Raw genomic sequence first — 61,656 nt, 5'->3', positions numbered from 1 at the left:
CAGCCCAGTTACAGCCTAGCGTGCTCGCACCCAAAAGCCGCTCAAAGGCTTTCCATCCTTCGCCAGCCTGGGCTCACCATTTGCCATTTCACATCGCCATTTCGCATTTGCCTTTGCCTTTCCAGACCGAGCCTGCCGTTGACTCAGCCATTAACACCCACTAGCCTACGACGGCAACCTAGCGGGTCCAGCCCGGCTTTCCCGCAACCACTGCTCAACTACGACCTATCTGAGGCTCTCCGTTTCTTTGATGGCCTTGCCTCTCTGTGCCTGAGAGCAATTCCAGTGATCCGAACCCCAGAAGAGCACTTGATTTGCGGCAGTACTAAATAGAGCGCACCCGAAACTCAAGGACCTCTGACACCGCCGGAAAGCGGCTGCTCTTTCAGATCCCATTCTGCTGCCGTTCGACCCTGTTGCGTCACACTTGGGTACTGTTACTGTACTTACTGCCTGCTGCTGCGCGCCCCAGCTTGCATTATCAAGCTGTCTGCCTGCCATTTTTTCAAGATTCGACCAGCCAAGCCAGCCAAGCAACGTAAGCCGTTTTCCGTTTCCTTTTATTCCGACTCCGTCCTTTTATTTGTTTCTTCTCTTTCCGGGCATTCTTCTACCTTTCTGTCCTCTGCCTCCTTCCTCCCTGTTCTTGATTCCCTCCCTTGGCTCCTCTCCTTCCTCCATATTGCTGCACTCGTCCCCTGCTCCTTCCTCCGCTTGTCGCCTTAGGGTGACAGCCATATAGTGCGTGCAGCGCAAATGCCCCAAATGGCCCGTTACCTAATGCAGACTAGTCTCCTAACTCGCTTTCCATTTGAAACCCCAAACCTGGCGGTCAACGAGGCCACCGCCCACCTTCCCACGCACAGCGCTCCAAGCAAACTCCCCTCTCTTTCTCCCTTCGTCTCCCCTCCTCCCCCCTGCACTTTCCCCCAATAAGACGAGCAAGAGCGGCCAACCTGGCTTCCTGTGCCGTTTCCCTTTGATTCTTGTTTCTCCGACAAGTCATTTATCTTCGTTCTTACTTTTCACCTCTTCCTTTTCCTCTACCTTTGGCGCACCCTCGACCGATCGCATTCCGTCACCCCTCATCCTCCCTCGTCGCCTCGCTTCCATACAACCCTTGGCTGCTCTCACACGCTTCACTCTTGTCATCTATCAGGCCTAAGTGCGACTATACAGTCTGCCTCGATAGACCGCATTTTCGTCTCTACCTGTAGGAGACTTGGCCCTGTTTTGCGATCCTTGTAAGAGGCACTGGTTGTTCTTGAACTGTGTGACTAACCATCCTCGTAGGAGCGTCTCTTTCCCATACCGCACAGATTTCTCCCAACCCTCCTGCTCCAGCAGTTTCTTCGCGCGCTCAACCGATCTTGGCACTTTGGACGCTCTCCGTCATCATTCACGCCATCGAGAATCGAGAAAGACGACAGTGACAAGTGTACGAAACATTGCAAGTATTAGCACCTTATCATGGCGCAGCACGGCTTCGGCCAGATGGGCGGTGGCAATGGTGCCATTGACCCCAACGACCTCACTGGCGGCTTCGGCCAGTCGTTCCAGAACAACTATGGCTCCAGCCAGAATAACCACTCTACCGGCTTCTCCAGCGGCGCCGCACTCATCTCCGACGACGACCTCTTCGATACGCTTGGCAGTCCTGCCGATGCACAATCCGGCCTGGGAGGCCACGATTTCTCCGGTATGACCGGCGTCGGCCTTGGCGGCGGCTATTCACAAAATATGTTTGCTCAACACGGCCTATCACTCGACCAGGCAAATATCAACGGCTTTTCCAACACACCAGAAGGCGACCCGATACAAAGTCCGTTCGTGAACAGCATGGGCCAGTACCGGTCTATGCAGCACCCCCATGCCTTTGGCTCTCTTCAGTCGCCTGGTGGCTACACCGGCTCTCCGCTGGCCACCTCAAACTTCGCCGGCGACGAGGCCAGCGAGGCTGCCCTTTTGAAGTCCCGCGCCCGCCTCTCTCAATCCATGCCTCGCAAGGCGCCCACCGCACGAAACCCGCTCAACTCCAAGTCTATCGGCACCTCCATTCCTACTACGTCAGTCGACTCCTTCGTAGGGTCCCCACAGCCGATCCGCACAAATGGTTCAAACCACGAGAAGTCCGCGTCAGGCCAGTGGGCACAGACACCCAACAGCCTCTCTTCGTTCCCCGGCTCCGGCTTTTCGTCTCCAATGCAGCCCGGCGGCCTCCACAGCGCCCAAATCAATGAACTTCTCCTCAAAGGTGGCACATCTATGCCCGCAAAACTCGGCGCCCCAATCAACACAACGCAGGAAGCCAAGCGGAAGAGACGTCGGGAGTCGCACAACCTCGTCGAACGACGCCGCCGTGACAACATCAATGAGCGTATCCAAGACCTCAGCAAGCTTGTGCCCAGCCACCGGTTAGAGGATGAAAAAATCAAGAAGCTCATCTCCACAGGTACACCACTGTCACCGACTTTGACGGGGTTGGCGAGCCCCTCACAGGCCACATCGGGCCTGGCCGGCCCCGGAGCACGGCGGGCGGCTGGCACGAGTGCTGGCAACATTACCACCGGCCTGCCGCTTGAGGAGAAGGACAAAGGTCCCAACAAGGGCGATATTCTCAACGGTGCTGTTAGCTGGTGCCGCGACTTGATGTGGATGTTGGACACATACGTCTCGCGTCAGGAGGAGCTCATTGAGTACTTCAATGACCGTGGCGAACCGATGCCCTTCACCATTACTGACGACGAACGCCGGCTGACCTCGGAGCTGATGATTGCCATGCGCAACCCCGACGGTGCCGAAGGCGAGAAGAAGCACTTCACTTACTCGCGGACGGACGGGTCCGGTCTGCGCGTACCCGACTACACGGACTACAAGGGCGACCCGCTAAACGGCTCCGGTCAAATCGATACACTCTCGCTGCTGACGGGCAATGGCGGCACCGGTGTTATCGCCACGCAAGATCTAGAGCAAGGCGATTTCTGGGGCGACGATGACGACGGGGGCGATATGGAACTGAAGGAAGAAGACGAGTTCATGGATCTCTCATAAACTCGGCTGTCCTGAGGGACCTTCTCTTCCCTCTTTTCATCCGTCTCCGCCAACGTCGTCTAATTCAAGCCACCGATACGTTTACCCTTTGGTTCACTGTCACCTTCAATTCCACCCCTGAACTTTCCTACTGCCTGGATTTTGTTTTGGGTGCACATGTTAGGCATCAACTTCTCTTACAACCTTATCCTCGCACACTACTTACTTTCTTCTCTTCGCTTTTATGCACCGGTATTGGGACCGTTCACTTCTTATTTTACTTTATTTTCATTTTTTTTTTTCGGTCCGCCCATTCTTACTGCTTTCTGCTTTTGTTCAGGTCTGCTCATTTGACGTCGCTATATAATTGTTGGCTCTTATTTTGCTTTTTTCATCTGTGCTCTCGTTGAGTCGACTTATTTTTCGGGCCTTTCCAGTTGTTCGCGTTGTCTCGGTGTTCATTTTCTGTACTTCGATGTGGGTCCTTGTTATCAGCTTTGCTTTGATTTTATCTTTGACTGCTTTACTACGGATGGATGGTTGGCCGTACGGAGTTTATCATGTTCTTTAGATACACCCCATACTCTATGTCTGTTGTTGCGTCCCATGGTACGCTGTTGTTCGAAGGGGGCTTGCACTTAGACACCGGTTTATATTGACTGAATACTTATACATTGACTTTGTCCCACACACTGGTTCGCATAAATGTATGAAGTGTTGCAAAATATGGATATTTGCACCTTAAACAAAATCGGGACGTGATGATTTATTCAGACGAATTGGTCTTCGCAAGCATAACAATCAACAGATTACATAACTGTACATAACCAAGGAACAGAAAGCCTTTCACCAGTGCCGTACACAAAGTAGGTACTCGCTCATAGACGACAACAGATTCCAGACATCCTTCCTCTTCATATCTTCGAGTAGCGCAATACGCTCCAGCGCCGAATGGCCGTTGAGGTGTTTCCAAAAGACGGGCCACATCTCGGCGACACGCTCGTTCCACGCCGTTGTCTCGTCCACCGGGCCGTTGCCGCTCGTGGGATAGCGAATCCGCGGGCCTTCGTGTTGTGCCGCCACGTCTTTCTTGCTTGCAGGTGGGGGTGTGGCACGGCACGCACGCAGGTTGCGCTCAATGGCGCTCAGGAACAGACTCTCTTTGCCCGTCGGCTTGCTCGCATCCATAATTACGTATGGCTGGATGCCTGCGAGATGCGGTGCATTGTTGATTGACGGGTGGCTTGTCCGCTTGGGCACTGGCTTGCGCGCGTGGACCGTGGCCCGCTCAGCCAGGCTATGCGCCGCCTTTTCGGCCATGCGCTGGCGCCGCGCTCGCTCGGCGGCATGCTCGGCAGCTGACTTCCCACCATGCTTAGCACGGTCGCGGTCGTGGCGCGCCGAGGACGGCATCGACGACATCGTGCCAGACATTTCCGACAAGCCGCCAATCTCGCCAACGTCGCCCTCTTCGCCGTCGTCCGAATCGTCTCCTGCGTAGTGTTGTTGCCTCCGGTGTTCCTTCTCCTGGTAAAGATTGCTACTGCTCAGACCACGGGACAAGGATGTGCGGGAGGATTGAATATTGCCCCTGCCACCGTCTCTCATCTTTTGCTGCTGCTTTTGCTTGATGCGTGCGAGGTCCTCGGCCTCGAGGTTGTACTCGACCTCATATTGGATTTCGGGCCAGACAACGACGTAGGCGAATGTGCACAACTGGCAGACCCAGCCGCCGCGAATCAGCCATGCCAAGATCCGCAAATACGCCGGACGCAGGCTCTTTGTAGGGCAAAATGATTTATACGGTCGAGGGGCCGACGATAGGCTGGCAAGAAGATCCGGTAAAGGCGGTGCAAAGGGAAATGTCTCTGCAAAAAGCGCAGAGGCTCGGGCTAAATGGTCAATGTCGCAGTTTGGTGACAGGATATACACGTCCCTAGCATGTATTGGCGGCACGGCCATCGCCCTTCGCCAGTATATGAAGTGCTGTGCATAGGCGCGTATTTGGTGGATCGTGAGTATTGTGTCCGGGAGCTGAGAAACTTGATAGAACCTACAAGGTATTAGTGGTTGAGACGCAAATGCGGGATCCGCGAAGAGAGTCAGAGCACTTACGATAGAGTCGGCTTCGAAGCCTTGACAAGTTCGATCATAGTCGCAGCAGCCTTATCTCCGCGGGCTTCGAGCTCCGCGATAATCTTTGTCTCGTCGTCATCCGTGAGAAGCAGGGCGAAGCACTTGTCAAAGGCTGGCACGCCGTCCAGCGTTTCGTGCCGCGAGACATTGTTGGCTGTGGTGAGCCAGAGATTTTTTAAGGAATCGCCTGCCTGGGGCTGTATATCGCTAGCGAAGAATGGCATCGGAATCTGGATAGAATGCCCGACGGATCCCTTGCTCAGGTTGAGTTCCAGAACGGCAATCCGGTTGCGGGAGATCGCCTCGTAGGTGTCCCTCATGGACGCCGCCAGCGATGATACTGCCAGAATGTCTTTCCACAAAACACTCATCTTTACTCCTACACGAGGTATTAGCATATTGAATCCGGGGTCGATAGATAGTAAGGGGTGGACGTCGCGTACTGTCTTCCCGTGCGTGGTCTTTGAGCTGTATGATTTTCTTGCACTCTTGCCAGATAAAGTCTCCGCTCTCCTGGCAATACTTGTACACTTTGTTGACCTCCCGAACGACATGCGTATACATGGTGTCCAGCAACTCGTTCGCTTCGTGACGCTTGGGGCTCATGATGAATACCAAGGTGAACATGGTCATCGAACTGACTTTCTCTTCCTTGTCTTTGCCCTGCGTCGCTGGGGCAGCACCGCCGGCGGACGTCTCGCCAGTACGCCCAGTCGAGGCTCCGCGCGTCGTTGCCGCCTTGTCCTTGGCTTTGCCGTTGTTCTTATCCGTTGCGTTTCGCCGGCGCGCCCACACGCCGTTGCTTGGGACGTGCACCGGGTACGAGATGTACGTCACCGAGTCAAGAGACATCTGGAAGCGCTTTTTGTGGAATGCACGCGGTGGCGTCAAGATGCCCTCCAGGGCCTTGGTCGGCAGCCCGACAACATACTCCCATGGCACAAACTGCGTGCCATTGTCGGCCACGAGGTGGTCGTCATGGTTCCAGCGCGCCAGCTCACTCGGGTTGGGCATAAAGTCCCGGGACCCACCGAGTGCCGCTCTCGCGTGTGCGGCAGTCGACTCAACAAAAATGTCATCATCGTCGACCTCCTCATTGCTGAGTTCCTTGCGGTGCTGTGAGTCTTGCGGTGGGGTGATGATGCTGGGGTAGTGAAAGACGAAGCGCGGCCCTTCACGATTCCGATTGATTACGAGCGCCACGCCCATAAAGCTGGACGTGTCTGGTAGAGCCATTGACTGCGCCATAGTCGGTCACTGCATCCTCGGCTGCGCGCCCGTCTTTCCCGCAATGGTGATTGTTTGTCGTTAGAGGGCGAGATGCAGTGAATGGGAGAGCTCTGATGATACGCCTGTAGTATGTCGTATTACAGGGCTGCTGTTTTAGTGACCTTGCTATCAGAGAGTGGCAGCTATTTATGTGACTAAGCATATCTATCCCCGACCCACACCTTTTAACAATCTCAAGTGGCATCGTCACTATGGCCCGTAATGTCAATGTCAAAGTAAATGTACGACAATGGACATTACGGTAGACTATCAGTAACAAAGGTCAAAATATGGATGGAGGTGTCTTTTGTTCACTTTCTCATTCTTTTTTTTTCTCCTTTAGAAACGGAGATATAAATTTTCACCAAATAATATAGGAAATTATAACACAATCGCATTAGTCTCATCAAATATGACAACATTTTATGTTAAAGTAGCTGGATAAAACACTTGTCAATCGAATGACAACGCCCCAACCGTCTAATAATCAGGCCCTTTGGAAACAAACAAAGCTAAGAAACTATGTGTTTGCGTTGGAAACAAAAATCAGCCACCATTTCGAACCAACTTTCTCCAACGTCAGGCGTCATCCGTCACGCCCGAATACCGCAGCGACAGGGCATCAAGGAAGTGTGAATGGCGGATGCCAACGGGACGACATTCGGCAAAGGTCTTGATTGCCTGCGACAGCTCGTAGTTACAGCGGTCCACCAGGTGGCAGACGATAAAGTAGCCCGTGCGGTTGAAGCCGTAATGGCAGTGCACGCCAATCAGGTATCCCGTCTCAGCATCAGATGCGGCAGTTTCTTCCGATGCCGACGTTGACCGCTCCGCAAGCGCCTGTTTCTTTTTCTTCCTCTGCTTTGCCTGTAGCTTTTCTACAAGTGCGTGGAAGACTTCGACCTCGGCGTCGGTCGGAGGGATCTTGGACACGGTGGGGAATTTGTGGTAATGGATGCCTCCCGCTTCGAGTTCGCGGGGGTCATAGACCGGGTTGTCATGGGAGATGTCAATGACATCCTTGACAACGTTGGCCCACCGCTTGACAAAGACCCTGGGGCTGTGGACCTCGTCGACCTGCCGCAGGGTCTTCATGGCACGAAATATACCAGCGATCGGTTTCGAGACAGGCTCAACCTTGCTCCACTTCTCCAGGTTCTTCACGTCCCACTTACCCTCGCGTGACAGGAAGCGCAGTTGCCAGCCGCGGTCCAGGCGCCCTGTCACATGGCGTGCGAGGAAGTTGGCGACGATACCGGATACGACACCGATGGTGGCCGGTGTGTAGATCATGGCATGACCTGCTGGTGCCGGCAGGACGTGCGACTCGACAAATTTGGGCGGGTGACGCCGGAGAACGGGGATATCAATCTTATCAGCAGCGCCGCGGGGGGTCGTCGGCGTCTCATCGTCATCAGGCGTTGATGTTGCTGGGCGGGGCAAAAAGTCCTCATCGGCAATGTCGTCGATATCGGGTGGTTTGACTGCCGAGGCGTCGCCATTTACTGCTCCTGCAGTCGCGGGAACAGCTGGTAAGGTGGCTGCAGCGGTCGAAGGGACCGTTGTTGGGGTATCGATATCGGCATCTGCAGCAGACGCTGCCGGTATGACGGATGATGCATGCAAAAATGAACACACTTTCTTTGCTTCCGCCGGAGGTGTGATGTGGTCGCCATCGCCAGCGATTAGGCAGACCGGCAGCTGAAGCGATTCCCACACAGCCTTTCCGGAGAGGCCGCTCACTTGCGCACCCGCTGCATCAAATGCTGGCAAACTGCCCCACGCCATGCGGCGCCAAACGGCCGATTTGCTTTGCCAGTTGAACTTGGCCTGCAGGGTCTTCGACTCTTCGTCGGCATCGCGGCCGACAAACCGGCGGACACTGGCGCTATTCGGGCCGCCGCGGGCGTCCCAGGCACGCCACATGTCGAAAATGGACGTAGGGATCCATAACAGCGTCTTGAAGATTGCAATCTTCGTGCGGTCGTCCAGACCAGCGGGCGGGCAGATGGCGACCAAGCCCGTGCATGGCGACTCTTTGGGGGACTGCCGGCTGGCTAGCAGGGCAGCGAGGCTGCATCCCATACTGTGGCCGATCAGGACGACACTCTGCTCGGGTCGGCGGTACTGGGCAATGACCACCTCAAGTATATCGACCAGCGCTTCGAACGAGTAGGCGGCCCAGTCCTTGGGCGCAAAGGTGGAGCGTCCGCAACCCGGCATATCGACGGCCAGGCAAGAAGCGCAGTTGGACATGCGGGTCAGGAGACCGTCGAATTGCGCCACCGAGCCGCCAAGGCCGTGGACGAAGACGAGGAGCGGCAGGGGCGCCGGGTCGACCGGCATCTGGTCTTCCTGCTCATGGCGTCGGAAAAAGACACGAACAGAGGGGTAGATGTAGCGGGCCGTCTCGACCTTGATCAACGACGAGTGCTTCTTCAGCAGCGGCGGGTCCGTGGTGTGTGCATCTAGACAGAGGGGCATTAGATATACAGAGCCCAGCCCCAGACTGTAAGGGGGCGGACGAATTGACAAACCGTAGATAGAGGCCATGGCCGAAGGAGCTGGGGCCTTCACAGGGCTGCGACCAGTGTAGACTGGCGCGGCCTTTCAGTGCGCGCACTCTGGGATGCTTAAAGTCGCTCTCGCAGACTCGGTCGCCGGTCGTAACGTCGGCCCTGATTCCTGCCAGTTTTCTCGTGTCCCTGGGGTTCCTTTGGTAGCAATCGCAGAAATGCCGCGTATGGCTCGACAGCAATGGCGAAATAAGAATGTAAAGGAGCAGAGACAATCAAAAGATAAGTCAAACCAAACGTGGGTGGATGTGCTTTGTGTGACTCCAAGTTGGAGCTTCGTTCTCTCAGCCGCCCACACTGTTTGGTAGCCACTCAGAGCAGTGACATCACACACATGTGTCGGGCGGGTTGGCTTCCCAGACTCTGTCTGGCTCCTAGCGGGTCGCGCTTTCCGTTTGATGGGTGGCAGTGGGCTATGCGATAACCAAGAATTGCGGCAGAGGCCAATTGTGTGCTTTGCGGCTTTCCTTTTTGTTGTTCCTGTTTGTGTTGCGCAAGACGGAGGTTTCCTTACTTAAAATGTCGTGCTTTAATTTTTTTTAACCTTCAGGCTTTACGTATTAGGAAATAGTGGCGTTTCTCTGACTGCGGCTACGGGCGGAATAATCGCACGCACGACAGGCGCTACTACTACAGGTATCTTAACAAGTGCCTGCACCAGGAACAGGCACCAGCGAATACACCTGACCACATCGACTCGATGTTCGAAGAACAGCTTGGTGAATGGCGACGCAATCCACTAAACCAGTCGCAGTTTACGTGTTTTGTAACAGGTATTATATATGGCAAGCCGTAAATGCCCATTGCTCTATAACTGTGGCGATTGCATATGCGACTGCCGAGGCGAAAGGCTTTCCAAGACACAGAGGGCGCACAATCATTGGCACAGGACGTGTTGGATGGCATTTACTTTCATTGTCCTTGTTCACTGTCAATTAACTGGTTATAATCACAAAAGAGATTGTCCACAAGAGTGGTCGGTCGAGCTACATGGTAGCTCACGCCATGCTTTTCTTATGCATGCCCGGATTCTTTCCTTCTTACTCGTTCTTCCATCCGGCGGGTATCAAGGCTGCGGCGACGTCGTTTACGCCGCGCTCTGTAGCCAGCATATTGAACTGCGATGCCGCATTGCGAGTGTCCAGGACCTCGACACGCATGCCGAGGGACGTGATGTGTCGTTTCGTGTCGGGACTCAACGGACGTATCTCCGGTCCCAGACCAAGAATCAGCAGATCTGCAAGGCACGCTGGTTAGATTGCTTATCTCGGAGTCGAAATTCTGCTTCGAGCCTTGTTCGGACGGAAAGCGGGTTCGTACCTGGTCGTGGCCACACCAGTCCCAGCAGGTTGAAGGCGCTGGTGTCTACCTCCCATTGCCCCTTCGGGTTGACCATGCTCTTTCTGTCCCCCCATGGCCGCCACGAAAACGCCTCGCCACCCACGAGAAGTACTCCGCTGCCGTCCATGGTCTGGAGACCGCTGTTTAGCTTGAACCCATTCGAATAGCAAATGTCGACCGACGTAGACGGCACCGGCGTGTTGCCCAGTATATCGAGGCTGCTAAAGTCGGTGGCGTCACGCGGTGCGGATGGTGGATTGGTGCTATTGTTTTCTCGCGGTGAAGATGCTTGTCTTCTTGCTGACGAAGAACTGTGGAAAGGTGTGCAGGGCCAGATTACTGTCGCCCGGGGCAGGTGAAAGAAGGCTGTTGCTCGTGGTCGTGGTGATTTTGTTGTTGTCGAGGTAGAGAGAGAGCTCTGAAACGGACGGCCAAGACGGATACTAGCGCGGAGCGCGCGCGGACAACAATTCATGGCTTCGTAGGACTGGTTCGTAGGGAGCGCGTATGAAAGGAGGGCTGTGATTGTTGTGCGTGTCGCTGATTACGATGAGGGCGATGGACAGTTGAAGCCTGGCTTGTCGGCTGACGTATTAAAGTGGGTGAAAATCCAGCCGATATTGGCACGTCCGGACTTTACCATCAGACATCCTAGCAACAACTCTCACACTAGTACTGACGCAGAAATACTTCCACCACCAACATATCAATTGAGATATCGGCATTAGGGCAATTGTTTTGCGATGGTTTGCACATTTCAAGACGTATACCGTCAGTCCAAGACAGGTAGACAGCCATAATTCCACGATACAAAAGGGCATGAAGGAGGCAAACAGAGACATGCCGCCGCAGAAGTGGTTTTGTGTAATTTTTGTCCTTTTTTTGAGTTATCAGAAATAGAATAAAGGTGTACAGCTGTCGAAGAGCCGGTAGTCTGCCGCAAAAACAGAGCAGTCCGCATCCGTCCTGCCCAACACCATCCTCGTAAATGAAACACCGTGAATAAACCATGAGTTTGCCCGCTTCTCCACTCGGTCGGCACGGCGTTTTTGGAGCCAGCCGTGAGGTCATCCCGTTCCTCCCCAAGCGCTCTTTCCCCTCCTTAAACTTTTTGTGCAAAAACAAAAGAGAGTCGGCATAACGCTTATTTCTTCTTCTCGGACGCGCTCTGCTCCTTGAGCACCTTCTTCACGATCTTCTGCTCCTCAATCAGGAACGCGCGGACGACACGGTCCTGCACGCAGTTGGCGCATCTTGAGCCACCGTACGCGCGCTGGACGGTCTTCTTGGGCTTCGAGATCTGGGCGTACTGGCGAGGACGCAGTGCGGGGATCTATATCCGTGGAGGAAAACGACGGTCAGCATACAGTCAACACGGCGGTCCAAAATAGCGAAATGGACACTGAGTCATCGGCCCGAGCGAAGAGTTGGATGCGGCGCGAGACAATGAGACAAGAACGGGGCTGGTTGTTCGCATAGAGAAAATTGTTCGTGTCCGTCGTTCGTCCAAGGGTACAAGAGATCGATTCGTTGTGTGCCTTTTCATCCATTCCCATTCTCGCTCGGGCCACAACTCGTTCCATTTCTGTCTTTTGCCGGTAAGTCGTCGTGGTTTACTTACACCAGGCAGCTTGATGCCGCAGTCACCGCACTTCGGGGCAGTGCCGCGCTTCTTGATGTGGAGGACCCGGAGCTCGCCGCCGGGGGTCTTGACGACACGCGTCAGGTTCGACGACGTGTTGTACCTATTACCATGCCACCAATGTCAGTTGATGCTTGCTCCTCCAAACTGAGTTCGTCGTGTTTATGTATTCTTTCTCCGTTGGCTGGGTGAGATCGGGGACGGATGCCAGGGGAAATGGGCGAAAATCGATTCATTCGAACAAGGCTTGGCTGCTTCGTTACATACCCGTTGTGGCGACGGTAGACAACTCTGTTGTTGGCCATTGTTGCTGTTCGATGTGCTTGGTGATGTGCGATAGAGGGATCGTGAGGAAAACGAAAACTTTCGGGGCTATGAATTTGAGGGAAGGATGAAAAAAACCTAGGAAAATATTTTTGGTGCGTTTTCCAAAGGGGGGCAGCGTCACATGACCGACCCCAATAGGAAAAAAGAAGACCAGCCGGAGACTAAACCGTGTGGCTTAATTGTGGCTCAGATATTGTGGTCACATGACATTCACTTGTCACTCGTCGTTGCATTCCGCATGCGACCCACCGCTCTCTACAACGACCACTGAACAGAGATCGAGAAATGTCATCATTTGCAACGAGAGCTTCCATGAACTGTTACGAACCCAATACTCCCTATACTCCGTGCCACTGTGTAGAATAAACTCCATGATAAAAACACCGCTAGCCAAAACCTTGTATTTGCGACCCAAGTAACCACCATTCAGAGAGTAGCCCAGTCCGGCTCCTCTCGAGCTTTCCACGGCTTGATATTCTTTCCATTGCGTCTGCGGCTCAAGGTAGCATGGTCAACAACCTTGCGGAACTCCTCGTTGGTGATGTACTCTTTAAAGCCCTTAACTTCTTGCGCTCCTCCCAACAGCGACGCGTGGCTTTTGGCATGTAGAATCTCGGCTGTTGCAGGAATCAGAAAATGTGTCAGCAGGTCGAGCGCTCGGGGCTAGGGACAGTCGTCCTTGTGGATTAATTAAGCCCCAATCCTGCATATGTAGATACAACTTACGTGATGCAGTCGACTCAGTTGTCAACGGTTGGACCATTCTAGGTATCGTACTCCGGAGGCTCCGTAACTTTGGGTGGACATGTGTTAACCTGCTGAACGCACTCTAGCCCCTCCTCTGCATCAAAAGAAAACTTGTCGCTGACGTTGACAGCTCCTCAGGGCAACATACTTTGAGATGAGCCTCTTTGAGTTTTTGGAGAGCGGCTTCAAGCTGCGCCTCGTTCCACTCCTCGAAATTCACGTCTTGTGCGGGAGGTCGCGGGCCTCCTTTACCCGTAGGCCTGTTTGCCGACATGCTCGATTGATATGTGCAGTCGAGGGTTGGGCCACAGCTGTTCGCAGAATCGATGGTCGAGATGAAGCGCGCCGAATTCCTGGCAACCGTGAACGCCCCACAATAAGCAGGCCAAAAGATCGCACTGTGGCTTATACATGTCACGTGATAAATCAATTCCGCCAGTGTCGTTTTCGACGAAGGTACAAAATAGACCGTATATCTTCATCGGGCACACTGTCCAGCCTCCCGCATTTGCACTGCACACCAAACGCCTCGACTCCATCGAACCATCATCGCGCGCGTCAAACTGCATCACTGAGATCGCTTTGTTACTTTTGTTACTTTCAAAACAGTGTCCATATTTCATTGGGTCTTGCCTCGATCAAGTCTGTCACAGCGTGTGTCGAACACAAGGCGTGCTTTTCGCCTCTCCCTTTTATTGGACATTCTTTCAACCTGTTCCTCCCTCTGTCATCGCCGCTGCTATCGTCACGCCCTGACCGTATCATACACACGGTGATCCAACTTCCGACCTTCTTTCACAAACCCCTTTAGAAGTTTCAGTTGTAGCAACGCGGTTGCTGCCCCTGAGCTTCGCTACCGCCTCAACCACGGACAAACCACGGGTATTCTTCCCGGCCGACTTCTCTCCCACAGAGACCTCTGTCATCGACTCCACCGTGGCTTCCGCATCAACACACCCGGGGACCCCCAACACAAACGGGACCAACGCGCCGCAGCCACCCGCGACTGGCCAGCCGTTTCCCGATAGCGAAGGCTTTGAGACCGATACTTCTGCGCTTCTGGCGCAGGGACAGACATTCGCGCTGGCTTCCAACGCCCCCCAGCAGCCTCCGGCGTGGAGCCTGGGGTCCACCGCGCCCGGTACGACACCGATCCCCCAGAACCAAGGCACCCCGGCGCGTACTAATGGAACGGCGAATGGTGCAATCGCCGCGTCTACACCGATTGGCGCCGTGACTCCCGCCCGCCAATTGATCACTGCCAGCACACCTGCGACCTCGCCGGCCACCACGACTCTGGTCGCGCCTCCCGAAGGCATCTACCGCTCGTTTGATGATCTTTTAACTGCCGTCCAGCGCGTCGCAAAGGACAACGGTTACGGCATCGTCAAACTTCGCGCCTCCAACTACCGCGATGCCAAACCGACGCGCTACGACCTCGTGTGCGACCGTGGCGGTGTCAAGTACAACAGCACTGCGAAAAAGCGCAACCCATCCACGCGCAAGGTCGATTGCCCCTTCCGTGCCAAGGCTGTTTGTGAGGTGTCGCTGGCCAACCAGTGGCGCTTTGTCGTCCAGGAGTCCCGTCACAACCACGAGGCTCGCGTACCGGCCGCCCCTCCAGGTCAAGAGGCGACGCCGATTGCGCAGAATCTGCGCAGTTTTACGAACAAGCTCGACCGCATTAGCCATGATGTCAGCCACGGCTTCCAGGAGATGAACAGCCGCCTTGATAATTTTATGGAGTCGATCGAGAAGCGCCTCGAAGCCGTGGAGCAGCGTCTAAATAACAATCTGGTCATGGCAAACGCCATGCCACCAAACTTGGCCAATGGCCTGGGAGGCGGCATGCCAGGCCAGCAAGCTGTCCTGGACAGTCGCTTGAACAATGTCGAAGCAAGACTCAACGCTATGGAGACGCGAGGTTTGGACATGCCGCTGGATGACGTCGACTCTCGAATGTTGTCAACAGGCGTCATGTAGCAACGTGATCAAAGCAACAATTCTACACCTTCCCCAACTGCAAGTCCTCTTGTCAGGACAATGCATCCACATTTGGCTTAATAGCCAAGGCCGTCGACAACATTCTTACCCTTCACTCTCGTATTTGGGTTGTGGTTTTCTTCGAGGTTTTGTTGTATACATCCGTCTTTGCTCTCTTTTCCGACCCTTTCTATGTCTTTCCCCAGATACTTCATTCGTCCCTTATTTGTTGCTCATTTCGTTTTACCACTATCTGTTGGTGGGTGAGCAACGGTTTGCGCACGACATTGGCTCACGTCAGTCCGGCTCTATCGTTCCTTTGTTCACGGTCTATAAAATAATTAGGGACGAGAGTTTCGATTACTCCCTGTGACAAGAAGGTATACGGTCAGTGCCGGCTTGCCTTTTGTATTTTTTTGTCTGTATTCACGTATCACCCCTTTGTACTTTATCCTGCTGGCCTTGTCATATATTTGTTTCGGTTTCCTAGTTTTGTGGCATTCACTTTCTTTGCTTTCGTTCTCATTTTGTTGCTTTGGGTGTTTTCTGTCTTCGAGTCGGACATCTTCACAATATTGGGTTGGGTGGTTATATTGTCAGGATACCCTACACAACAATGTTCGATGAAGTGTAGTTTATGCGGCGCAGGGTCAGGAATTGCGTTTTGTTTTTTACTTTCGGGACTTGAAATGTAGCGTCCTGATGTTTTATAATATCCGGTCGACTATGTTCCTGTGTGTATGTCTCAAAGGTCTACCCTTTTTTCAGTCTCTTTTCAAAATACTTCAAAACAAAATATGGAATTTGTACAACGCAATACGAACTATTACTGATATGCATGACCAGTTATATGATTTCCGGTGTATTTCGGACCATAATTTATTAGCATGCTTTCTTTACCTACGTGTTGAAAATTAATTTCACGTCTCAATCGCCCTGACTGCTGTGTTTTATAGAGTATAACAGTTCCGTCACTCATTATGCTCAAGTGGGTAGCAGCAAAGTGCCAAAGGCAATGATCAATGCTGCTAAATCAGACAACGATGTAGATCTCGGCAACGCGCGGACAAATCTATTTTTATCAGCCCAAGGAAGGTAACCGGAATTGACACTAGTAATGCAGGTCAGCACCTTGTACATCTTAACAGGGTCGCAATGCCCATGAGCACAATTATTGTTTTCGTTCTTATGTATTTAAAATATGTTGGAAATAGGCGTTGAAATACTTCGTAAGGTATGGAAACCCTACCAAATCTAAATGGCAAGAAAATACATAGTGCAGGTGAGAATATTAAACCAAAAGACTCAAGCTTATTAACAGGCAACAGAAAGTGATGGCATGGGGCGAATGTGTAGGGTAGAATAAGGTGTGACGAAGTCAACAAGCTTTATGTAATAAGCTCGTGAGATAGACAGAAATGGACGCTTGTAGAGTGGTTATTATGTACACAGCCCAGGTGCTGAAAGTGTGCAATAAGGACATCATGAAAGAAGGCACGAAAACCAAAGCCAGGTAGCGGCAAAATTGGACATGGAAAGAAATCAAAACTGCCGTAAAATAAACCAGGGAGACAGAGCAGTTCGTCCAGAAAAGCTAGCCTATCACGGGGTTTGAAGGGGTATAAAGGTCTCCTAAAGCTGCCAAAGGAGCATGTGTGTAAATGTGTACATTCTACATCTCTTGAATCCAGATCTGTGAGATGGGTAATTAGCATGCGACTGTGAGTAGGAAACGACACAAAATAAGACAAAACTCACCTCCATCTTTCCGATATCCAGTCTCTGCTTGCGTGCATTTGACTTGGCGGTCATCACAATCATTTCGAGGTCGTCCTGGTCGCCCATGGTGACCATGTCTCCGTCAGGGCCGTCATCATCGCGAACCTTGATCTTAAACCGACGGCGAATGCCAAACTTCTCGCGGATACGGTCCACGAGATCGGGAAACTCAATGGCAGCGCCGATCATGATGTACCGAACGTCATCAGCATGGACCTTAACCCGAATCTTCCGGATTTCTGGTCTTCTAGACTGGCCGCGAGAGCTTCCGGACATGGAATTTGTACCAGGGCGGCGGCTTGAGACCATCTCGAAGTCGCCCTCGTCGAACGAGCCGTCATCGTAGTCGCTGCCACCTTCGTCCTCTTCTTCGATATACCTTTGCTGGGGCCGTCTGCCTGAGTTTTGCGAGCGGCTGCCTCTGTCGTTTCCCCCACCACCTTGGTACATGTCGTAGAGCTCGTCTGGGTACGCGTCCTCCTCGTCGACTTGTTGCCGTCGCGACTGCGGTGGACCGCGCTGTGAGAAACTCCGCGACGGCGCTGTTGAGTTGGAGCGCTGGACTCTCGGGCGGCCGTCTTGTGGCGAACCCGCCTTCTCGTAGCGATCGTTAGGGCGCGTTCGATCGATGTTAAGCTTCGCTGGCATCGGCTTCGGGCCGTTGCGAACGGACGCGCCTCTGCTGATGCCACCCTGCTTGTCGTTCTCGGGTGGTGGTGTAGGTGGAAAGACGTTGCGGCCAACGGGAGGTTCTGACTGTAGCCTCCGGCTCTGGATATCGGCTTTGACGAGGTTGGTAGCGGCAAACGAGATGTTGTCTGCCGGGCGGTCATCTTTGACGTCGACCATGCCGGCCTAGAAATTTTAAAAGCGGTCAACAAGTGCCCCCACATGTATCAAGATGCGGATGCAGCGTGAAATAAGTGAACCTACATTTTTGATTTCCGAGCCAGCGAATCCGGTGAAGGCGTTGGCGCGATCAGAGGCTGCGACTAGACGAGCCTTGCCGAGATAGTCTTTCGTCTTCAAGTTACGGACCTTGGCCTCGTTTGGCCGGTAAACCACGCCGACGGGAATTGAGAAGACAGTGTAGCCCTGTCCGAAAATTAGCCTTCAGGTATGTAAGGGGATCACGGGTTTAACAGAGAGGAACAAACCTCGGCTTCTTCGCGAATAGCCTCGTCGATGACATTGTGGTCTTCGACGACCTTCTCCTTTACGGCGTACGACAGATCCTGCATACCGGCATCTTTCTGCTGCAGGTAGATGTAGCACAGGCCGCGGTTGAACAGAACTTCGCATGAGTACAGTTTGAACAAAAGGCCGAGCTGTGCGTAGTCGATCATAGTATTGCCCCGCAGATAGAGGAGTGTATCGTTGAAGTTGGCCAGGGCTTCTTCGAAGTCACCAAGCAGAAAATTCGACACGCCCTGCTGGAAATAAGAAACCGCGAGATACTGGTCTAGACGAACAGCGCGCTGGTAGCACTCGACCTGCCAACAGGAGCAAGGAGGGTTAGTATTGTGTCGGACCGGAAGATCAATGTAAACAACTCCCGGAGACGAAAGGGACTAAGGAGTCAGGACGGTCTTACAGCTTTCTCGTGCTCACCAAGCGTGGCATGGATAACGCCCATGTTGAAGAGGATTTTGGAAGTGTCAGAGACTTTCTCAAACTCCTTGAGGGCCTCGTCGAACTCATTGTTGTCGTAGTTGCTCAGCGCGGCCACCCACGTTTCGATTTCCTACACGGCGCAAAGAGCGCCAGGTCAGTACCTTGGACACATGGCGAACAGTGCCTGCTCTGTGAATGTTGGAGGACAAGTATACCTGTTTGAGAGACATGGCTGCTAAATGTCGTGTTGCTGACAACCGAACACCGTCTGAGAATTGAGAAGCGGTGAGGGCGAGTCAAGCAGTTCAGTCAACGTAAGGCTGTTGCGAGAGGCTTGGATGAGATTCCAACTCTCTTCGAAAACAGCTACGGGGCAAAGGAAGGCGAAGAGGTGACAGGGCGGATATATGGATCAAGGAACCAAAATAAAGAGAACCACACAGGGAGAAAACGGCGATGCTATTTGCGGGAAAATGGTCAAACAAGTGAGCCCAGCCCCGAGAATAGAAAATGTGCTAGCGAGCTGCTAGACGTTGTATCGTGGGCTTTTGGACTTTTCTTTGGGAGTCGTCGGGCGCTTGCGCCAAGGTCAAGAAAGGAAAGGCTTCCCCCTCCTTTGCGGTCTGTCCTGCACGAATGCTGAGAATGCACATGCAGGTCCCACACCTTCTCCGATGGGAATATTTTTGGTGATGGTGATAGTGACTGGTGACTGTGTGCTGTGTCCGGTTTGTGCTGTCTTCTTAAAGAGCTTAAACGAGACACAAGTGCGGTCTGCGGAAAGACTGCCTCGCGCTGCGAGTCGAGTCGTAAGGGTGGTGCTAAGAGCTGGGAACGAGGGACGAAAGAAAGTTTGTTGCTGTTTACTGCGGGCGGGATGTAACTATTTGAATGTTGATTGTCGGTGGTGGTGTTGTAATTGGAAAGAGACAAAGACACGATCCGAAGGGGAACAAAGAAAATAAGAAAGACACCAGAGGAACAGAAAGAAGACAGAAGAGGCAGGGGCGGTAGGAAAAAGTGAACGAGGAAAGAGAAAAGGTAAGAAGGAACGGGACAAAAGCAAGCAGAGGCACGGGAAAGGATTGGGACGTTTCGTCGGTCGAATGTTTGAGAAGCGGAAGGGGCGTGTGGGCTGGTTCGCTGGGATATGGGCAGGCAATGAACAGGGGACGGTATGCATGCTGTAACGCAGCTGGTAAATCGAAGAGGCAAAAGGCCCGGCCATGCCTGACAGAGAGCGTCCGTTCAGAGTATCACGTCGTACTTTCGTCTATCGTGTGTGGTGCACCTCCGCTTGAGCCCATTGGGATGGGCGAAAGACGGGGCAGGGGCAGGCACGACTCAGGGTGACAGAGCGAGGGGGGAGGAGGTTGGAGGGGAAGGTGCTGGTTGGCTGTACGGAAAGAGCGTGGGTCGCACCTGAGCGTGGCCTGGCCAGGGGGTGGCAGGAACGATCCTGGATATGCGGAATTTGGTTCAGAACATCCTGAACCACTGGGTGACAGAGCACAAAGTTTGCAATCTCCATATATGAAAAGGCTGTGAGCAACACGGCAATTGACCCAAATATGGATGGGTGGCGAGAACAGCATTGGCCAACAATGGATGTGCGAACCATCGAACCTGCATCGAGGCGCCCACACTTTGGGAAAGGATGTGCAGAGTGCCCTGTAGTAACGCCCATTTTGCAAGATCGCGAGACGCAGCATGAAGCCCATCACAATGCAGACTTGCACAACCAGTTCACTGGCAGTTCTGTCTCTAGATCAACTCTACTTGAACTACAGAAACAGGCACCACGGCCGTCTGGTAAGCCAATCAGCCAGCGAACCAGGCGCTGGTACTTACCGTACCATGGCTGATCGAGATGCTCTTGGAATCGAACGACGCAACGAGGCATGACCGGCTCCATCGGATTACCCCATGCTCGAGAACATACTTCTGAGGTGCAGACCGGTGCCATTCGACAGGTCTCTGCTTCTTTCATCCCATTGTGAATATGGCCACGAGATGCTCGAAAATAGGATTGGGAAGGGCCCGGTCTGCGGCCGGGTCAACTTTCATCACATTGGCAACCAGGCGGCTACATGACTGCTGCGATACGTCGTACGTTTGGCGAGAAACAAATTACTGTCTTTGATTGGTATATCTTGGAACAGAAGTACGAAAAGGGACAGGTTGGCAGAGGGCTACCGTGGATGTCGGCACGCGATTCGGCTCGAGTCGAATTTAGCGTGGCTAGTCCACTAGAAATGCTTCCATTCGACACTAAATCACCCTAAAAATACCTCTGTGAGCCATCACATCCCAATGCCGTCCAGCACATCACGCCCAGGCAGTCTCGCTGGTGCGGGTCACCATCACAGACCCCGCTGCCCGATTTGGCATGACGGCAGGCTTGGGCCCCATCAATGCAATGCGAGCATAGCCGGTCACAAGCCATTGCGAATCAGGGCCCGGCCTCCCCTTCTTCACATCATGCACCAAGTGTTCCATGTCGTGGCGGTATACGCTGATTCGCTGACACTCAGTACATGGACCCACTTTGGCCCCATCGCAAACCAGCGGGCGTTTCCAAGGGCGCGTACAGAGTCTCGAGTGGCACAGCATCCATGTCCAATGTCTGGCTGCGAGTCTCTTTCCCAAACGCCAAGAACTCTGATCAATCGTTGCGGGTCTTGGGTTTTGGTCTCCGCCAAGAACACGGCAAAACTTACGACGAACGGAGCGCAGCACACCGTAAGACAGAGCTGGCGACGCGAGACGTTGACAAGGATATGGCTGGGCTAGAATTCGATATGAAAACCCTCGGCACTCTACGTGGGACTCAGTAAGAAATAGAGGGCTACAACGAACTCTTCAGTCGTTGCTTCAGGCTCCATTTGGAAATCCAAATCCAACTGGCTGTTGACAGTCAGAATACGATGTACAATCAGCATATGGTCGACGGTGAGGCTGGACGCATCCCCGGTGAACCGACACCAAAAGAGGCCTTTAGACTTTAACTGTTGGCAAACCTCCTATTGAGTCTTCTTGCCCGTACTTGACTCGAATGTGGCTGTCCGACCTTGCCCGAATGTGAGCCTCACGCGATGTTTGCAAAGGTCTTGGTCGTCATCGTGTCGGCATATTATTCTTCGGGTTTTTTTCTTTTGGAGTTCATGTGATTTTAATTTCGCTTACGCCATCGCAGCATAAAACGCCACTCTACAGCATGCCTTTCTTGACCTCGTCAGTCCGCTCCTGCCAGAGCGTCTTCCCTGTGCACGAGCACACCGTCTTGTCGTTGTCCCATACGCCGGCACTCCTTGCAATGACACCGACAACCGTGTTCTCGTCGTTCTGCAGGGGTGCCGCGCCGGCCTGCGACTCATCACGAGGCGACACAACCAAGGCATGTCCAATCACCTCCCAGACCTGGAACGGGCGGTCCAGGAACACAGAGCCGCGACCGTCGGCGCCGATCTCGACAGTGCCGAGATCGCCCTGCCTTGACACCTGCTTCTCGCCAGTGGCGGCAGCGCTGCCCAACCAAACGGGCCCCGCCGAGAGCACGCCGTGCTTGAGATCGCCAAACTCCCGAATGCTCGCATAGTAGCGGCCAGGAGCTACACCGAGTATTGTGAGGTCAATGACGGTGATGTCGGACGACACCTGGACCATTCGGGCCAGACCCCGGACGTAGCGGTCCTTGTCGTCATTGTCCTCAGCTGCCGCAGGCCCTTGGTTATGGTGGTAATATGTTTCAAGGATACTGACAGCTGCATCTTTAAAGATCAAGTCCGTTAGCATATTTTTGTCTCATCTCTTTATTCCATCCCTTTATTTTTCAGACTCGTGTTTGGAAAAGCTTGGCCTTCTTTTTTGGTCCCTTTTTCTTATCGTCCGACCAGGGGCCACGTATCGCCTTTGTAGACCCCGGGCCCGTGACGTGGCTGTAACGGTGTTCGTACACTCTCCGTTCTGGGATGTTTTACGGGTATGCTCCGTACGGCGATATAGAGAGGCATGGGGAACAGGGTCATACTCACTGTTCGATGTTCCCGAACCCCGGAGAATTGCATCTCGTCCAGTCTCCTGGATGGCCTTGACAATGGCAGACGGGGGTGCTACGGTTTTAAACCCAAGTCAATAATCAAGCATTCGCAAAGACCCCTTTCCACCACGGAAAGTAAGGGGGAAGGAGGTAGAGGAAATGGGAAAAAGGAAAAGAAGAAAGAAATAAAGAATAAAAGAACCGAAAGAGATGAGCCATATTACCTGTCCCTTCGATCGAAACCAGCTGGTCTTTTAGATTACCCTCTACTTTGGAAATCCCAGACACCTTGTACAGGGCGTCGGAAACGTCCTTGACACAGCCATCACAAGAAAGGGGCACTGCGAACAGTGTCTGTTCAGTTGGTCAGTATTGCAGTTTCGGATGTAAACCAGTTGAATCAGAAGCACAAAAAAGGAAACATACCCGGAAAGAGTGTGTCACCGTCATCGTGGGCTTCACGTCTTGATGGGCGTTTTTCGGTATTGCGTCGGTTGTAGGAAGAGATATCCTGTTGCAACAGCCGTGAGGGCAAAGCCAGAGATCGTGCCGACAAAATATTTGTTCCCCGTTTTCATCGACTGGCTAGAGATCTATGCGAGGTGGTAGCAGGGCGTTGTGATGAAAAACGAATCCGGTCCTTGTGGACACAGTGATGGGACGTCGTGAGCAGCTGCTTTGAAATCACTCTTCGATATCGGCCGACTACTGAGCTTGACCTCTATCTGATCAATTACGACAGCACTTGTGCTACGCTAAAACGGACCTCTGTTGTCGGGAAACTGCACTAAATTGCCGTGCTTTCGGGCGAGCACATGGACCCATTTATCACGTGATGGTGCTCGAAACCTAGCGACGTAAATTTTTGGCCTCTGTCGAATGTATGTGATGATCTCAAGACGACGAAGGCTCACGACTCACTACAGTCCCAACCCGCCAAGCGCACAAATCTCGTCCTGTGCGTGCACACTCAGCCGCCGCCATGTCTCAAACACTCGGATTGGTACGTCTACAATATAGTGGGAATTTTGCTGTACACGCACGCGATCAGAGGCGTGATGGGTATCGAAAGGAGCATCCCAGGAACGACAGAAGAGAAATTGCCAGCGCAATTGACGGTCTGAGATTAAAGTCGACTGGTACGGATCCGGGGAGATGCGATATTTGACTCATTGCTAATGCGACGTTTTACCGCAGACGCGCTTAGCCTACTCGCGGACATGGCACCAGATCTCGGCATCCGCTCCCCACGCTGAGCTCTCGACCATCAAGTCGCCGGAATCAGCAATTACACCGCCCTCTCTGGGCCGCCTTGCCTCGCGTATCGCGGTACTCCTTATGGGCAAGCACAAGCCGATTTGGGACCCCTCGACCGACTGCGGCGACTACGTTGTCGTCACCAACTGCGCAGCACTCTACACGACGGGCAACAAGAAATGGCGCAAGGAATACCACCGCCACAATACACGGCCAGGCTCGCTCAAGACGGTGACCATGGACGTACTGATGGACAAGTTTGGCGGCGCAGAGGTCCTGCGGAAAGCTGTCAGCGGCATGTTGCCCAAGAACCGCCTGCGGGAGAAGAGACTCGCCCGGCTCAAGGCCTTTGAGGGCGACGCACACCCCTACAAGCAGAACGTCGTACGATTTGGCGGCCTTGCGGTCGGCTCCGAAGGCTGGGAGGAGGCCGTTAAGGCGATACGGGACGCTGACAAGGTCATATTATGATGAGCGAGGACCTTGCGGGGCAGCATCTAGGGAAAGGAAAGTTTTTTTTGAAAATTAAAATCACAGCGTGTATTTCTATGTATAAATATCAACTTCAAACCGGAGATTTTTCATTTCGTTTAGAAAGGCGTCTTTTGCGGCGTATATGTCTGAATGGTGGCGGTTGGGAGTAAAGGGGAAACACAGATTACTAGACCGAAAATAGGCATGTGGGAGTAAATAATGCGAACGAACATCGCATGGTCATACGAGTATGGAGAGAGGTAGACTACCAAACAAAATGAATCCCCAAAGTGCGCCAGGGTTATGCAACATGAAATGCACTTTAAATCCCCTAGGAAGATCAAATACCCAGCAGAAACGACAAATATCTACATCCACCCACGTACCTATGCCATGACCTCGCTCATCTAGCGAGACACCTCACAGATGATAAGGCCGTTAGGACCAGACTGCGGCGCAACCACTTCGGCATCCGCACGCGTGTTCTTCGTGCCCTTGTACCAAGACATGTCAATGTCAAAGTAGTGCTTGTTGGGCAAAGAATACGTGACGGTCGCGACGTCGGGTGTAGTCTCCAGAATCTGTTCGGCCATTTTGTACATGGTGGCTTGGACCGAAGCACTCTCGTCGTTGGCAAAAGTCTTCATCGTGATGTTGCGGGAGTCCTCCCACGCCTTGTCAAACAGGGCCACATTCTCCTTCACGCCCGCCACGTTGGGAAACGACTTCCAGGTCCACGTGCAGTCAACGTCGGTGCTCAGAATGCGGTCCCAGGTCTCGGGCAGCGTCGTATACTCGTCTTGGATGTAGCCATGGAAAGCCGAGCCGGTGCTCTTCAGAACTGTCAGGCCAGTAATGCTGCTGTTCAGCTCAATGCTGTCGCGGGTGACCACGGCCTTGACGTTGCGGGTCTCCTCGCTGTCGCGCAAGAAGCTGTGAGGGTGATCCGCACCATCAATCACCATGCGCGTCCAGCGGTGCACCTTGACGGAGACGTGTGCCTTGGATATGTGCGCATAGGTCTCGAGGAAGTGTGAGCCCAGGATGCTGGCATACAGCTCAGGCGGGTTCACGGGGTTCTCCTTCGCCTTGATGTAGATGGTATTTTTAATCGAGTCGGTTGCGACAATCACACTGTTGTCGGCTTTGGTGTACCTATAGAATGCGCGAAGTACAGGTTAGAACGCTTCTGCACTTCCTTTACATCTGCATCTACTCCCAGCATAGGCCACTTACGACGTCTCAATCTCACCCTCAAGCAGACAGCATACGGTCATCTCCGTGACCGTGTGGACACCCGTCTCTTTGTCCTTGTGCACCTTGTAGACACGGACATTGTCCTTGCCGTAGCGAGCTGCCGACAAACTAGGCATTGTAGCGGTCGTAAATGGTGATGTGGGGAGTGTTGGAGGGAGCAATTGTGAAATACCAAGGATTGAGAGTGAAAACAACTACTTTGTAAATGGAGGCGGAAGATGTGACAAAAGACGGAGAGTTGGAAGGAAGCTACAAAGACAAGGGCTAGAGGGGACGGGGCGAGGCTAGCATAATATATGTCGGTCGGACGACGGTTTCGTGGTTGCTTCTGTTGCCTTGATACTACAAGCACAACTGTGCAATCTGGAAGGAGCGATAGGCAGAGATCAACTTGTTACGGCGCGCAGAGAAGCAACACAAAATCGACAAAAGAGAAATCTCGGCCGCGTGCGACGGAAAACGCCATTTCGCATCGGCCCAGAGCAAAAAAAGATGGCGCGGTGCATTATCGAAGCCCAGGATCTGGCGGGGCGCAACTTTCCATGTGCCTGACGGGCCGAACAGTCTATGATGGTTTGCAAAGCTCCGCCTGTGGTGTAGAAGGTCTGGTGGGATGTACATAGGTGAGGCACAAAAGTGGAGAACCGGAGCCCGCCGATAGCCACTTCGACGTCGGTTTTTGCTGCGGGCTTCGGAGGAATGAGCGACCCTCAAGTATATTGGAGGCAGGTGACTGTACCAGGCAGGGGCGCAGACGTTAAATATCCAGGTCGTTAATCGGTTGCAAGGAAACGCTTATCGATACGATGAATTGAGGAGATGTACGTTGTGTCAGACTCTTTTCGACGTCATCCGTCCTAAAAGATTGCACCATTTGGTTGTACGATGTATTACGGAGTACGAGTGGTGCAGTACGAAAATGTTGGTTCAGAGGTTTTCAAGAGGAAGCAGCTTGGCTGGTGGTGATTGCGGCTGTTAAGCCACAACTACACATTAGCCCCTCCTCTGAGAATATTACATAATGCAGATTACAGTGGGGTGCAGCGCCTGTAGTGTCATTTTTTGGCTTAGTCCAACATAGCAGGAGCCACCAGCCATGAAGGCCGCTGGGCTGGTCCGAGCACCATCGTGGTCCTGAAGCAGTCTGTGTTAATCGAGATAGACGACAAAACGCACAGCATCAACAGCACCGGATGCCCATCAACAGTAAAACCATTTCTTTGCAAAAGACACTCTCACAATAGGTCCTATCCACACCACGCGACAAACGATCGACTTTGGCGAGTCCCTTCAAGATTCGAACGTACCTCCCAACGGCGACCCGGTTTGCAGTAGCCTCCTTTTCGCGGTTCTCCATCCATCTGCTTTAGAATACCATGTTCTGGCTGGCCCAGTCATCGCGGACAGGCATCCGACTATAAGCTCTTTACCTGCCACCTTCCCCGGCTTGCCCTGAAAGCGACGATCCTGGGGTCGAACCTCGTGCGACGTCCAACCCTTGCATCCATCTCCAACTGCCATCGCGAATGCGCAACATCGCCGGATGTGTACGCCGGCAAACCGTGTGCACAGCTAGAAGCTGATGGCCGGGCCTACCCCGATGCTGGGTGCTTCGGCAACGCCCACACAGAGGTCCTTTGCTGCTCAGCAAACAACAGGTGCTACCACCGCGAACCCACCACGGACCAGCTTTGATCGTGATGGCCTTCAAATACCCAACTCCACGAATGTGGCCGCGTCATTCGGTGGCCGGAGCCTTGCAGCTTCTTCGGTGATGTTTACTCCTCGAGGCTCGTCACTGAACCCTTCTCCCGCTCCAGGGAGTTTTGTATCGGACACGCGCCAGGCCCCAACGTCTCGTGGCGGCTCCCGGCTTGACATGTACAACACCGACAAACTCCCAGATATCGACGATTTCGACGAAGACGATGACACGGCAGAGATCGAGCGCTCTCTTGCGGCATTAAAAGATCTCCTCAACCGGGAGCTCAAAATTAAGGAAGGCAGCGAGAACATGCTCGAAGCCCTGAACAGCAAAAAGGCCAAACAGACCAAAGACCAGCGCTTACGCGTTGAGGCAGAACTGTCTTCTTCCAACCAGCGCATCAGAGAGATTCGGAGTAAGATCACCGAGTTTCAACGACCCCGGCCGGCACCTTCGACACCCTCCAAGGTGCGCCCAGAGCCGGCTCCCTTACCAGCTGGCTTGCGGTCTCCACAACATACGTCACGCAGCGGAGCTGGCTCGGATGTGGAAGAGCAGACGGAATCGCCGACATTTGTTCTGGCAGAGATTCTACGAGCATTGGAGGTTGAAGGCATGCCCCCAGAGTACTACGTCGCCCGCGCAAACTCTCTTGTCGACCTTTTCAAGCGCCACCCAACCTTGAAATACGATCTTGTCTGGTCTGTGTTTGGCGTGCGCATACAGAACATGCTGCTTAGTGACCACAGAGAAATCATGGCAGCTGCCTACCGCATGACGCGATACGCTATCTCGGACGTCACTTCCCTCAAGAAGATCAGAACCCTCTATACGGACTATTTCGTTGTTCTGTCTCTGATCAAAGACCGCAAGGCCGATGTAGAGAGAGAGCAGGCGCTCAAATTTGTGAGAGCGTTCTTGGAAACAAAAGACGGTGTCCGCGAGCTGTCACGGGCGGTCGTCCGCACCATTGCCGCTGTGGCCGAATCAGCTGAAGATAGACTGCGCCCGATCTGCCTGGAGACATTGGCTGAGATTCTGGTTCGCGACCCGGGCCTGCTCATTGCGTCGGGTGGCCTCTCGTCTCTGTCTGAAGCCTTGTCAGATGGCTCGTACAAAGCACCGGAGAGCTTGACTTCTGCAATTCTCTTCCTCCTGGACGCACCACAGCGGAGAAAATATCTGCGACCCGGGCACGAACTGGAGGTGCTGTTTACCGCTTTCACAGATCAGTTCTTTGCTACCGAAGCGGTCCTCAAGCAGAATGCCAAAGCAATCTCCTCCGCCCTCAAGACATGGTCTGGCATCATGACTTTGTCGATGTACGATTTCCGGGCCATACGATCCCTTGTTGCGAGCCTTGCCCTTCCTAGCCCTTCCATAAGGGAAACTGTACTAGAGCTCATCTACTCGCTTCTGCGCATCAAGTCGCCAGCCTGGGCTACATCCTTTCTTGCCGGCCGCCGCTTGACCACATATGGCCGCGTGGCGAGCCTCAAGTCTTCAACAGAGGCAAAACCGTCTGGTGTGTCATATTCTGATGACGACGGTGGCGAGCAAAATTTTGTCGAGCATTATACAGCTCTTCTCCTGGCTGTGTTCATCAAATCTGACCTTCTACCTCACTTGTTGCATCTCACCCAAGATATAGACAACCCAATGCTGAGGCGGAAGTCTACCCTTCTCATCGGCGAAGTCCTCCGTCTATCGAGTCGCCTTCTTCCGCCATCATGGAGCAAAGACCTGCAATTGCTCCCAGAGCTATTTGCGGCGGCCGCAAGTTTCCAGGACGAATCGCATTTCATTGCCAGTGCTACAGTCTATCAGATTAGCAGTGTCAGTCGAACGCTGTACCGTTCAACGCCATCGTATTGGGCCACCGGTGGAGACCTTGCTCACCACAGCGTCGACTTTTCAACCCTGTTAGACGAGCAGCCCAAGGCTGGTGCAAACCTAAGCTTCGATGAAGCCACATTCCGCCAACTACAGCTTGACTCAGGCGTCGTCAACAGCTCCAACTATCTCAAGTGGAACTGGGACATTATTTTGAAGATCATCGAAGGTCCTCTGCTCAACGGGAAGCGCCTCGAAGAGGCGGTCCGCGCCTCCAAGTTCGTCAAGCGGCTGTTGAGTTTCTACCGGCCGTTCAAGTACAAGTTCTCCGACATGAAAAGCACAAAGGGCACCCAAAAATACGTCCGCGTTGGCTGTGCGCTTTTCCACACGCTGCTCCAAACACCAGAGGGCTTCCGTTATTTGGGCGACAGCAAACTGATCAGGCAAATGGCGGAGTGTCTGGCCCAATGCGATCCAACCAGTGGCATCACAGCCCAGTATCCAATGTTTGCCAAAGACAGGCTAACGGACACGCTCTGTGGTGGCTACTTGCCGATGATTGGGGTCCTGAGCAGCGATCCCAGGGGCCTCCAGATGATGGAGCGGTGGCGCATGTTCAACATGATGTACCACATTGTCGACCTGAAACAGCGGCCGGATCTGATCAAGCTGCTTTTGTCCAATTTCGACTACTCGGTCAACGGCCACCAGCGTGTTCTGCTGTCGAAAGCGTTGACCGCAGGGACAAAGGACATCCGCATCCATGCCACGAACGTGCTTCGCAAGTATGTCGTTCGATCCAGCTCGGTTGCTATGCTCAGCAACGGCGTGGGCGATTCAAAGTGGGCGATTCAGCTACTCGTGACCCAGCTCTACGACCCGGAAGTCGAAGTCTGCGCCACGGCCGTCAAGATCCTCGAAAAGGCCTGCAACAGTAAACATTCACTCGAGTTTATCGTCGAGTGCCGGCCGGCGCTCGACCATCTTGGCGAAATCGGCGCACCTCTGCTACTACGGTTCTTGTCAACCTCGATCGGCTACCACTACCTGGACGGATTGGACTACATCAGCAACGAGATGGACGACTGGTTCCTCGGTCGCAACGACGCCTACGTGGACTTGATTGAGGCAAGTCTGGCGCGAGCCTTTGTTGAGAGTTCCGACGAGCAGCTTGGACGAATACCTGTTTTCGCCGACGAGAGCGATGTCGACACAGATGCGCACATTCCACCGCACTTCTATCGCGAGCTCACACGGACCGAAGAGGGCTGCCGGCTCTTGCGCGAAAAGGGGCATTTTGACGAATTTGCCACCACCATCCGGGATTACGGTATGCAGACGGCCGATGCCGAGTTGATCACCAAGGTCAAAGGCTGCCTGTGGGCTGTTGGCAATGTCGGTGCCATGGAGCTTGGTGCACCGTTCCTCGAGAGCTGCGACGTTGTCGAGCAGGTGGTCAACATCGCGCGGCACCAGCAGATCATGAGTCTGCGCGGCACGGCCTTTTTCGTCATGGGCCTCATCTCGCGCTCTTTGCATGGCTTGGAGATCCTGTCGGAGTTTGGCTGGGACTCCAACACAAACATGCTTGGCGCATCACTTGGATTCTGCATACCGTCCGACCTGTCCCAGCTATTCTCTCTCGACCCTTGGCAATACGCATCCCCCGCATCGATCGTATTGCCGGCCTCGCAGAAGACTGCAAAAACCGAGCTGCCCGCTGTCCCCTTCCGGCCCCGGGCGGACACCATTCCAGGCGACGACACGCCGGCATCCCTTACCGCGGCAGAATCCGCCGGGGAGGCTGCCGCTGTAATCTTGGATGCCGATCCGACAAACCAACGGATCCTGGAACTCGTTGTCGACCTAGGCAACATGGTCATTGTGAAGCGTGCAGCGTCTGAGCTAATGCACATCAAAAATAAGGAGGGCATTGCTCCATTCCGGCAGCCACGACTGTTCCGCAAGGTTCTGTCGCAGCTCGAATGCCGACACTATCCGCTGAGCATCCGGCGCATGGTACTTGACCTGTTCGACCCAAGTGTGATGCGGGGCATTGTGTTTGAGGAGGACGGGGACGAGTCGGAGGAAGAGGAAGATGACTCAGAGGAGGAGGAAGAGGAGGCGCCAACGTACACGGGCAGAGGCCATGCAAACGAGGGCGGCCGAGCTGTGCAAGGAAAGCATGAAGGTGGTGAAGACGAGGACAGCGACGGCCTCGGAGAAGATACCGACGACGAGGAAGCGTCCGGCCCCGGCGACAGCGAGGAAGGGGAAGAGGAAGAGGAAGAGGACGAAGAGGACGAAGAAGACGAAGAAGACGAAGAAGACGAAGACAGCTCAGGCGACGAACAGAAAACAGAGCGGCAACGGAGCATCAGCGACCCTGCGGAGCTCCAGCGTCGCGACACGGCAAGACGACGGCCAGCGAGATAAGGCTTGCTTCCTCGGCTGGCAAAATCATCATTGTTTCTTGTACTATTATACATCTTGAGGGCCAAAACCAACCCAATACGCGGAGCGTCTTGGGTGTCTTGTTGTATTTATGAATACTACCGGTGTCACTATTTTTACAACCTTACTCGTTTTTTTTTGCTTTTTTTTCACGACAGAAAATTGCCATAAAATGAGCAAAGAACAAATAAAGTATTTTCGAAGCCTTGCTTAATGGCAGCAACATTGAGGACCATTTCAGGTGCACTATTTTATTTCCGTAGCGGTATTTCGATTACGACGCAGGCCGCTTCCAGTCCCGCCCCCACCGATTGTAGCTCCCCTCTAGCGAGAATACAAGGCATATTACTTTGTGTTGAGTGAAATACAGAATGTCCGTTTATGACCGATGATATCCTTTCCGGCCGGCCTTGGCAAAGGACATCTACAAAAATTGTCCTGCCTCCCACCCCCCCTCCCCGCCTATTTCCCGGCAACATCAACGGGACTTGCAACAAGCACAAGAGCAACAGCGATGGACAGCAGGCGGATTTTGGTGATTGCAGGCTCGGACAGCTCCGGCGGCGCGTACGTATGACCCGACTGACTTTATTGACTTTTATTTGGCTGGGCTCTCCTAGCTTCCCCCAAGTCGCTCCTCCCGCCGGTTTTCGGCTTCACAATTCTGTGATTTACTTTGCAATGACGCAGGGCAGTTGGGCGATGTTGCAGCCGGACTTATGGAAATTACTGGGCTTCATGGAGTTACTGACTTATCTGTGACGGCACAGCGGCCTCGAGGCAGACCAAAAGGTCATTGCCGCCCATGGATGCTATGCCATGACGGCCACGACGGCCCTGACGGCGCAAAACACTCTCGGCGTCTATGGCATTCATGCGATTCCGCCCCAGTTTCTAAAGCAGCAAATCGATGCCTGCTTTGACGACATTGGTGTCGATGTCGTGAAGACAGGCGAGTCATGGCAGCGCTGCGTCCCCAAACAGCGGACATTCGCTAACTAAATGAACAGGGATGCTGGCATCGGCCGAGACGATCAAGCTCGTGGCCGACACGTTGGAACAACGAGCCGTCACCAAATCTGTCATCGACCCTGTAAGTGTTGTGTTGTAGGGCTGGAAACCGGAAGACAGCATGGAAAGGCACTGTACATCGTGCTAATTGCCAAACGTTTCCGGCTTAGGTCATGGTAGCCACGACAGGCGCAACATTGCTGCCACCGGAGGCCCTGGCCGACTTTGGTAAACTGGCCAGACTTGCCTACGTTCTGACTCCCAACATTCCTGAGCTCAAGCTTCTGTTGGGATGCAAAGACGAGCCCATTGAAACGGTCGCAGATCTGGAGCGGCTGGCGCGGCTGGCGTGCGACAACCTCGGCTCGACATGGGTGTTGGCCAAGGGTGGCCACACCCCATTCAAAGCCGACTACAGTGTCGCCAAGACGGACGTAGACCGGGCACTTATTGTCAACGTTCTCGCGGGGCGAGATGGCCAACTGATCCGCATCGAGAGCCAGTACCAAGACTCCAAGAACACCCATGGAACGGGCTGCTCTTTAGCATGTAAGTTTTGTCTCGGTGATCCTCGTGGTATAGGTATCCGATTCGCCGTCTAAGTCTTTTCTTCGACTCCTCACAGCCGCCATTGCGTCAAACCTGGCCACGGGCCTAGACGTCGAGGCCGCAGCTCGTGCTGCATGCCGGTACGTCGACGCCGCGATCCGCCACGCACCCCGCCTTGGCAAAGGCCACGGTCCTCTCAACCACTTCCACTCGCTCTTCGCTCTGCCGTTTTCCCGTGGCCATTTCCTGGACTATGTCCTTGAACGTCCTGATGTCGTCGACATCTGGCACCAGTTTGTCAACCACCCGTTTGTCAAGGCACTCGGTGCGGGCACCCTGCCCCGCGAGTCCTTCAAGGGCTACCTGACCCAGGACTACCTCTACTTGGTGTGTGCTGTCGCTGACCAGTCTCGTGCCACCCTACCACACGTCCTTGTTTCCCGAACACCAAACAAAAAGCGCATACCATGAGACTTCCTAACAGGCACCAGGTACATTTTGCACGAGCGGGCGCGCTGGCCGCGTACAAGTCCAAGAACATGCCGGACATTGTCAGCGTGAGTGGTATCGCAGTCTTCGTCGAGATCCCGGTCCAACCTTTTCTAACTGGCAATTTGTGCCCAAAAGTCGGCAGCTCTGGTCCAAGGAGTGGAGCACGAGATGCAGTTGCATCTGAAGTTCTGTGCCGACTTTGGCCTCACCAAAAAAGACATGGAGGCCACTGAGGAGAACATTGCCTGCACTGCCTACAGCAGATACATCCTCGACATCGGCCACTCGGAAGACTGGTTTGCCCTGCAGGTTGCACTCGCTCCCTGCGTGCTTGGATACGGCGTCGCGGCTCGTGCCCTCCATCAGACGCATGCCACGAACAAGGACGACACACACCCGTACTGGAAGTGGGTAGAGAACTACACCAACGACGACTATGGTGTCGTGGCCAAGGCAACAATCGGTACGCCTGCACTGCTTTGCTCCCAATACAAACGTGAAGCCGGCTGACCATCAGAACAGACAAGATCGAACGGCATGCCGTCCTGCAGTCGGCCTCCAGAATTGAAGAGTTGATCAAGATCTTCAAGCAAGCGATCAAGGTACATATTAACCCTAGCCCGGCTTCATTTGGTTGCTTGTTCACTGCTGACGACGTGGGATGATACAGATGGAGATTGGCTTTTGGAATATGTACAGCGCAGAGTAATATGCAGCGCGTTGGGCTTGGTGCGCTATTCATACGGCGGCGACCCACCTAAAACTGCACTAACTCGGTGGCTGTTGACCGCCTTTGCTGGACCTGTGGCTCTTAGGACCAAAAGACTCACACTCAAACGGCAATATCACGTGATGTGGCGACAGCAACGAGGCGGATAAGATAACAAAGGCTGGCAAAATACCAAAGAAAAAGAGAAAAGTGGGTCTGTCTATGCTGGGACAGGTCCTTCTTGCCTGAAATTTTCAGAAAGCGACTAGACTAGCCAGAGAAAAAAAAGTTTCGATAGAAAATTCTCAACTTTCCTCCTGCTCCCTTTATTCCCATCCTTTTTCATCACCGTTGCTCCCTCCCCTTCCTCTCTCCTTCTACACAGCCTCTCGCTTTTCGCTCATCCATCGTTTCCTCCTCATTTTTCGACAAGCATCGCCTTTTGCACCCCGACACTCCTTCGACTTCGCGCCCCCCTGAACTCCTGTCGCCTTCTCGCTCTTATCTCTCTTCCCCTAGCAACCAAAACAAAACAATTTCGCAAACAATGTCTTACGGCGGCGGTTACGGCGGCTCGCGCGGCGGCGGCGGTGGCTACTCCAATGGCGGCCACCGTGATGGCGGCTACTCCAACGGGTACGGGTATGTCTTTTGGTGATGCGACAGAGTCGGCCGCTCCTCGCCTTTGGCAGGCAGCTACAGTCAGGTTCCAGAGTCTGTATTTCAGATCGGGCGTCGATTGAAACTGCGGGTCAGCGACAAGTGGTCTTCTCTGTTCTTGATCTCTTTGGCATTATTTTCTTTCTTTCTCTTCGTCCTCTCCCACTTTCTTGTTTAGATATCATTGTGCTAACATGTCTCTTTCAGCTCTCATGGTGGTGGTTACGGCGGCGGCTACGGCGGTGGTGGCGGTGGCTACGGCGGCGGCTACGGTGGCGGCGGCGGTGACCGCATGTCTGCCCTCGGCGCCAACCTGCACAAGCAAGAGTGGGATATGGATGCCCTCCCCAAGTTCGAGAAGTCCTTCTACAAGGAGCACCCCAGCGTCACCGAGCGCTCGTCTGGCGAGGTCGAGAAGTTCCGTCGCGAGCACTCCATTGCTGTCACTGGCAAGGACGTCCCTAAGCCTGTCGAGACCTTTGACGAGGCTGGATTCCCCCGCTATGTTATTGACGAAGTCAAGGCCCAGGGCTTCCCTGCTCCCACTGCCATTCAGTCCCAGGGCTGGCCCATGGCTTTGTCTGGACGTGACGTTGTCGGTATTGCCGAGACCGGTTCCGGAAAGACCCTGACCTACTGTCTGCCCTCCATTGTTCACATCAACGCCCAGCCCCTGCTGGCCCCGGGTGACGGCCCTATCGTCCTCGTCCTCGCCCCTACACGTGAGCTTGCTGTCCAGATCCAGCAGGAGATTACCAAGTTCGGTAGATCCTCGCGCATCCGCAACACTTGCGTGTACGGCGGTGTGCCCAAGGGTCCCCAGATTCGCGACCTGTCGCGCGGTGTCGAGGTGTGTATCGCCACCCCGGGCCGCCTGATTGACATGCTCGAGTCTGGCAAGACCAACCTGCGTCGGGTCACCTACCTGGTTCTCGACGAAGCCGACCGCATGCTGGACATGGGTTTCGAGCCGCAGATCCGCAAGATCATTAGCCAAATCCGCCCCGATCGCCAGACCCTCATGTGGTCCGCAACCTGGCCCAAGGAGGTCCGCAACCTCGCCTCCGATTTCCTGACCAACTTCATCCAGGTGAACATCGGCTCCCTCGACCTGTCGGCCAACCACCGTATCACCCAGATTGTCGAGGTTGTTACCGAGAGCGAGAAGCGTGACCGCATGATCAAGCACCTCGAGAAGGCTCTCGATGACAAGGAGAAGTCCAACAAGGTCCTGATCTTCACCGGAACCAAGCGTGTCGCCGATGATATCACCCGCTTCCTGCGCCAGGACGGCTGGCCCGCACTGTCCATCCACGGTGACAAGCAGCAGAACGAGCGCGATTGGGTTCTTGACCAGTTCAAGACTGGCAAGTCGCCCGTCATGGTTGCCACTGATGTGGCTTCCCGTGGTATCGGTATGTATACTACAAGCACCCGCCACCCCGTCCCCTACGCTTCCCATCATACTTTCTCACTCCCAACTCTTGTCCATGATGCCCCTTACCACCTCCCCTTTATCGTGATTGATCGATCGTTCGACACCGTCGCCCATTTCCAACCAAAAGCCTTACGTCTGCATCCCTTCACCGTCCCCTCCACCCATCATCATCTTCCCAAAAATCTACAACGCCAACAGCAACGCGAGCTTTGTCGTGCTTTACTCTTATGTTTAGGGGCTTTCTTGATTGCGCAAACTTGACACAACTGGCCTTCTCTCGAGCTTCGTGCTCTTGGCTTTGCCAGTCTTTTTACAGGTGATGTCTTGGGTCGGACGCGTTGCAAAGAGCAAGAGAAAACAACGTCAAGCGGTCTACCGCTCTGCGCCTATCTCGCTCTTGATATCCTTCGCTCCTGGTCCTATACTTGTACCGGTTCTTTCTCTCCCCGTGGTTCAAGTGTAGGGTTGGCAATTGTCTTGATTCCCTGCCTCTGGTCTGATCAAGTTGTCTCCAAGGCATCAGTTCCTACCTGGAATAGGTTCCAGGGACCTTTCCCATGGAACCACCTACCGTCATTTTTTCTCAGGCAGAAAAAAACACACGCAGGCTCTCCTTGCGGTCGCGTATGTCGGACGTCGTACGACGTCTCCTGTGTTTTTTTCTTTCTCCGCAACGGACAGCCCCATATACCCGGGAGCAAAGTGCTGAAAAGGGGGCTCCAGAACACGAGTACTTCCGTACACTGCGGCATACCCGCCGTAGCGCGGTCGCCTTCGTATCTGCTGGAGCCCATCGTAGTGAAATTGTTGTCGTTGTATTTTTTACGCCTTCGTTTTCCAGTTTTCGCCCGCAGCTGCTTGCGGCCACATGCCATTTGTAGTATGCTAACCAAATGCTTTTTTTCTTCTGTCATGAAGACGTGCGCAACATCACTCACGTCATCAACTATGATTACCCCAACAACTCGGAGGACTACATCCATCGTATTGGCCGTACAGGTCGTGCTGGTGCCACTGGCACGGCCATCACCCTGTTCACTACTGATAGTACGTTGCAAACCCCAAACCCCAAACCCCTTTTCCCAATTTTCACTCTTTTTGTCACATACTAACAATCGTCTCTATAGATGCTAAGCAGGCCCGTGATCTCGTTGGTGTGCTGCAGGAGGCCAAGCAGAACATCGACCCGCGCCTTGCCGAGATGGTGAGATACGGTGGTGGTGGCGGAGGCCACGGCCGGTACGGTGGTTACCGTGGTCGTGGCGGTTACCGCGGTGGCGGACACAGAGGTATATTCTGAAAAGCCTTTTGTTTTTGTTTCCCCCGCGGCTTTCTATCTTGGCCTGTCCGGTTTAATTTGCTCGAAACAAAGGACTGACATTTTTCTAATCTTAGGTGGCGGTGGCGGTGGCGGTGCCAATGCCATGCCGGTCCATAACCGCCGGTGGTAAGCGATAGAGTTTCGTCAGTAACGTCCGTCACGGTTCGTCACGGGTGCTGTGCACGGAGTAGACTGTCTTTTATTTGCGAATCTCTCCCAAAAAGCTATCCAGTCTGGCAAGCGCGTTACTATCGATCCTTACTGATCCCAGTGTTCTCGCCTTGGCCAACGACGTCGTCTTGTTTTTATCGTTAATTTTCCTTTGTTTTTCCTGCCACTAATTGGTTTGTTTTTTACATCGTTCTTTCTTCCCTTGCTCTTATCACTTTTCTTACATCGTCCTTTTCATTACACCGTGGTCTGTCCTTTCTGTTGGCGTTTATGTAGAACGAGAGGCGGGAAAACATCACAAGGAAACTCTTAGACTTCGGACAATATGTCAATATACTTGGCAAATTACATCTACTTTTACCAAGAGTTTCTTTTTTTTCTTTCTCGCCGTGAGACTTGTGACAAGGTCAACACAACTACACACGTCTCTGTGTTCTTTCGTAAACGTTTTGTCCTTCGGTCGTTGTCTTTTTCCCTCGGGCAAACGCACGGCAACTTGTAAGGGCAGGGTTTGATACAGGCTTGGGCGCGAACGGGTCTGGGAAGCTGCTAAGCCTTGTTTCCAAAGTTTTGGCGCCCGTATTCGTTGGGGATAGCTGTGGGATAGCTGTGGGTGATATTGGAATTACTTGGTGGTTTGATTGTTTCTGTTTTACTTGTTTCTGTTTTACTTGTTTCTGTTTTACTTGTTTCTGTTTTATTTGTTTCTGTTTTACTTGTTCTGTTTACTTGCTTTGTTTTTCTACGGATTTTCCGATTCTTTATTGTTTGACATCTTTGGCCTCCATGTTTTTGGCGGCAATTTTGTTGCTTGTTTATGTTTTGATTTATAGTTTTTCCAACAGCCATTTTATTGAAATATTGGAAGCAATACTAATAACGGTGATTTATGTCTTGAACAAAATGATACATTAGCAATGAAATCCCAGCACTGTCTATTCATGAGTTTTATAATGAAGCGCCCCTAGCTCCACGGAGACATGGCAATCTCGATTCCCATCCTCTACGGTAAACTTTTCGGCTGAACTCTGACTTTAGACTGGTCCTCGTTGGATGCATCTGGTTATAACACTCGGTATTCCGTAAATATCTCATCGTGTCCAGCTTTTAAAACTAGCCTTAAGGCGCCAGGTTTGTCGCGCTGTAATGTCGTAGAGCTGCTAGGTTCGGGTCTGTATCGAGAGCCTTCATATTCCTGGTTGCTTCTCACGTGTGCAGCACTAAGGACTATCAAGAATCAAGGAAGACGAGGCTGGTCATGTTGCACAGGAACCAAAGTGAACCAGTCCAAGTTAAGACGTTTTAAAAACGCAGCTTACGGTTTCACCACAGGAATAACTCTAGGAAAGAAGTGGACTTTTCCTTGCAACAGCGGAGTACGATAGTAGACCAAGGGGAAGAAAGCCATGTGGCTTTCTTCACGCCAGCCCTTGCGCCGGCGCATTTTTGACGCCGTTTGATGGAAGCACAGCATCTAAACGAAGCAGCTTTGGACCTAGCGGCAACGGCGGCTCGGCGACACGTTCGCGCAAGGCTGCGAAACGCTGCTAGTCGTTCTGTAGCGCGATCGACGTTTTCGTGATGGAAAACAAATACGGAGATGTACGAAGTAGATATACAGAGAACGACATACAGAGTGCGATAGATATGTAGCTTGTCAATGACACACAAACTTTGTAAGTACAATGGAATTACGTCGCAATTCCGCACGGAATAGGCGACCGATGGCCGTCGGTCGATGTTCCCTCTCTTCTCCTCGCGACTGGCCCTTGTTCCCTGTCTGTTTCCCACCACCCTCATTTGTCTTCCCAGTCCTGGGCCTGGTCACATCAAAAGCGCGATGCTTTGAGTGGCGATGCGCGTATTTGGGGGCTGAACCCAGGCCGCAATTTACCGTGCCTGGTGCCAGAGGTCCCTCTCTGGTCCTTGTCATCCAAAAGGAACCAAAAACGACCGCATGGTCACGGAACCGACCTGCCGTCATTTCTCAGCTGCCCCTGGACTGTGCTCAGCGCGATGCGACACTGGGGCGTGCTTGAGAAATCGGCCTAGTGATGCTCCGTAATGATTGCTGTTCTCTTCCGATGGACACTTTCTCATCGACGGAGCATCCTACAGAAATGCTCAGAGCGGCCGTGAGTTTTATCACTTTCTAACCCTACTTCTTTCTTCGGCCAGCTCTGTTTGGTCGTTCCTGCTCTGTATTCTTCTCCCCTTCTGAGCTCATCCGATATACCCTGCTCTTTCTGTTTCGAGACACCCCTTTTCGGCCTCCTCCTTTCTCCGTCTTCTTTCCTTTCCTGTTTGGACCCCAGCTCTGTACCTTCTTGTTTGGTCATGTTTTCCCCCCTCCCATCTATCGTTTCCTCTTGGCACCCCCCCTCCCTAACCATTCCGTTCTTCTTCTTTTTTCTCAGCTCATGTTGACACCCCGGTCTCACCTGTCGCGTCTTTATTCTTCCCATTCGTTATTTCCTTTTGATCACTTTCCTTTTTCGCGGCTTACCTGGTTTAGCTTAGCCGAGATTCGGAATCGTTGAGGTAAGAATGGCAGATTGGCGTCCACCACAGCGCCGGGAATTTCAAGGGCTGCCCAACGGCACCAACTATCCTTTCTTGTTTGGGTCTTCCTGTGATTGTTGACCTGCCCCTACCATTCAGGGTGTGATGTCGCACTCTAACTCCTTTGCGCCGGCGTTGAGGGTAGCTCATGCAGTTAGTCGGTAGTGCCCCGACACCCTGCAAACAAATCGTTCGCCCTGCAAAAGGGGGCTATTCATTCTGTGAGGGCGCAAAGGTGCGGTGCGATGTCACGACGAAACAATTGACGAACGGCACTACTTCTTCTTTACTGTATGCCACTAATACCAGCAGGTCGGTAACCGGTGAAAAGTTACCGACGCGTTGTGCAGGAAATGAGTGTCACAGGACGTCCTCGTAATTATTGCTCTCCCTCTCACCGCACTTTCGTGTCTGTGGGATGGTGAAAATGGAGCCTTTCTCTAGAAATAGGGGGGGAACGATGGTCTCACGTGTACGATCCTGACATGCGGTTTGGCATGCCCTTGATTGAGATTGCCTTTTTATTTTGGCATTTGCTTCTTTATTCCCCTTGAATAATGTCGGCTGCGGCGGGAAACAGGAAAAGAGGACATGGCAGGAACATGTACGAATTAAGGACGTTGCATTCCCTTGTATTCCATCCAACAGCCGCTGCTTCTGCTCCGTATATTTTACTCCTTCTCCCTCCATCCCAATCTGCTCCTGTTCCAGCATATTACCACTTTCCGGCACGGAGACAGGGAGCATATGTAGAAGATGCAGAAGCATGCGCCATACGGAACATGTGTCGAGAACGGACATGTTTGCGACCTTGCATGGGCGGTATTGATGGCCTCGACCATTGGGCACCGGTGAATGGACAGGAGTATCAATACCCCGTCATGAGGAATGTCGTTGTATTATTGGCATGAGGCCCTGCGTTTGACCACTCCCTGTGTTTACCGTATCTCACTGCCTTGGCCTGCTGGGACTGAGTTGCGTCCGTGCTGGGAAGACAACCCCCATGTCGTGCTGTATTAGCGTTCCACTCTGCTGCATTGCCTGCCCGAGGGTGCATTTCACAAACACGAGCCAGGTGTATGTAAAATGTGCGATGGCGGCCAATGATTGAATGCTCCCCTCCACCAGTACAGACACTGGGCGGTGCGCAGGGTATTTCCACCGAGACTTCTCCGTGCGTCCAAGATCAAGACACACTCCTATGGAAAACCAAGTATTACAAAGAAAATAACAAATACGACGGCAAAATGCATGCGCATCGAACGTCGTAGGCCTGGTCCGAGGACAGCTGGCACAGCCGGGCTCACGTAAAAAGTAAATAAAAAGTAAAAACGAGTGACAAGAGCAAGTATTACATTGTAGGATCGAGACATCCCCTCTCAAACACTCGTCATGCTAGCTGCATCCCTTTCCTGGTAAGATCCAAAATATGTTAAGGCAGTCCTGCGAATGAAAGTGGACTTTTGCGCGAGAACCTGTTCGTTTTCTAGAAACAGGGCCAGGCCCCATGTCTTGTACATACAGACAGAGCAAAGAGCGTATGACACATTGGTACGTGCGGTGCCGGCAACAAATCACGGGGGCAGATAAGTTATCCACCGAGCCACCTCACACACACATGATAAAACACAATGTTGTTTGGCCACAACGAGGTAATATTTAGTCAAAAAAAAAAATCAGTATTAGATATGGAGGAGTCCGTGATTATTGATTACGACGACCGGGCCACACTGCAAGGCGGTAAGGACAACTCAGGGCGTAGTTATACTATCAGCAAGGAATGGGGTGCCTGCTCACCTGAACGATACCTCGATGTGCCGCCGTGTCTAGAGAGTTTGAAGTAGTATTCTCTTCATTTTGCCTTTTTGGACGATACGGAAGTGTGCCACATCGTGTGTGAAAAGAAGAGGGTGAAGTGGAAATAATAGGACAAAAAAAGCAAGTAAATCAACAGAAACATGAATGCATTCTGCATGTCTTTCCTATCCATTCTTTCTTATTATTTCTTTTCAATTTTGATATATTCGTGCCTCTTGCCGTCTTTGGTTTCCTGCTAGCCTGTTGTTTCTATGTTGTTCCTTTTTTTTTTTTTTTTTTTTTTTTTTTTTTTTTTTTTTTTTCATAGTCTTCTACGACGTACTTCTCGGACCTCTGGGAGAAGCAAAGCCACAATGCCTGAGAGGAATCACACAAGAAGCAAAAGAAAGAGGGTCCAAGGTGGATGCGCTCATGCGGTAAGACGAAATAGCACGACCATTGTCCTGATCGAAACTCGTTTATTCATACCGAATGTTCAGGTGGTGTGGGAATAATATCTGCCGAGCGTGTGGCTGGCAAAAAGGCTTGGGAATGTTCCAAGGGCCGACGGACAACCTCCGAACACGCAGCGAGAACGACAGCCGATATGCGGTCGGGAATTGAGACTGCGGAAATGGCCCGTTGCAAACGGGTTTTTATGTTCGCACTGAATTTGTCCGAGAGAGACGTAGTTCACCAGCCCAGCCCCCCCCCCAACAGGAACGATCGGAAGTGAATGTTGCTTTTATGCTCCTTCTTTTGTCATTGGTGGTTGGCCGTATCTTTCCCCAACTTTTGTTGAACGTCGAATATAACTTGCTACTGCGCTTCGCCGGTAGCTGTTTAGTCTATAGGCTATGAGCAGCGACCCGGGTTCTCGGGAAGCCGCTATTCCTTCCAGTTTGACGGCGGCATATGAGGCCAAACCTTACATTGCACGGCAAAAAGCAAGTCCAGCTGGGACGCTGTGAACTGTTGTGGTGGGTGGTAGGCAGGAGTTGGCCGAGAAGGCCAACCAGGCGAGAAGGCCAACCAGGCGAGAAGAAAGAATCGCCAATGCTCGAACGCACTGGCATGCACAGTTCGAGACACACTGTGCGATTTTAGTGGGCGCAGTGGGCGCATCTCATTCCTGTCATACTCCACAGGCGTCCAAAAGTCCCTAGGTCAAAGTACTCCGTACATTCCCTCCCTCTCCCACTCTGAACGTCTGTCTTCGTCAGCGACTTCGGGAGACAAGTGGAGGGGCGACCCCCGCCACTTCCAACCGTGACCATTGCCTTCAATACCATCACACCCCCACCACAATGTCTCCGTTTGTGTCCTACAGGGCCTCGCCGTACGAATCACAGACAAGATGCACGAAAGCGCCCTTTTTTCGAATGGTTCGCTTGCTTTGCTCTCTGCGGGCCACGATCGGTGCTGTGAGTTCATCGTTCGTTTGGCCTCGACGTAAAGCATTACACAAGGCGTTTTAGCGCCAACCCGAGAACCTGGATCGCTCCAAATAGTCTAAGATCCGCAGGACCAAGAAACGAACAGAAAGGTCAGGAACGTCGTAATCAATGTTTCTTTCATCTCTTTCCATCGCATGCCGAATTGGGTAGTGTGCTCGTGCTTTTGCCAATTGGGTGGGGCTGATTGTTTTTTTCTTGTCGCCATTTCTCACACTCGGAAGTACTCTCCGACGACTTTGCGAATACCCCCCCGTCGCTTTTTTTCCTTTCTCTGTTTCCTGCCACTTACCCCCGCCACTTCCCGGCATTTGGCGGGATAGAATCGAATGGGCAGCTAATTCACTCTTTGCCTCACCTGCCTTCCCAAGAGACCCCCTCCGGCTCCCGGTGCCGCGTCATACAACCAGCTGCGTTTTGCCCTCTGCTCGGTCTGTCTACGGCGAGTCTCGAGCACCGCCCCTCCTCGAGCAGGGCACCCATCTCTCCTTGCCGGCGCCTTTCTCGGCACAGACATGTGAACGATGCAGCTCTTTCCTTCAGTTGTCGCTCGTAGGAATAACCATGTCGTTGCAGAACACACCGCCAATATAGTTTAAGATGCAGTTTGCAACGGCGCCCGAAGATAGTTACGGCCTCTCTTGTATGTGGCCGGGGACACTACCGAAGCGTCCGCTGCGACGGGCTCCGATTCTTTGGCGTTGTTGACCAGGGTGTTTCCAGGTCCTTTTTGTGCTTTAGGGCCAAGCCATCTTGCCTTACGTGCATACTTTTACGCTTTGCTTTGCGGAGGCGAGAGCGCCTTAGTTTTAGGATGCCGTTTTGTTCAGATTGGTGAGACCAAGCGAGGACGGCCCCCAACTCTAGGTGGCCCTTTGGCTTGTCCAGTGGGCAGATCTGGTATCGTTACAGCAGGGTTGTCGGTTTGGCGTTAGTTGGGGTGGCCTGGCCTCCACCCCCAAGCCGCCTGTGCGCCGGCTCGTTAGGGCCTGCATCATCGTCTGCGCCGGCGCAAAGGGAAAGCACCTCGCACTAGCACTAAGACGAGCACCAGCGCCATTGGAGCTGTCAGTGCTCAGGGGCATGTTTGGGGGCCTTTAGGCAGCTAAACCAGGAGGGGCCTAAGGCGTAATACTGGAATATGGGGAGATGAGGGGGGCCTGGCCAGGCCATGCACGGCTGTAGTTTAGCAAGGTGGTTGGGGGAGCAGGCTGAGCAGCGCCTGTATCTTGTTTCTTTGGGTCAACTGTTATCTTACCAGGGGCGTACGGAGTATAGGGCACAGCGTATCTTAGGTGCAACATGGTATGGGGAAAAAAGGCTAGGCTGGACTGGACTGCTTTGCGCGCAGCACCGGATCTGTAGCCAATTTAGTCCCCGTCACATCGCCAACACCAGCATATCATTTTAAGGCGATGGACCAGCACGAATTTAAAGCCTTGAGACCCCGGCGTTGCACGCACGACGATGAAAGCGCGCGATGGACAGACACGGCCAAAATAGCGGATATCAATATAAACAGGAACATCTGTTGGTAGGGCAGATGGGTCGAGTTTGGGAAAGGCTGTGTCACCAGCACTTTTCAACAACGGCTGTCTCTATCGTCCGGTCGTGCTACGGAAGGACCAGGCATCAGACACAATTTTTGCTTTTCGTCTGACTGGCCAAAGCTCCAGTCAACCCGCTGCGAGTCGTTGTAAAGCCTACGGCAAATGTTCCACCAGCCTCAAATACTCAACTGCACCGGCATGATCCCCGAACTACGATTGATTCAAAACGAACGAGAACCCAGCATGAGAGAGCGCGGCACCCCCATGAATATCAGCTGAGAAGGGCAGTATGGCAAGGGAGAGGAAAACAATCTCCGTCACATGTGGGTAGAGCAAGTCTATCTTACGTTTTTGCAGGCCCGAGACAAAAATTTGATAAAAATTCGGATTAATAAAACACCAAAAGGAATCGACGGCATACCGCATGACATAAAAAAAGACAGGTCAACAAAAGGTACCAGGGGGAAGGGGTGTAATACCTGCGAGTAAAGGAAAAGCCCAAAATCAAAAGAAAAGCTGGCAAAAAAATGCCCAATATTCTGACCACAATTCGATTCCAGGTCATGCTCGCGTCTCTCATTCGTCGGTCACACCTCTGGGCTTTCTTTGACTTATTGGAGCACTGGATCCACACTTCCGCACAAGCGGAGTCTTTTGGGATATCAGGCATTTTCCAGTATCATTTTTTGTCTTTTCTATCATACCTCGACCGCCACCTCTTTTTGTCATCAAAGGAAAGATTGCCACTTCATTGCCCTTTTTTTGTTTCTTCAATTTTTTGCTCTCCCTACTCTGGCTTATTTGCCTGCGATCTCCGAGTCCATTACTGAGGGACTAACAGCATGTGGTCATGACTGAGTTATGTCCTTTTTCTTCTTTATTACTCCGTAAACTTATCCAGGGAGGGGGCGAAAGAGGCAAACAAAAAAGAGTAATTCGTTCTCGCTATTCTTTAACCCTCATTCGTCCAAATTCAAATGGACCAAATACACGCCCCTCCTCTTTAATTCTTGCAACATGCCCCATGCCAAGCAACCAAAAGGCAGAGAAAATGAATAAAAAAACGACAATCCGTAGCTGATTTCTGAAAGCCGAGGTCAAGGGTACTTTGAGCAAGAGAAGCAAAAGAAGAACGAGGAAAACATGAGCAAGGGGCGTCAAGATGGAAAAAAGAAAAAAGCAGAAAACGCGCAAAGCGGGCCCGCACAGTGTCTGCTACTGGAGTAGGTTGGGGCCCACTCACATCGATGTACTAGGTTTTCCTTTCTCGTTTTGGTTATCCCGACTCTCCTTTGGCTGTTTCCATTTCCAATCTTTGACATCAGGCCTTTCTTTGGCATTCGATCAGACGCCTGCACGGCCGCAGCTTATGACTTGGATGCGTACGTCGACGATACAAGTCGGCCTCTCGGTTTGTTGAACGATACGAAAGGAAGTACAATAATTACAATATTCACAATAATTACAATAGTACCTATTTAGAGCAAAAGTGCAATTGGCTAGCTACGACCGGCACACCTGGATCATATGCTTATCGCCGTATTTTGTCGGCCGTTGCGGCCGTGTTTTGAGGCCGGAATTGAGCCTTTCATCCTCGACCTGGCTGGCGCGGAAATATACCACAGGTCAAGGAGCGCTATGTCCGAAAGAGGAAGGGCCTGGGCTTTGACCATTTTCTTAAAGTCTCTATAATCGATGCTTGTGAGATATACGATGCGAACGTAAATCGTATTCGCAGTCCTCATACAGACAGGCCTACGAGCGCTGACAGATATTTTACACTGTTGAGTCGTTCTCGGTGTTTGTTAAATGCGGACTGTGGTCCAAATCAGCCGATTGCTCCAGAGGCTGACAATGTTATGCAGCCTTCTTTGTGCGGGTCATCGTTTTGTAAGTGTGCAATTGGACCTCTCTACCGGCAGGCAAAATTGTATATACCTTTAGCATTTTCTTATCTTCAAATTTAGAAAACGTGCATGAACTGGGTCATTCCTACAGTATTGCCCGGACATAGGAAAGATGGACACAACTTTTGCATGCTGCAGACGAATCAAGAAATTCGAAAATGAAAACGTCCGGATCCCAAAGGGAGAGTCGTTTAACGAGCACAATGGCCTTCGACCACATTGGCATGTTGCCTGTGTTTCTATCTGGTGGAGTATCAGACGGTAGATAGCATTTCTTTGAGCCCCAGCGAATGCATTGGGTCTTTCGACTGGTCGCGAGATACTCCGTCCCTTTTTCTTTTTCTTTACCACCCCTTCAATCTCCACTCGCGTGTCGGGTGTCCACCAGCCCTCAGTTTCTCTCTCTTTTTTTCTTTTCTTTTTTCTCTTGTTTTTACACTTTCTTTTCGGTTCTTTTCCTGTTTAGTCTACCAAGCCCCACCCAGCTCAGAAATCTTAGCTAGGATCTGGGTTACAACTTTGGGGCCATCCCCCCCTGTCCGACGTACACTGTGACAGGTGCCTTCAGGGACAGTGGCGCTGTGAAATATCTGGCGCGTAGTTGCGGAGAGCTGTAGCTGAGTTTTTGTCTCAAATTTGTCTTTCGTGTCTCTCTTTCTGCTCTGACAAACAGTCGCTTTCCGTTAGGAGAAAGAAGATCGTATGTCGTAGATATGTACGATCCGAAAATTAAGCGGAGTCTGGCAATCCTATTCTGGTCCTTTTCTACGAATTACATGCTGAGGTTTCGTGACAAGAACGGAAGATAGTTTGCGACTATTGATACGCGAACAAGCGGAGTTGGGAGCCGATTGAACCGTCACTCTGGCGAGAGCGATCAAAGGGAAAGACAGACATTATCGGAGAAGCCGTCCGTACCGGTGATTGAGAACATGCCCGCGGGTCTGATGACATGACAAATATCCTGGGCGTGATACCTCGGTTCTCAAAAGGAACCAGCAAAGGCCCTTTCTTTCCCCAGAGGGTTACGTGTCTTTTGTATGTTGTAAGATTACTTCTGAAGCAGTTTGCAACGTACACAAATTTACAGTTTGTGCTGTGTCACTTTCCTTTGTCGTTAAAAGTTTGAATTCCGTGTTCCGAGCTCCGTGCTTCTCTCGTCGGATATGTGAAATTGCATCCTTCCCCAAGCGACTTGTCGAGGAAACGGCGTGGTTCTGCCCACACAACCTACGAGGGCGGCGCCAGAAGCCACGACTTGCAACCGGCGCTGGTTCCCGCCCCGATTGCTTCCCCCGGACCAAGTAAGAAGTAACAGTCTTTAGTAGTCTTATCTACGGCATGCCGATGAAGCGAACTCCATTTTGGATGAGCTTGTCGAGCTTGTGCGTAGTGCGCGGCGCTTTGTGGGAACATGCCCTGGCAAGCCACGAGGTTTGGGCAATTGGCGCCGTCGATACTTTGTTGCTTTCTTTTTGGGCCTGGCTCGTCTGATTTTCGTTCGTTCGTCCACGCTGTGATCGGCTTCGTGCAGTGGCCAAGTCCTCTCCGGTCGTTACAACCGCGCGTTCTTCCTCTCACTCGCCCCCCCCCCCCCCCCCCCCCCCCCAAGCCAGGCCAAGCCCCTGTTGCGCGTGATAGGGCGTTCGTGGATGGGGGGACGGACAGGCCCCCTGCTTTGGTGTGTTCTCAGCGACGGGTCCCTCACGCATGGCATTGGGAAAATAAAATGTCTTGCTTGGAGGCACACTGGCACACTGGCACACTTCTCGTTTTTGGAAGCGAATGCACAAAAAACGACGCCAGCGCTATTCTAAATGTGGGAAAGCGACGTCTCGACAACCCTGTCAACTCATGGCTGAGTTTGGTTTTGGTTGGTGTGGGTTTTGAACCGCTTGTCTATAGATTATTTTCTGTCTCTTTCTGTGGGTGATGCGTTGCCTCCACAGGGCAAGAACAAGGCACACGTCGAGCGTTCAGCGCCTGCCTCGCGATGCCATTCACCTTTTTCACCGACGAATTATTTGCATATTCCGAGAGCGGTGGGGTGCAAATTCGTCCTTTTGAGTTCTGCGAGGAAAGACAAAACACATTCTCATTCCATTGATGCTGTCTGTTGGCTTCCTCTCTGCTTAAACGCCGTCACCTCACCCCCCCCCTCTTTCCAGTCCTTTGCATACACCCCACCCACCTCCTGGGCCTTGGGCATCCTTCTCGCTCATTGAGAAGCGTCAATTGTCTGTGCCGAGCAGGGAATTGGCACAGACAGCAGAGAAATTGCGTCCTTGTAGCTCATTCGCGCGCCGTATTCGTAGGTCGGCAAGGGCGACGTGCGCACGGTGTAATTACGTCGAAAGCAGCGGCTGACCAGATTGGGAGAGATCAAGAACCTCCATTTTGACATTCTGGAAGAAGACAAAAAAGAAAGTGACAGGGGTACCTGTCGCAAAAGGAGGCAGAGCAGTGCGTCTTGACCTGGTCACTAGTGATTGCAATGCTGTCTTCCCATGCGTGGGTGTTCCACAGCCATCTCCTTCATCTTGTCATTGCTCGATGGTTGGTTAACCGGTCTGAGCCCTCACATGGCCCTTTAGGGACCCAGAGTGGATGGTCTCGTTCTCTTGATTCTGTAACGGACTCCATCCTTCCCTCAGCTGCTATGATCGCTGTGTTCCTTTACTTTCTCTGAAAACGTGCCGTCGGTGTTTGTGGTGCAAGCTGCATGCGGGGGGGAGCACATTCTTCCACATCCTCGTTTTGCCCATATCAGGACACGTCTTTCCCAAGTGGAATTTGGGCAAAATGAACCTACACAATTGGATTCGTAAATTCGAGGACAGGATATGGGGGACCTCGACTTTGGTGTCCGTTGTCAAGGCTCCGAGCCAATGGCAAGTTCAGCGCCCTTGTTCTAGCCAAGTTAAGCTGTACAGCAAGAGCAGCGTCTTTCGCTAATCCTGGCCTGGCCGATTGCCGGTAGCCCAGGCCGGATGGCGGCCAGCGGAAAGCGGCTGTCTTGAACCACCACGGCCGCCACCACCACCACTATCACTGCTCTGGTACAGGGCTCTCGCACTACGCAGACCACACGCATACGCTACAGCGTCGTGATATCGCGTTCTGCAGGGGAAATCCCTCCTATCAGGTCGCACAGGTGGTCCCGCCAGTGCGTCTTTCATCGAGCTCCACACCTTCCACCATCTCAGCAAATATGCTAAATCGCAGTGTCCGATCGGGGCCATCCATTGTTCTTACTTTTTACGTTCGTAGCACAACGCATCTTTACGACGTTTGAACAAACGGCATGCCAAGCACTGCCTACAACCCACTGACAATTCACTTTGTATGACTCGAGTTGGGCAGGCAGGTCAACCAAGTGTCTTCCGAAGACCGAGGTGTTGTAGGCATCTCATTGAATAAATGAGCAATAAAGACATAGCCACAGGCTGAGCGGAGAGACGAGGCAACAGCGAACATCAGGCATTCATAGTAGAACAAAGAGGACATGAATGTCCCGGACTAACAAACGGCCTTCACGTGACTGGCCTTAAAGAAGACGTCCTAATCATCGCACCTAGCTGCCTTACACATCAATTTTGAAGTGACATAACTCGTCGCTCCACGGTATCCGAACGCATCATGTTTCCTCTGATTCCTGTTCAGCGCGTTGGTGACCACAGGCATTTAAATAGGCGGATCGACTATTGCGAACTGCAGTCTTTTCTGATTGCCGCGACAAGCTCCAGCCCCCCCCCCCCACACAACTCGCCAGCCGTCGCTCTTTCCGTCTCTTTCTCTTCTCATCCAAAACACCTGGGTCGTTCTTTCCCCTTGCGGATTGCCCACAGGGGCGCTGTTGTCGACTGGACGCTGCGAAGCACAAACCATTCATAAACAAAACTGTTGCTGCCCTTTGCGCCTTCCACTTTTGTCGCTTGTTTCTACTTCGCTGTAAAAGCACTCGGTTGGCCACGGTCGGCCACTCAACCGACGCTGAAGCTCAGGCCAGGAGGCAAAGCATGCTCGCTGTATCCGGTCTAAACCCCGGGGGAACCCACACCATGGCTCTGGGGTGACTGTGTGAGCCGAGCGAGGCATTACGGAGCACTCGTATGGCACTCTTCAGAGGAGATCCAGACATTCTCCGCACACGTCCACTAAACTAAGGTACACGCCCCCTCCCCGCCTCTTGCTCGTAAATCCCACCCCCTCCTCTTGCGCAAAAAATAATAATAATAAAGGCGAGAAAAAAAGGGAAAAACAAGAACCCAGAAAATCTCGTCGCTGGGTATCTGCGGACTGTTCGGCCGGCTCCTGCGCGCAACTTTGCTGCCTCTCGCCCTCTGCACTCAACTGCTCGTACCGCGGTCAAATACACACTCGCCGCCACCACCTTCCCTCGCTGTGGGCGCAAATCTTCTTCGTCGACCTGACTCGCTCTTTCCTTAAACCCTCTTTTGTTTTTTTCTTTGATTGCCTGTCTCGCTCGCCGTCTCCACACGCCGCGAAGCTCGTTACTTGTTCAGGAAGGGGTCATCAAGAAAGACAGACAGTGGTGATCAAAACCGCAAGAGCGACGACGAAAGAAGGAAAGCACGATTTTTGCCTTCTCAGATCCGTTCGCACACGCCCTCCTTGACTAGTCCAGTCTTTGACGCTTCCTCCGCTCGGCTTCTGCTCGCCAACAGCAAACACACACACCCACGCGCTACTTCTCGCACTACGGAGAAACAGGCACAAGACTACACACCCCGTCATCGCATTCGACGCCGACTGATCTGGGCCAGCTCCGGTACAGATACAATTGCGACTAGCGACCAAGTAGAAGCGACCTACGCCGAACTGCTTATTGGCGTTCGCTGCAGCCGTCACTGTTTTGTGCTGTGCCCTCCCATTTGAGCCATAGTTTGGTGATCGTGGTCGAGGCTTTCTCAAAACAGAACCCCCCCTCTTCTTCTACTTCCTTCTTTTTTCTCTTTTTTTTCTCTTTTTTTCTCTTTCATCCTACCTGTATTCTTGTTCTTTGTCTCACAATCAACGAGTTGCTGTCAAAGACCAATTCGTAATTGTCTTTTTTTCTTTCTTTTCTATTTCATCTATATTCAAGAGACCTCGCCTCCCCCCGTCCTCCAGATCTCTTTTTATTCTCCCACCCCGTCGTCCTCCGCCCTTCGCCCTCTCGCGCGCCCATCTTCCCACCTCGTCCGTCTTCCACCTCGACACCCGCGATAAAACTCTATGGACCGCAGTGCGCCTGAGTACTCGCAGACAGGTTTGCCTTCGCCCTATCCAAGTCACACCGGGGACACGCGTTCTGAGGCGTCATCTTTAGATCACGCGTCTGCTGCGCAATACGTGACCCAGCAAGAAGTCCGTCCGAGCAACTACTCTACCACCGCAACTCCCACGTCCGAGTACGGTGTCTACCCGCCCTCCGCGCGGTCTGGTTCTTTCCCTGAGCACATTCAACAACGCCCGTATCACCCGTCTCCCAACCACAGTGGTAGTGGAGCCATGGCGCAAACACCTTCAAGTCCGTCTCTTCCTGTGCAGCCGCAGCAGCAACAGCAGCAGCAGCAGCAGCCGCCGCCGCAGCATGAATCCCCCATTGAGCCTTACCCATCTTACAAATCCCCCACGGCGAGGTCTGACAATGATGTACCCATAGATCCGTCCATTACGGCGCAGAGCCCTACTTACGCGACACATGGCCAATACTCGCCCTATGCGCCGGCTTCCGGTGACATGCAGCACGGCTACCCGCACAGCGGTGGCTTGTATACCCAGCCGCGTCCGGATTGGACCGGCTACGGCGGCCAGCCGACCCCGATCACCCCTGGCCACCATGTCTTCCCACAGGCACCTAACTCGGCCCCGCCCCAGCCGCGCCCAACTCAGGTAAGAATTGGACTTTCCCTGGCGGGGACGTTTGCTCACAGCGCGTCCGGTCATTGGTGTTTGTGCTCGTACGCGGCAGGACAGTCGACCTGCCGATGAGACGGCCGACAGGCGGTTAGCGCTGGTAATCGCAACGGCTACACAAGATCGCCCGAGTGCGCGCGTGGCAAACCGAATAGAATGCCTTGTTGACTAACGCGACCGTTATCAGGTTTACTCTTTCGTACCCATCCCCGGCGCTCAGCAACACAAGCGTCCTCGACGCCGTTACGAGGAGATCGAGCGGATGTACAAGTGCGGCTGGAACGGCTGTGAAAAGGCCTACGGCACTCTCAACCACTTGAACGCACATGTGACCATGCAGTCTCACGGCCAGAAGCGCACCCCAGAAGGTAAATACAATTTTCACCACGAAAGAGAAGTTTTGTCGCCATTTCGCTATTGTTTTGTGTTTTGCTTTTGGTGTCCTCCGTGCCTCAGTGGCAGTGCCGAGGCGTCGTTGCCTTGCGACAAATACGGTTGTTCCGTGTTGAGCAGCTACAGTGCAGCTGGTCGGTTGGGGCGCCTATTTTGCGTTCCCATCCAACCAGTTTGCCACCATTGTTCTGTTTCATCCCATGTCGTGTATTAGCGTCCGCTATCGCAATCGCGCATTTTAACCGGCGGATGAACCACAACATTGGTGTCGAGGCTAAGAACCGGCAAGGGCCAACCGAATTACTGGGTTGAGCTATTGGCGCGAAATAAATTAACTATGAAAAGGATTCGGCAGCTAACCTTGTTTCTAAAAAACAATAGAGTTCAAGGAAATTCGAAAGGAGTGGAAGGCTCGCAAGAAGGAGGAGGAAGCACAGCGCAAGGCCGAGGATGAGCGCCAGCGCCAGGCTGCGGCTGCGGCTGCCGCCTCTGGTGGCCCTGCCGGTGGTGACCCCAGTGGCCAGCCTGGTGACGGCGGCCAGGGTGCGTCCTCATACGCCGGTAGCCGGCAGCTCCCTCCGCTGGGCTACCAGCCAAACTCATATCCCGCCCCGCCCGCATCCGGCGTTGCAGCCTCGTCGATTCCCGCCGACTACAACAGCAACTACATGCACCAGAACTACCCGCCAGCGTCGCCTTACGGACCACCATCCAACCAGCAGATGTATGGCCCCCGTTAAAGAGACAGATTTTTTAATCTGTTGAACGCCACGCCGCGTCGAGATCGAACATTCGAACACAGCAACAAATCTTACATGAAAAGTCCTCTTAAAAAATCGAAAAGAAGAGTGCTTCGACCATCCATACCTACATCTGCTTCTGCACATTATACAACCTGCCTGACAGATGTTTTGTAGCATTTGTTTCCGGCACCGTTCATACTCTCCGATCTATATTTGCCGCTCATCACCGATGGTTCGGGACACGACCTGGTCTGGGTGATGGATGCATAGGCAACTTTGTCTATCGCCCAGTCGCGCGCGATTTTCCTTTTCCGACGTGTGGTGAGACGCCGAATCATTTCGGTTTTGGGGAGCTCGATGGTCGGGCTCATTGGTGGCATTCTCGTTTCCTCCTTGTTTGTTTCGCTTGTTTAACGCGTGTTTATGATTTCATGTTTTTTTTATAAGACATACTTGCAGGGTTTCTCGCATTGTTACTATGTCTATTTCTCCCTTGTCAGTCTTTGTCTCTTTCTGGTACATTATTGTCTTCTACGTTTTCTTTGTACATGATCTCTCAAGTCCGGGTGGCCGTCTCAATTCTCGCATTACGGTAGGACGACTGGTGTTTTTTTTGGCTGGTGGGGGAAGACTTGTTTTGTACTGTTTGCAATACTCGTTTTTGTCCTGCTCTGATTTCGTTTTGTCACTGCACTAACTCCTTGTCAAATGGGTTCTCTCAACTATATTTTGCATGGGCATCAAAAGAGGAGTGTAGGATGGTCTGCAAGACTTGGAGTTGGAACATGTTTTGATTGTCTGTTCACGAAAACACGGTGCCGTGCAGATCATCTTTTCCAACGCTCCTGTCTGGCTCCCATTCGTTGACCACTTCTCGAGATTATCACTGCAACCAGAAGAAATATGCTCATGTCTGTTTTCTTTGGCTAGCGGGAGAGAAGACCCTGTTTTTGACATGTCCCCTTCACATCTTATCCTTTTGTCCTTGTCGTCCTTTTTTCTTCTTTTACACTTGTCTTTAGAGTTCCGCCGGCCGTGTGCGATTGCCGGCCGAGCAAACATACCTCGATGCTGCTCACGCGGTGTAGTATGTAGGCAATGAAAAGCAAAAAGGAAATTTTAACTTATTCTGGCGACAACCAAACTGTACAAATACATCCAATAGTAAAGGGCTGTAAATAAGCAAAGTGCACGTGGCCAAATACAAGCTGAACAACAGCATAGCCGGAAATTTTATGAGTAGATCATGTGGCAGCTCATACGATGGGATCGGCTCTAACCAAGCATGCTCAAACGGATATCGCTCACGCAGTTGCGCGGCCCCTCCTTTATCGTTTCCCATTTCAACGGAAAAGGTGTGGTTGCACAAAACAGGGATGCGGAGATCCTTGCGTGCAGGAAAACAGAATGGGCCTAGAAGCGCAATTCCATGCAGCACACAGTACGGAGTACATATTCTTGTCGGAGGGCCACGCCGGCTGGCTACTGCGGCCTGCGACCCGAGTGTTTGGTTTGGGTTGGCCTAGCACGCGGCCTAGTCTCGCCATGACCTAGGCTTTGAATCTTGCAGAAGCGAGAAACCTGGGATTTACATGCATCTTGATATCCATGTAGTCCCTGCACATCATTCACTATTGGGGTGTGCGTGCACTCAAGGAGGGGAGAGAGGTGACGTAAGTACAAAACATCCACTGCGACACCCGAATATGCTTGCTCTTCCACATTGCAATATACACAGTACGCATGACGGTGGTACAATTTCTCTGCCCGAGTAACCAATACGGGATAGAACGTCACGGCGCGAAATAACAAATTATTGTCTTTTGCCATTCCCATCCATCTTGAGAGGCCTTACGTATTTTTTGTCCCGTGTTGTTGTGTACTCATAAGGTACACCATCTAGGTGGTCCGTTTGTCAACATCGCGTTAAGATGAAGATCTAGAGCGTTAATACCTGTAAGTTGAAATACGCATTTACCTACGAACTAGGCGAGGCTCGGTCGGGGAGTGTAAATGGCAAGCAACCAGCACCAACACCAACGCCAACAGCCGTGAGTTGGCGTGTGGAGAACGGGCGGCAAACCAACGCTTAAATCGTCACACTATTATGACGGGCATATGATAATCGGGCTGTGGGTGTTGGTGGGTGGTAGTACAATGCCAGTGAAGTCGGCGTTGTGGCACACCCTTCTAAATTAGCCTACCAAGATTTGGCTCCCGAAAAACCGGGCTTGCTCGCTAAACTGGCCCTGTAAATGGGATGAGCGCGCGCTGTGACATGCAGTAATGCTTCTCGACTCAGTCACCCCCGTTGGCGTGGCAGGCCTGGTGTGTGGTGTGGAAGTGGAGGGGAGGGGCCTGGCTAGGGCCACCAAAGAACAGAGCGTCAGGCCCAAGAGCTCGGTAATGAAATGGCAGTCCACGCTACTCGATAGTGGGAAACACAAGCCTCTTCTCGAACGCAGAGCTGAATTCTCTCGTGCTTGCGGGCTGTAGCGCACAGCCGCTTTGCTAGCGCTGCAACGATCCGCGGACAAACAGCGACCGCCCGTTGCGACACTGGCACCGACCTTCTGTCACTACCCTAAGCCCTGGGGGGAGGGGTGTCTGGCTTAGGACCCAGGCTCCCAGGGACCCTAGAACACCAGGGCTCTCGTGGTCTTACCACCCGATCTTGTCCTGCCATGCATAACTGGCGCTTGCTGTGCCGCCTGACGTGCAGCGCTGGTCTGATTTGGCGATCCCTCCGCTCGCCATCATCTATCGACTCTGTTTCTAAACAAACTAATGCAGGCGCGGCACGCAGTAGTGCTCTGCGGTCCATCTTGGGGACACACTCTTTTGACATGCTCCGTGCTATGTTTGAGTTCTACAATTAGAACGTTTGTCGTCTACTCCATATACGCGGTACCAGTTCGTCTACAACTTGCGCACACAATGTGCTTTTCTGCGCTCATTATGCACATTCTAACCAATGTCCCGGAATTCCTGAAATTGTTAAATATATTGTCATCCCTGGGTGAGGACAGGCAATAGAGATATTATATTACAGTGTGCCTCGCTCAAGTTTATAAAGTCAGTTACTTTCGCGTAACTTTTGTGTCGCTCACGAGCCACGTCATTGACAATGCAGAGCTCGGTTGGTAAAGATTCGCTTGCTTAGTTAAAAGGCACTTTCGACAACTGCTTCCTATTAACTTTTCCGTTCGTGCTCAGCACTATATTTTCTGTTTCCCCAGACGTTATAAATGGCATCTTACTAGGTGTGATGTACTACAACTATTTATATGCGAATCCTTTGAGAGTCCATTTCTATTTGCATCTCAGGCCTGATCACATTAAGATATCGCTACCCCGTCTTGATTTGGCGCGTATGTGGTGCCAGTACATTGGTCGAAAATGCTCGACGCACACAGCATTTATGGCGTCTCCATCGTCCCGTTTAAGATATAATATCGTCATCAAGCTCAGCGACGTGACACAGCAAGAAGCTCCCGACCTTAACTTGCTGCTATGAAGTTGTGTAGGACACATCCGATTTCTATTTTTGGTGTTTTAATTTTTTGGTGTTTTTTTTAGAACATTCAAGATAGATCAGAGGTAATGTAATTTTATTTTCCTTTGGGGAGAAGAAAACATGATAATCGATGCAAAAGGTAAAAATTTTCGTATTCAAATAATTAACAGGTATATACTCAGTAAAGCATGAAAAATCAAGATCTATTATTATCCCTTTACTATTACTGTTCATCGCTCAAATGGGCTGAGGTAATTAATAAATTGAAACAGTCGCCGTCACCGGCTGTTTTAATGCGCCTTGTTTGCATTTGGCCGAAACTAGCACCTTACGTCATCCCAACACAGTATCGCAAGGCTTTTCGACCTTGCAGCGGGTTCGAAAGTCATACGCAAAAACTTGACCCAAAACAAACGGAAAAGGCAATACCGCTTTAACTCATCAAGATTGGCCTCGCCTACAAAATGCCCAGCCTCGCAAGATTTTCGTCGACTTTCTTATTTTGTTTCCACGTTCTCTGATCCGCAGTCTTGCCTTTTTCGACAACATTTTCTGGGCTTTCTGTTTTCGATATTTTGTGTCCCTAGTATCGTTCCTCACTACAAACAACGAGTTTTAGGTATCGGCGCGTGCACGGTTCTACGTCCCCTTAGAATAGACTCTCCCAACCGTCTGGCATGGTAAACGTTCGGACTGGGACCGGGGCGCCGACCCCTACCGCGGCGGATCGCACGGCAGGCTCTGCGACTCCTTCCCTCGACAGAGAAGACAGCATTGGGAGCACCAGCACCTCAAGCAACTATAATAGTACCGCCTTCAACAAGAACCAACCTCTATCCAAGTCCAACTCGGTCCTCTCGCACAAGTCCATACCATTCACCGGTGCCTACCCTATCGGCCACCTCAAGGTGGTGCAGCCAGCAGAGCCCATATGTGAAGGCGGCGAGACCATAGGAGACGAGGGCAGTACCGCCGTGAGCGACAGTGGCGGCACAACAAGAGGTAGTTCACGGATATCTGGAACCACCACTGGGGACCCACCGGCCTCGACGGGCCATCCGTCCAAGGGCGATGTTTTTGTTCTCCTCAGCATCCCGTTCGAGTCGCAAGTGGGGTGCGATGTTATGGCTCTGACGGTCAAGAAGACTGCTGCCACTACGATGACGGGGGGTAATGATGGAGACAACGATGCTTTACTCGGCTTTCGAGATCTGCCACCCGGAACCCACTTTGTATGGCTATCAGCACCGGGCGCCATGTCTCGACAAGGGTACTGGTTCGTGACACAGCCAGAACCATCCGGTGCTGTTCGTGTCAAGCAGTGGGACCGCTTCAACGAGGTCCTAGGCGAGAGTGCCAGCCAGTACGAGGCTCGGTCTCTGACTGACAACATTGCGGCAGTCTCTCCCAGACTGGTGTCCTACAACAGTGCAGGCCACAGCGCGACTACCTCCCCCGGCCAGCCCACGACCACACCCACACCGCTTCGCCAACCGTACCCAGGCCCACCTCCGCGCGACTCTGAGACAGTTGTACACGAGGACAGAATCTGGTCGAGCCTCACCTCCTGCATCAATGAGACCGTTCTCGGACGCATCACAGGACGCAAGGCGGCTACCACGACCGGAGGGAAGGTGCAGAGAGGTGCAGTGGTGGCGGCGGCAACGGCGGGGCCAACAAGTGCGGTGACACACACAGAATGGATGGTGTCCACGACCGATACCGCAAAAGGCGAAATTGCCATGCCCAGGGCAGCACCAAGTCAGCTGTGGGCAGGCTTTGCCGAGTTTACTTTTTTGTTCGCCAAGGACGACCTCGACCCGTTCCACCTTATTGCGTCTCGTGACAAGAGCAAGTTGAGAAACAGCGGGCCGGCTACACCGGCATTGTCTTCTGAACTTGGAGGCAGTGGCGCCAATCGGTCGGAACGCAGGACTGGGGCATCCGATACGACGGACCGCATTATTGCTGTTCTAGAACACTCCTTCCCTTCCCCAGACGACAGTACAACAGTCACACATCTCGACGACAACGACCTGATTGGAGAGCTTCAGTTTGTCTTCCTCACAGGAACGCTCCTGAGCAACCTGTCTTGCCTGGAGCAGTGGTGGCATCTTGTGCTCAAGATCTTCCTCCGTGCACAGGGCCTCGTATCCCGCCGTCCGAGCCTCTGCCGGTCCTTCATACAAACCCTACATAGCCAGTTCTCGTATCTTGAACGCTACGTGTCTGGCGGCTTCCTTGGGTATACTTTGGCAAGAACTGCTGGACAATCGATCACCACCGTAGACGCAGATGCTGGTGGCGCCGGCATCTTCGAAGCCAAGCCGCAAGGTGCTGCTCGCCTGCAGGCCTCACTGACAGATTTCAAGCGGCATCTTAACGAAACGCTCTTGGGCCTTGGGAAGGCCGCATCGCCTGAAGAGGCGGCCGTTGGCGAAGCCTTTGCCAGCCTCGAGGCGTCCCTGTGGAAGTACGGCTGGGACCTGCGCAGCGACTACGCTGCAGACAATGGTGGCAACAATAGCACGGAATACGACGACAATCGTGGCGGCCGCTTTGGTGATCCTGCCGACAACGATGACGCTGATGGAGAGATGGACTACTACGAGGAGGCTATCAAGCAGACGACCGGTTCTGGAGAGAAATCCCACCGAAAACACCATACGGGCCTTTCTGATACTGACTCGGACTCTGACCAACCAGTCTTGGTTGATCTCGACGCGGATGGTCGAGAGGTCGGCCTCCTCTCTTGGGACTGAAGGGTGAAACATGACATAAAGAGGGCCATGTAGCAGACATATACGATTATGACTTGAGAATTTTACATCGTTTAGCTTGTTTGTTTGCATGTGGCTTGTTTGCATTTACGTTTTTAAGACTACTTACCCATATGGTATGAAAAATTTGTAGTAATATCAAAATTTTGACAGATACAACCTGTACTTATTCACTTTGGGTTGAGCATCATACAGATTAGACTTATAACGTTTTTTCTTTTCTTTTCTTTTTCTTTGCCCGAACCATGCTTGTGAATGAACATCCCCCACCAGCCTGGAAACGACGGCGCAACGACGCAGATTTTTATGAAAGCGAAAAGATACAAAAAGGACGGTGGCGCAAATCCTCCGTCGATTGGCCACTGTTCCGAACTCCAGGTCAACAAGTACTTTAAAATAAAAAAAGCCACGTAGTACATGCTACTACAGCCTTGTAAAACGCTTTTTCCATCCTGATCCTGTCCGTGCCCATGCGTCGATGATGATGCTCGCAGGCGGTTGCTGGTGTTGCTTGTTGTGTTTGACAAGAGGCCGCGCCAGTAACATCCAGGGCACCACCAAAATCGGCCGTTTCCTGACGTTCTGATTTCTCTCTTTCTTGCCCTGCTCCCCCGATACCCTTCCGTCGTCCCGTGTTTAACGGTACGACTTCTGGTAACGGGCTCTGGCACCTGGACCGCCGAACTTCTTGGGCTCGCAACGACGGTTGTCGGCAACGAGGAGGGTACGGTCGTCTGAGAGACAATGTAGTTAGTATCGAGTCATCAATGCAACGTCTCCCGGGACATTTTCGGCGCGGGTCCCTCCACGGATGTAGAATGTAACTTACAAGCAACGAGAGCCTGCTTCAGCTGAGCCTTGGAGTGCTCATCCTTGTACTGTTCGTCGGGTTAGCAAAAATAATTCTCGCTCGGTCGGACTGATCGAATGCGGCAACGGTAAAATATCGAAAGGAGGGCCGGGATCGGGACGTACACGCTGGTAGAAAGCGATCAGGCTCTTGCTGATGGCTTGCCGAATGGCATAGATCTGCGAAGTGTGACCACCACCGGTGACACGGACACGGATCTGTTCAGGTGTTAGCACATTTGCTGGTTTACAACACTACATGGCCTTGGTCTCCTCCCACAGGCGACCAAAGGATTGGATGAACTTACGTCGAGGCCGGCAAACTTGTCAAGACCGACAACCAGGACCTATAGAGAAAACCCGTT

At 52.5% G+C, this 61,656-nt stretch overlaps 18 protein-coding genes across 18 annotated transcripts in view; 10 read left to right on the top strand and 8 right to left on the bottom strand.

The window, feature by feature from the left end:
* Positions 1-1,470: 1,470 nt before the first annotated feature.
* Positions 1,471-3,051, top strand: SPBR_02720 (hlh transcription factor; the record flags this gene model as incomplete). The annotated part of the gene is made up of 1 exon (XM_040761023.1): positions 1,471-3,051. One exon carries the CDS (start codon positions 1,471-1,473, stop codon positions 3,049-3,051), a length of 1,581 nt encoding a protein of 526 aa, XP_040620730.1.
* Positions 3,052-3,876: 825 nt separating this feature from the next.
* SPBR_02383 (uncharacterized protein) lies at positions 3,877-6,375 on the bottom strand (the record flags this gene model as incomplete). Its single annotated transcript, XM_040760686.1, has 3 exons — positions 3,877-4,855; positions 5,146-5,545; positions 5,610-6,375. The coding sequence occupies 3 exons, from the start codon at positions 6,373-6,375 to the stop codon at positions 3,877-3,879; spliced, it is 2,145 nt and encodes a 714-aa protein (XP_040620729.1).
* Positions 6,376-7,014: 639 nt separating this feature from the next.
* SPBR_02524 (dual specificity phosphatase catalytic domain protein) lies at positions 7,015-8,988 on the bottom strand (the record flags this gene model as incomplete). The annotated part of the gene is made up of 2 exons (XM_040760827.1): positions 7,015-8,903; positions 8,973-8,988. 2 exons carry the CDS (start codon positions 8,986-8,988, stop codon positions 7,015-7,017), a joined length of 1,905 nt encoding a protein of 634 aa, XP_040620728.1.
* A 1,063-nt stretch (positions 8,989-10,051) lies between these two features.
* On the bottom strand, positions 10,052-10,479 carry SPBR_03334 (uncharacterized protein; the record flags this gene model as incomplete). The annotated part of the gene is made up of 2 exons (XM_040761636.1): positions 10,052-10,248; positions 10,332-10,479. The coding sequence occupies 2 exons, from the start codon at positions 10,477-10,479 to the stop codon at positions 10,052-10,054; spliced, it is 345 nt and encodes a 114-aa protein (XP_040620727.1).
* Positions 10,480-11,496: 1,017 nt separating this feature from the next.
* Positions 11,497-12,299, bottom strand: SPBR_03171 (large subunit ribosomal protein L34e; the record flags this gene model as incomplete). The annotated part of the gene is made up of 3 exons (XM_040761474.1): positions 11,497-11,685; positions 11,974-12,097; positions 12,262-12,299. 3 exons carry the CDS (start codon positions 12,297-12,299, stop codon positions 11,497-11,499), a joined length of 351 nt encoding a protein of 116 aa, XP_040620726.1.
* Positions 12,300-13,222: 923 nt separating this feature from the next.
* On the top strand, positions 13,223-15,051 carry SPBR_02586 (uncharacterized protein; the record flags this gene model as incomplete). Its single annotated transcript, XM_040760889.1, has 2 exons — positions 13,223-13,322; positions 13,889-15,051. 2 exons carry the CDS (start codon positions 13,223-13,225, stop codon positions 15,049-15,051), a joined length of 1,263 nt encoding a protein of 420 aa, XP_040620725.1.
* A 1,672-nt stretch (positions 15,052-16,723) lies between these two features.
* On the bottom strand, positions 16,724-18,674 carry SPBR_02536 (NADPH oxidase regulator; the record flags this gene model as incomplete). Its single annotated transcript, XM_040760839.1, has 6 exons — positions 16,724-16,744; positions 16,810-17,685; positions 17,764-17,925; positions 17,988-18,323; positions 18,425-18,574; positions 18,624-18,674. The coding sequence occupies 6 exons, from the start codon at positions 18,672-18,674 to the stop codon at positions 16,724-16,726; spliced, it is 1,596 nt and encodes a 531-aa protein (XP_040620724.1).
* Positions 18,675-21,654: 2,980 nt separating this feature from the next.
* Positions 21,655-22,239, bottom strand: SPBR_03274 (superoxide dismutase copper chaperone; the record flags this gene model as incomplete). The annotated part of the gene is made up of 1 exon (XM_040761577.1): positions 21,655-22,239. The coding sequence occupies one exon, from the start codon at positions 22,237-22,239 to the stop codon at positions 21,655-21,657; it is 585 nt and encodes a 194-aa protein (XP_040620723.1).
* Positions 22,240-23,465: 1,226 nt separating this feature from the next.
* SPBR_03194 (large subunit ribosomal protein L13) lies at positions 23,466-24,211 on the top strand (the record flags this gene model as incomplete). The annotated part of the gene is made up of 2 exons (XM_040761497.1): positions 23,466-23,486; positions 23,681-24,211. The coding sequence occupies 2 exons, from the start codon at positions 23,466-23,468 to the stop codon at positions 24,209-24,211; spliced, it is 552 nt and encodes a 183-aa protein (XP_040620722.1).
* A 410-nt stretch (positions 24,212-24,621) lies between these two features.
* On the bottom strand, positions 24,622-25,587 carry SPBR_03070 (urate oxidase; the record flags this gene model as incomplete). Its single annotated transcript, XM_040761373.1, has 2 exons — positions 24,622-25,369; positions 25,451-25,587. 2 exons carry the CDS (start codon positions 25,585-25,587, stop codon positions 24,622-24,624), a joined length of 885 nt encoding a protein of 294 aa, XP_040620721.1.
* A 1,484-nt stretch (positions 25,588-27,071) lies between these two features.
* SPBR_02189 (cytosolic regulator Pianissimo) lies at positions 27,072-31,448 on the top strand (the record flags this gene model as incomplete). Its single annotated transcript, XM_040760492.1, has 1 exon — positions 27,072-31,448. One exon carries the CDS (start codon positions 27,072-27,074, stop codon positions 31,446-31,448), a length of 4,377 nt encoding a protein of 1,458 aa, XP_040620720.1.
* Positions 31,449-31,980: 532 nt separating this feature from the next.
* On the top strand, positions 31,981-32,468 carry SPBR_03311 (uncharacterized protein; the record flags this gene model as incomplete). Its single annotated transcript, XM_040761614.1, has 2 exons — positions 31,981-32,033; positions 32,237-32,468. The coding sequence occupies 2 exons, from the start codon at positions 31,981-31,983 to the stop codon at positions 32,466-32,468; spliced, it is 285 nt and encodes a 94-aa protein (XP_040620719.1).
* Positions 32,469-32,478: 10 nt separating this feature from the next.
* Positions 32,479-34,183, top strand: SPBR_02656 (hydroxymethylpyrimidine/phosphomethylpyrimidine kinase; the record flags this gene model as incomplete). The annotated part of the gene is made up of 6 exons (XM_040760959.1): positions 32,479-32,559; positions 32,648-33,026; positions 33,103-33,455; positions 33,518-33,583; positions 33,654-33,981; positions 34,041-34,183. 6 exons carry the CDS (start codon positions 32,479-32,481, stop codon positions 34,181-34,183), a joined length of 1,350 nt encoding a protein of 449 aa, XP_040620718.1.
* Positions 34,184-34,774: 591 nt separating this feature from the next.
* Positions 34,775-36,560, top strand: SPBR_02607 (ATP-dependent RNA helicase DDX5/DBP2; the record flags this gene model as incomplete). Its single annotated transcript, XM_040760910.1, has 3 exons — positions 34,775-34,869; positions 35,095-36,283; positions 36,453-36,560. The coding sequence occupies 3 exons, from the start codon at positions 34,775-34,777 to the stop codon at positions 36,558-36,560; spliced, it is 1,392 nt and encodes a 463-aa protein (XP_040620717.1).
* Positions 36,561-37,218: 658 nt separating this feature from the next.
* On the top strand, positions 37,219-37,776 carry SPBR_03285 (uncharacterized protein; the record flags this gene model as incomplete). The annotated part of the gene is made up of 3 exons (XM_040761588.1): positions 37,219-37,372; positions 37,453-37,614; positions 37,721-37,776. 3 exons carry the CDS (start codon positions 37,219-37,221, stop codon positions 37,774-37,776), a joined length of 372 nt encoding a protein of 123 aa, XP_040620716.1.
* A 14,825-nt stretch (positions 37,777-52,601) lies between these two features.
* Positions 52,602-54,142, top strand: SPBR_02739 (c2h2 transcription factor; the record flags this gene model as incomplete). Its single annotated transcript, XM_040761042.1, has 3 exons — positions 52,602-52,985; positions 53,197-53,377; positions 53,784-54,142. 3 exons carry the CDS (start codon positions 52,602-52,604, stop codon positions 54,140-54,142), a joined length of 924 nt encoding a protein of 307 aa, XP_040620715.1.
* Positions 54,143-58,339: 4,197 nt separating this feature from the next.
* SPBR_02481 (aar2 domain containing protein) lies at positions 58,340-60,424 on the top strand (the record flags this gene model as incomplete). The annotated part of the gene is made up of 1 exon (XM_040760784.1): positions 58,340-60,424. The coding sequence occupies one exon, from the start codon at positions 58,340-58,342 to the stop codon at positions 60,422-60,424; it is 2,085 nt and encodes a 694-aa protein (XP_040620714.1).
* Positions 60,425-61,078: 654 nt separating this feature from the next.
* Positions 61,079-61,656, bottom strand: part of SPBR_03030 (small subunit ribosomal protein S16e) — a gene marked incomplete at both ends in the record, with an annotated part of 1,025 nt that continues 447 nt past the window's right edge. Inside the window, 4 exons of the mRNA XM_040761333.1 lie at positions 61,079-61,176; positions 61,272-61,320; positions 61,418-61,510; positions 61,600-61,638. Coding sequence (XP_040620713.1) covers positions 61,079-61,176; positions 61,272-61,320; positions 61,418-61,510; positions 61,600-61,638 — 279 coding nt within the window. The remainder of the gene's footprint in view (positions 61,177-61,271; positions 61,321-61,417; positions 61,511-61,599; positions 61,639-61,656) is intronic.

Source organism: Sporothrix brasiliensis, assembly GCF_000820605.1.
Source record: "Sporothrix brasiliensis 5110 chromosome Unknown Cont17, whole genome shotgun sequence".
Lineage (NCBI taxonomy): Eukaryota > Fungi > Ascomycota > Sordariomycetes > Ophiostomatales > Ophiostomataceae > Sporothrix > Sporothrix brasiliensis.
This window is presented reverse-complemented; position numbering and strand designations above follow the sequence as displayed.